Source organism: Vicia villosa, unplaced genomic scaffold, assembly GCF_029867415.1.
Source record: "Vicia villosa cultivar HV-30 ecotype Madison, WI unplaced genomic scaffold, Vvil1.0 ctg.000004F_1_1_1, whole genome shotgun sequence".
In the NCBI taxonomy this organism is placed as follows: domain Eukaryota; kingdom Viridiplantae; phylum Streptophyta; class Magnoliopsida; order Fabales; family Fabaceae; genus Vicia; species Vicia villosa.
This window is the reverse complement of record NW_026704934.1, coordinates 1553595-1625683: the sequence shown is the minus strand read 5'-3', so window position 1 is coordinate 1625683 and position 72089 is coordinate 1553595. Positions and strand designations below refer to the sequence as shown.

At 35.5% G+C, this 72089-nt stretch overlaps 4 protein-coding genes across 9 annotated transcripts; 1 reads left to right on the top strand and 3 right to left on the bottom strand.

Moving 5' to 3' along the window:
* Positions 1 to 15322: 15322 nt before the first annotated feature.
* On the bottom strand, positions 15323 to 15895 carry LOC131621387 (uncharacterized). Its single transcript, XM_058892426.1, has one exon. The coding sequence runs from the start codon at positions 15893 to 15895 to the stop codon at positions 15323 to 15325; it is 573 nt and encodes a 190-aa protein (XP_058748409.1).
* A 7118-nt stretch (positions 15896 to 23013) lies between these two features.
* Positions 23014 to 31002, bottom strand: LOC131621444 (enoyl-[acyl-carrier-protein] reductase, mitochondrial-like). Its single transcript, XM_058892497.1, has 8 exons — positions 30317 to 31002; positions 28680 to 28823; positions 28485 to 28587; positions 28199 to 28298; positions 27976 to 28052; positions 27797 to 27875; positions 23615 to 23733; positions 23014 to 23514 (listed from the first exon to the last, which is right to left on the bottom strand). The coding sequence occupies exons 1-8, from the start codon at positions 30708 to 30710 to the stop codon at positions 23421 to 23423; spliced, it is 1110 nt and encodes a 369-aa protein (XP_058748480.1). The 5' UTR covers positions 30711 to 31002; the 3' UTR covers positions 23014 to 23420.
* Positions 31003 to 40751: 9749 nt separating this feature from the next.
* On the bottom strand, positions 40752 to 49421 carry LOC131621443 (enoyl-[acyl-carrier-protein] reductase, mitochondrial-like). Of its 6 annotated transcripts, none has more exons than XR_009289592.1 (9): positions 48830 to 49414; positions 48460 to 48603; positions 48261 to 48363; positions 47974 to 48073; positions 47747 to 47823; positions 47559 to 47637; positions 45724 to 46693; positions 44917 to 45558; positions 41817 to 41936 (listed from the first exon to the last, which is right to left on the bottom strand). XR_009289592.1 is itself a non-coding variant. In XM_058892493.1 (8 exons), the coding sequence occupies exons 1-8, from the start codon at positions 49227 to 49229 to the stop codon at positions 41626 to 41628; spliced, it is 1116 nt and encodes a 371-aa protein (XP_058748476.1). In that variant the 5' UTR covers positions 49230 to 49403; the 3' UTR covers positions 40946 to 41625. The 6 variants fall into 6 exon arrangements, 4 of the variants coding, with proteins under 4 accessions (XP_058748479.1, XP_058748478.1, XP_058748476.1 ...); XR_009289591.1 differs by lacking the exon at positions 44917 to 45558 and adding an exon at positions 46971 to 47054 and having other exon boundaries at positions 41818 to 41936; positions 48830 to 49419; XM_058892493.1 differs by lacking the exons at positions 44917 to 45558; positions 45724 to 46693 and adding an exon at positions 40946 to 41719 and having other exon boundaries at positions 41818 to 41936; positions 48830 to 49403.
* A 10389-nt stretch (positions 49422 to 59810) lies between these two features.
* On the top strand, positions 59811 to 60407 carry LOC131621386 (uncharacterized). The gene has a single exon (XM_058892425.1). It carries the CDS (start codon positions 59811 to 59813, stop codon positions 60405 to 60407), a length of 597 nt encoding a protein of 198 aa, XP_058748408.1.
* Positions 60408 to 72089: the final 11682 nt, after the last annotated feature.

The following is a 72089-nucleotide window of genomic DNA, read 5'->3' as shown; positions in this document are numbered from 1 at the left end:
ATCATATCCTTCCATTGCTTTCATCCTTTCTTCCAGCGCCTTGATTTGTTCACTCTCCTTGGAATTCTCCCCGGAATCAGCAGAGGTCAGCTTTGGTTGAGGGACTTGATCTGTGTCATTAGTGTCCCCATACTGTAGATCCAAGTAGTCCTCATCCCTAAGCGGATTGTTGATTGGAATGCGAACTGTGCGAGACGTCCCTTCTTTCTGAGTAGTAGGGATAAATCCTTCTTGAGAGTCCTCTCCCTCTTCATGGGTCGTAGTAACCCTTTTTGAGGAGTGAGCTTTTGCCTTGTGAGGGTCATGACCCTTAACATATCCTAACAATGGGTTGCCATCTTTAGGTATCTCTTCATACTGATCATGAACTTCCTTAGCTTTGTCCTGCTTATCTTTGAGGTCTTTCATGAAGCTCAACACTTGGGCCATTCCTCCCTGGAGGTCTTCAACAGTACCTTTCAGCTGGGTCATTTCCTCACGAAGGGCGGCTTGATTCTGCTCTAGCTGTTCCATTGCTTTCTTCTTCTGAGCTCTGGTCTTGATTTGTGGTTGAGTTGCAATGGTGTGACTGGAGATGAAGATAGTTTTTTTTTTTGTTTTAATGTTTTGAAAAATAAATATGATATGCATGCTATGAATGATATGGTTATGCAATGCTTATGTCTTATCCACACTATTATAATACACATGTATATTTATATATTATTTTTATTCTTTTTCTTTTTTTTTATATATATACATGTACATCTTTCCTTTTTTTTTTTGCACATATGTATTATGTATATATATATTTTTTTTTTTTACATATGTATTTATTGTTTTTTTTTTATATATATATTTTTTGTACATGTATATACATATATGTGTTTTTTTTTAGAGAGGTAAACAAGGTTGGTAAATATTTATAGAAACGATGAGTAACGAAAAAGAAACACACTTTATTGAAAAGAAAATACTAATCCATTGTTGGTTCACAAAGAGGAAGGGAAACTGAAATTAAAAATACTCAAAATAAATTGAATTAAAAGTACTTGAAATAAAAGCAACAAGGAAACAACATAAAGCTAAGAACGCCTTTGGATGTCTTCTTTGAACTTGTCCACCATGCTCCTACAAAGCTCCATAAACTCTTTGACGACTTTAGGAAGGATAATGGGAGAGGATTCTGCTCTTTCCAAACTTTTTGGAATATCCAGGATTAGATCATTACACAAGAAGACTAGCTTATCATAATCATCGCGACATTTCTCATAGTCTTCAAGCATCTTAGGAACCATGCTCACATGCTCGTAAGCTGTAGAAACGATTGTGTATTGTCTTTTCCAATAGTCTCTTTCGTTCAAGGCTGCCTCGTGTATCTCTTTTTCTCTCATGAACACTTCCCGAAGTGATACCATAGCTTGAAATGCTCTTTCGTACTCACCAGTACGCTGTAAGAGTTCTTCTTCCGTGGTTAATCTTCTTGCGTGCTCTTGTTGTCCAGCATTGAGGGCTTCTTGAAGATCATATTTGAGATTCCTTATTTCATCCTCTTGATCTTTAGTCCTATCAGTTAATTCAAAGATTACAGCTTCCAGATTTTTCTCAGATTCTGCTTTGTCATGGGAAGCCTTCTCATAACGCCTTCTCCACCTTGCAATTTCCGTATTAGCTTGCTCCAACCTCTCATCATGAGCCTCTAAATTAAAGTTAGCACTTAAATACCCTTCAGTTGCACGCTTTCTTTTACTTCTTTGCCTATCATTTTCTTCTTTCATCGCTTGGAGTTCTTGATTTTTCTCTTTAAGGTCAAAGCGTAGTTGGCTTCTTTCATTAGTAAGTTGATGCAAATCAAGTTCTAATTTCTCTTTCTCCTTTCGGGACGCCTCTAGGGCAGCCCTGATTCCTTCTATCTCTTCGATGGATAAAGGAATAGGATCAGGAGAATCAGGCTTGTAGGCGGGATCCACAACAAAAGGAAGCAACACTTTCTTAACTCTTTCTTGAACCCATGTGGTGTAAGGTTCCTTTGCAATTGCATTCTTTGGCCCAAAATCTCTTCTATGAACACTACTCCAAGCTTGAATTACCTTCTTCCATGTCCTTGGCTCACCTTTCCCATTATCATGCAAAATCAATTCTTTTGTACGTTGCTCGGAAGGTTCTTTATCCATGGAATGACCCAATTGACGCAGTGCTAAATTAGGATTATAATTAATACAACCAAGAGTTCCTATCAATGGCACATTGTTGAATTCTCCGCATTTGTAAATGATCTTATCTGAATTTAATTTTCTTGCATACCATAGAATAGAATCTGCTTTAAGAGCCCTTAATTTTTGAGACCAATCATTCCTAGTTAATTCTTTGATGAAGCAACTAGCTTTGTAGAGATGGGAAGTCAACCAAGAATAGAGCAAATGAACACAACACACTAGCACTCCTCTCTTTCTTTCATACCTCATATGAATAGCATAGTAAATGTTAGCGAGGATAGTCGGAGTTGGATCTTTGTCAAAAAGCCTAAAAGAAGTGAAAGCATGGATAGCGGTAGGATCAACATAATCAATATTCTTTGGCAATAAAACAACACCAAAAACCAAAAGAGCTAATACATGTCCACAAATGTCCCATTGTTTCCTTTGAGCAAACATTAATGCTTGATTTTCCAAATAAGATCTTTTGAACCCATGCACTTCTCCCTCAGTTTTATAATGTACTTTCAATTCTGCAGCGGACATTCCTAAAGCCTTTTCTAGATCTGAAAAGTCAACTTCCTTACCCACACCAGTATAGAATTCCTTTTTTATCCTCGAAAAACCCAACATAGCATCCATTTCTTCTATGGTAGGTGCTAACTGAAAATCCTGGAAAGTAAAACATCTCAAAGGCGGATCATAGAATTGTACCAAGGCGGTGATAGCTTCTTCTTGCACTTTTACCCTTAGCAAATCCAAGATATTACCATAGCGAATCTCAAACCTATCCAAAGCACCTGATGGCAATTTTTCTTTGATGATCTTCAATTTCTTAATGTCTGGAGTAGAAACAGTAAAGTGCACGATTGTCTTCTTCGTACTCATCCTTCCTACACATTCACCAACAAAATACATTTTACCAAATATATATACATATATGTGTATTATTATTTTTATTTGTGGATAAGACATGATGAAAAATGCAAATGATTAGATGATGCATGCAAACACACAAAAAAAAAAATAATACAAACATAAAAAATAATTAAGCAAAAAAAACATGATATTTCAAAGAACCCAGGTTCATAGGTTCGACGTAGGGGGCTCTTGGGAGCCAACCTTTATATGGGGGTTCTAAAAGGTCTCATGGGGTCGTTCGTAGCCTCCGAGACTTTTTCGTCTCTTCGGATTTTGGAACAACTCATTTTATCCATGAGGTTCGAATTTTTGGGTAGGTTCTCGGAGAGATCAGCTAAGTATCCAGTCCACCCCTCCACAAAGTCAAGCTTCGTTTCGGACCTTTCCAAATACCTAACCCACTCCGAGTGGAGTTATCAGTGAGATTCGTAAGGCGATTCATGTCCCCTTTTGGTCTCAAAGTTAACTCCCACATTTAAGGTTTAACCGACATAAAAATAGAGCAAATATATAAAAAAAATAAAAGCAGATATTTTCAGGCAGATAAAAAACATAAAACAAATAAACAAATAATACATTTATTAAAAGATGAACCTTCCCCAAACCCTAATTGTGGCAAATTGCCAACCCTACAGTGCGCCACAAACCAAATCACAAACCTAACCCTAAACCCTCTCAAGCCTTAAGGAGCATAATAATTCACTAAAAGTGTTTTCCCCAGCAGAGTCGCCAGCTGTAGCAACCTGCCTAAAAATTCATAACTTTCGAGTCGCCACCTATTCTGAAGGGCGAATAGGAAACCCTTACGCAGTTAAGAGATTTAAGGTAAGCTATTATAATCAGGCTGAGGGAAGGTGTTAGGCACCCTCAGCCCTTTCCTAAAGGCTAATGTTCAAAGATTAGGGTTGCATGGCAGGATTTGTAAAGAAATGTGGCAAACAAAATTATAAGGACATGATTGAGATTTTGAAGAGGGGAACTCGCCTTGTTGCCAAGTGCCTACGTACCTCCTTAGGGAGGATCAGAGTCTACGTAGTTCGGGAAGGGTTGTACGCCATTTAGAGTTTGAATTTGATTTGATATGGTTTTTTAGAGGCTTTTTAGTTAGCCTATCGCAGTTTGTTTTGTCTTGTAATTTGAATGGATTTTAGAATTATTAGGGTTTGGGCGTACAACCCTGATTTGGCACCATTAACCGCAATGATCAATAGGTTTGATCACCATAGTTAAAAGATTAAGGGTTTGCATTGTTACCAATTCAAATCGATTAATTCGATTATCACTAATAACAACTTATTGTATTTTATTATTTATTAATTGGCGTTTTATATTGTTACCTCTCATAATCGATTAGCACGACTACAAATAATAACAAGTTAAATTAAACAATGAGGCAAGATTAATCACCACAACCAATAAGATAGTTGCAGCCACTTAATCGAATTTAATTGGATTTTTATTTTAATTCAACAGTATTTTAATTAAAATTATTGTTAACCATAGCGATCAATTTATTTAATCGGCACGAATAACAAATTAAAAATATTTAATATAAATATCACGTATTTATTTTATTGAAGAAAAAAAAAAAATAATAATTATCATACAATTAATATATACTAAATATAAGTATTTTAATTAAAATAAACAAAATAATTAAAGTTTTATTTGATTTATTAAGGTTTTGGATTCAGTAAGGTTGTTTATTAGGGTCCATATTATAGGGACCAAATTCTGGGCGCATGATCTAAGGCTAGTGGGGATCCATGGATCAGATCTGAGGGACCATGGCATTCCTTCCAGACGCGCGTGCACTGGAACACAGACATGCTTCTCATAAAAAAAATATAAGGTCGGAGGGAGGGCTCGAACCTGTGACCCTCCACTCCCATACGCGTCTCTTTAACCAACCCAACCAACTTCTTCATTTGTTTATTATACGCGTTTATCAGAATATAGCAAAAGTGTGGACGAATGATGGGGAACGCGCGCGCAATTCAAAAACAACCAACCGGGCCAAGACACGTTATCATCTTCCCCAACGAACCTGTTTATTTTCTGGGGATTTTTGCTACGAAATAGCTACAAATTTGTTCGTAGCAAACAAATCTACAAAAATAGCGAATAACACCCTAGCCCAAATAAATATGGCGCAACCCTCTCTTTCTTCTCGTCCTCACTGTGCGAATCTAACCATGTAAATATCTTAGCCTAATTTCACCTCTACAAGAAACCCCTAATTTAAACCCTAAAACCTTAAATCGGTCAACAATGGCAAAATACGATTGGGGTACACAAACATTATGCAAACAATCCAGAATCAATCACCACACTTAGGAAAACCCAAATACACAATCAAAACAACAAAAACATGCTCACATGATGCTAATCGAATCAAGTTTTGAAACGACTTACTTTGGCAAAATTGAGGTAATTCTGGGGGTGTTGTAGTAGTGTACCGATCCAGACACGTTCCAAATCCTTCAGTGAAGCTTTTGCAACCGTTAATTCTTGTTGAAAGCCTTTTAATCTCCAAAACCGAATTCACTTTTTTGAAGCTTTTTCTTGTTCTTGCTCGTGCCTCTTTTCTCCAGAAATCCGTCCCCTAGTCTGGTGCTTTATGTTCTCTACTTATAGGGAATAGAATTAGGTTAAAATCTTGTCCAAAACCTCACTTGAATCAAATCTTACTACTTTGAGAATTTGGATTTTATTTCTTGAATTCTAAGCTACCATATTTGGCCCAATTTGTATTAATTTCCTTCTCCAATCCCTATGCACGAAATTACATTATATTTGATCATTAATTCTGATTGGAAATCAAACAAAATATAATTTTAACAAAATATTTGATTTTTAGTCTTTATTAAATCATAAAAATGAAATAAAAAATACATTAATTCAAATATAATGTTAATTTTCGTGGCAAGTGGTTTTTGGGCATGCTAATAGCTTATGGACCAAGTTTGTATGAAAATACTATGGGCCCTTTTGCAAAGTTTCTCCATTTGAACCCTCTTTTTTCACATTTGGTCCCTAAAAGTCTCCTAACTTTGATCAAGCATATTTCCCTCAATATTTGAGCTATGGAGGCGTTCTAATACTTTTTGGAAACCTCAAGAGGTCCTCTACAAGCCACTTTGGAATATATTTTTCATTTGAAGCTTTTATCTTGATCATATTCTCTTTGGGAAAAAACTGTTTCTGAAGGATGCCTGAAAATGACCTGTAATCTTTTGCCTTGTATCTCTTAAATGAAGCATTTTTGGCCTTGGCTTGTGAGACACAAAATTGTAGAGAATCCAATTTCCTTCAAAATAGGCTTTGAGTGGAGAATTTCTGATGTTCCATGTGAAAGTTATGCCCAGTCAAAGTTGGGTTGACTTTCTCCTAAGAAACCCTAATTTGAACCTTTTTTATATTTGTTCATCTCTGAGTTTCTATTAATGGAATCATGATCAATTCTTGATCAAATGATGGTTATGCACCCCATACTTGATGTTTGCCCGATGATTATGGTTTGAATCATGCTTTGATTGTGATCTACCTTTCAATTTGAATCAGTTGACTGTGAATTATCTGGATTATTTGAATGAGCCATGTCTTGAGATTTGAACCTTGCTTTTGTTATGAAAAAGTATGGGAGGTAAATTTTGGGGTATGACAGAGGGGCGCTTAAAATGTAATGTTGATGCGGGCTTTAACACTAATAGAGGTACTACGAATAGGGGTTGGTGCATAAGAGACCATATGGGGAATTTCGTGTGCGGAGGAGCAGCTTGGGATTTTGGGTCCTTCTCAATTATTGAAGCGGAAGCTTTGGCAATCAAAGAGGCTATCCTTAGTGCTATTGAATCCAACATGGAGAATGTTTCCTTCGAAAGTGATTCTCAAAGAATTGTCCAAGCGATTCTTTCCCCTCAACCCGGTTTGTCGGAATTTAGTTTTATTATTTCATCTATCCGTACTTTGTTGAATAATTTTCCAAACTTTAAGGTTAAGTTTATCAAACGCCAAGCGAATTCGGTTGCTCATTCTATAGCAAAAGCGGCCGATTCTTGGTCTAGGCGTAGTTGGTTTAATATGATCCCTCCTTGTATTACTACTTTATTGATTAATGATATGAGTTGATTTTCTTTCGGTCAAAAAAAAAAAATTCTCTAAATGCATCTTTAGATATTAGTCTTTTGAGTTGAAAATGACTGCAATGAGAGAGTTTTAACACTAGTGTATTTCTAAATAGATGTTAGAATAGGTCAGAACTATTTAACTCTAACTTATTTAATAAAACTAGATATATGGCCCGTGCGTTGCACGGGTTTAGCTAAAATATATTTTTAAAATATTTTATAAAATTTAAAATATCAACTTAAATAATATAAATATATATAAATAATTTTTTAAATGCGAAATTGTGTTTATATTAAGTATCAATTTATTAAAGAAAATAAATTTTTTATATCATTTATAAATATAAAATTTATATAAAATTTATAAATATAGGGGTTTATTGATAAACGTTAAATATTATAATGTTTAATATACTGAGTTAAATTTTATTTTCAATCAGTAAAAGAGAAATTTTTTTAATTTTTTAAAATAAATAAAAAAAAATAGAAGATAGTTTTTATATTATTCAATAAAATTTAAATATTATATTTTATTTTAATAGTACTATTAGAATGTATTTTATTCATATATGATTGGATATTTTTATATTATTTATATTTATCTTTTGTTATAGACGCTTTGTAAATAACAACTCATTTATAGTATAATAAATATTTATTACTCACTCATCCCATAATACATAATTTGTTAAGTTTAAAAATATACTCATTCGATTATATTTTCAGTAATAAGATAATTTTTTAAGTTTTTTAATAAGATAAATATTTTATTTAAGTTTATTTTATTTACTATGATTTGATTTATTCTCAATTAAAAAAAAAAACTATCCAACTTTTTGTATTTGTTAATAGATAATATTATTTAGTGATATTGAAATATTATTACTTTTATTTTTAACTATAAGCAATTAATTTGTATTTAATAGAACTTTTATGCGCATAGTTAGAAATTTCAAGCAATAATTTAAATGTCAAATCAAATGAGGGTAACAAATAAATTTTATATTATACGAAATTGAAATAAGAAAATTATTAATTTATTAAAATTAAAAAATAAATAAATTTATAATGATGTAACTGTAAGTAATTGTATAAGATTATGGATTGTAATTTATTATTTTATTAGGATAAACAAATCCAAATCACCATCTATATTCAATATTTAGTATATACACATAATTGAATGAATATTTTTTGAAAGAGACAATGTAGAGAATAAATCTAAAAAGAGAAATAGAAAAGAAAAAAAAGAGATTGAAGGCCATTTTTATAAGTGTATTTATAATGAATACATAGAATTCAATGAGAGGGTAAATGAAAAGTAAAAAAATTGTAACGTATCTTTTATGTATTCAATTAAAAAAATTTGGTTGCAATACCATTATCCAATGTTGGCGGGCAGCAGGTTTGTTATCTATCATTGAGCCTCGTCTTCATCATTTTAATGATGCTAAATCCCTTATTCTTGATGTTTGTAGTAAAGAAGATAGGAAGGAAGTGGGGCGGTTTGCTATGACGATAGAGGTGATTTGGAAAAACCGTAATAATATAGTGTGGAATAACGATCGAGAGGGATTCTCTAGAATAGGATTGCAAACCTTCTTTAATTGGCAAGAGTGGTTTACCGCCCAAGATAATCAGAATAGAAGTTCGAATGCTCATACTTCTGTAAACTGGTCCCCTCCTAGAGAAGGGTGGGTTAAATGTAATGTTGATGCTGGTTTCAATAAAACTTACAGGTCCACAAATAGAGGGTGGTGTTTTCGTGATGCCATGGGTAGATTCATTATGGCCGACATTGCTTGGGATATCGGTAATTTATCGCCTTTAGAGGCGGAGGCTTTAGCCTTGAAAGAAGCGGTTCAACATGCTGTCACTTTGAACATGAACTGTGTGATCTTTGAAAGCGACTCTCAGTTGGTTAGTAAAGGTATTTACTCGTCAGTCACGGGTTCATCAGAGTTTAATTGTATTCTTCTTTCTATTAAACAATTGTTAGTTTCTATTCCAAACTTTGAGGTAAAGTTTATTAAACGCCAAGCGAATATGGTTGCCGACTCTTTAGTTAAGGCGGCCAATTCATGGTCTAGGCGTAGTATCTTTAATGTAATTCCTCCTTGTATTGAAGTTCATTTGATTAATGATATGAGTTAAGTTTGATTTTGTCAACAAAAAAAAAATTAAAAAAGTTAATAAATTTAATTTTGGAATAAATTAAAATGGGGAAGATGGAAAGTTTTTATTCTTACAGTTGAAATCTTCCATTAATTCTTATTGAACATAATAGCATTAAAAAAGTCAATAAAAAAACATTTAACTGTTACATTTAAATTCATTCTTATTAAAAAAAATTTGTAGAATTTATTTTTATTAAAATTCTATGTGACCGTTAAATGCTACTGTATATATTTTAACGGTTAAATGTTAACTTCATTCTTAAAAAATTCATGTAACACTTAAATGGCAATAAGAGTTACCAACATAAAATTTATTGGTGTTTTAGTGTAACGTTATTAACGTTACGACTTCTCATTTTCTATAAAAAAATATGATAAAATAATTTAACTATTTATTCCAAAATATTATAATACAAATAGTTAATTAATATTAGAAATTTTAAAAGATTGACACCTTAGCATTAGTGTTATATTAGAATGACACATCATTTTTAGATCTAGGGTTGTTGTAAAAGTTGTCATCATCACAACCTTGCATTTAGATTAAGTAGATAAAAAGTTGTTCATTTCACATTTAATACTACTCTCAGCCTTATGAAAATTTTACTTATTTAATAAAATAAAAAGTTGTTCTTATGAAAATTTTACTTATTTAATAAAATAAAAAGTTCTTATGAAAATTTTACTTATTGATCGTACCTGATCAGAAGAATCGTCAAGGCAGCAGAATCTGGTTTGGGGAGCAAGATGGGGGGGCGTACCTGCAAGGTTCTCCGATGCTTAAGTTAGTAGCTATCAGAGAATGAGGGTTGAGAGTGAAGAATAGAATACCTGACCCTCTAGTGAAAGAGGGTATTTATAGCCCCCAGCGCTGGGCCAAGGTTCCCTAATTGGGCCAGATCCAATTGGAGGCCCACGTGCTAGGGAACTGCCAGAGCGTCCCGTGCTAGGGCTGAGTCAGCAGGAGACTCACGTTCTGGATGCACATAGCGTAGGGTTCGGAGATGGTTGACCGAATCCTTCGCTGAGACGTGACGCGTGGTCTTCGTGCGTGGATAACTCTTGACGGTTGTCCAGTGAGTGGGCCCAAAGATTTGGGCCTGCTCGGCCAGAGTCTTCGCGAAGGGCAGCCCTTATCGGTTGCCCAGTAATTGGGCCCAAGGGAATTGGGCCTGCTCGGCTGGTAACAAGGGTTGGGCCTGCTCGGCCCAGTCCAGAACAGGAGCCCCCAAGTCATTAGCCTTATAAGGGTGGTGACTTTAACTAGGAGGTTTAGCCGAGCACGGGTAACGATTCCAAATCCTGGGCTATTCGAGGACTTGGTCGGACGTTGTCTTTGGTTTTTGACGTTTTGGTTGTCACTCGTCAGCATGATTGACAGGTGTCAGCTGTACAGGCTGTAATCATTACTGCGCCGTTTTTAGGGATGGAAGTAGGCAGCGTCTTTTGGAGTTCCCAAGACCTTTGGGACGCGTGGCAGCCTTTCGTGGAGGGAGTCGCCTTTGGGGTGTAGGGAATGATGGCGTCTCCTAGGCTGCCTAGGCCATCATGACACCCTTTGGCCTTCTTTCCCTATATAAGGAGTGAGGAGGTCACTCATTTGGCACTTAACATTTTCCAAGCCTTCAAGATTCGCTCACTGCTCTCCTCCTCGTCTCGTTCATATCTTCTTCGCTTTCTTCAAGTAAGTTCCTCGTCTCCTTCATATCTTTATTTAAGTTTTATGTATTAGTTTTGAGTGCGGAGGGCACGATTGATGAGTGTGTCGAGCAAGGTTTATGAATTAACCGAGGAAACCTAGAAGATAATCGTTTCTCCCATGCGTTTGCCGAGTGAGTTTTGAGTGAACAGAGCTAGAACGTTTGAATGAGACGTCCAGCTTTTAGGATTACTAGGGAGTAGTATGAAGGCCACGAGCAGTGGAGGTTGCATGTCTCGGTGAGGGCATGAGTTTGCCGACCTCCGCTGAGTGCGACGACTATGCTGGGCGCTTTAGCTCGTCGGCCATTTGACGATTGGGGGAATTTTCCTCGTCCCTTTTCCTCGCCCTTTCACTTGACTTGCGGTGGAAGGGTGGACTTGACCAGTCGAATTCACGGTTTCCTCTGCTTTTCAGGTAAATGGCCGATGAGAACAAGGATGATGTCGTCTTCGACGTTTCAGATGGGGACGAAGCTGTTGGCTCGCAAGAGGACATTCCCGTCGTCGAGACCTCCCCTAGGGCACTTGAAGAATGGGTGGCTGTTGCTCCGAGGATGATTGCATCGCGCTTCACGACGCGTCCTAGGGAAGCTTTTAACGTGATCGAGGATCTTGACCAGGACGAGGAGCCTTCTTGGGGCGCCTTTGTGCCTAAATCTCACCAGAGGATCTGCTCGAAATTTCCTGGTCCTCGTTTCGCAATGTACGAGTTCGTCTTTAAAGAGGCTGGTCTCCGCCTTCCCTTCACTCTTTTGCAACGGAGTGTCTTCAGTTGGCTGCGCTTGTGCCTGTCTCAGCTTCACCCCAACGCTTTAGCGTTCTTAAGAGTCTTCGAAATCGTATGTGGGTACTTGGAGGTCGAAGCGACTCTGCCTTTTTTCTTCAGAGTGTTTCACTTGCAGAGGCTGCGCGATCCGGACGGCAAGTGGAGTTGGGTGTCGTTTAAGCAGCCGAAGAAGCTGTTCGCCATTTACCAGGACTCTATCAAGCATTTCAAGAGTCGGTATTTTATAATTAAGCCGCTCACTCCTGATGCCGAGAATCATTTGTTCGAGGAGCGCGAGTATATTGAGGATGGGGTGAGGAGAGTGGGCCCGTCTGCTCGGTTTCCGTTGGAGTGGCAGCCTGACCACTTCGAGCGCGGGACCGACTATTTCATCTTCCGTGACGAGGACCTCAATGAGCGTGATACTGGGGCGTATCAACGGCTCGCCTCCTTCGTGGACGGGTTTAGACTGGAAATATGTACATATCCCAACGGGGATCCCCTATTCGAGGAAGATGGAGGCCCTATGCTGGAGCCTCGGCACATCAACACCAAAGCTGTCCTCGAGTGCGGAAGTTACGGGGACGCTATAATTTTGTTAGGTGAGATAGCTATTATTTGTTCAAACAATACCTTTTTGGTTCTAACTCTTTATTTTGTAGGAAAAATGGCCGACTTGCATGACAAAGTTACGAAGATGCGGGCCAAGAACAAGGGGGCCATCAAGGTGTCTGTGAAACGATCGCGGGTCGAGGAGGTCAAGGCGGCTGTCGCGGGTGTCCCTGACAGTGGTTCTCCTTCGTCAGTTGGGACGACCTCGCGTGGTTCTCCAGCCGGAAAGAAGCAAAAGAATGAAGGGACCACGGAGCTTCGTCCTCTTATCATTGACAACCCCTCCGAGGAAGACATAGTGTTGCCCTCTTGTACTCTGCACAGGGGAATCTTCTCAAAGAAAAATGTGCTCCTCGAGCGCGAGGAGGTGAGGCACATCGTCAGGCGTGACCGGGTGGCTCGAGACAAGGACCTGTCCGAGGACCTCGAAGGGATGATGAGGGTGGCCGCCTTGGCCTTGGCTCTCAATGCTCAAAATGTCTGTCCTCAGAAGGACTACGATGCTCTCCAGACTAAATATGATGAGCTAGAGCACGAGTTCGAACAGTACAAGAACAAGTATGAGGTCCAGAGCGGCATAGTGGAGGACCTCGTCAAAGAGCAGAATAAGGTCGCGGACTTGGAGGCCGAGGGAAAAAGGCTCCGCGAGCGAATTGCTGAGTTGGAGAGGGCTCATCTCCCTGCTGCCGAGGAGGATGAAGACGAGAAAGCCTTGGTGACGCGTTCTCAGCTTCTGGGCAAGGTGAGGGAGTTGGAGGTCGACTGTGTTGCTACCTTGGGGGTCGGTTTCAAAGCTGCAGTGGATCAGCTGAAAGTCCTCAATCCGCGCCTGGTGACGAAGGGCATTGGTCCCTATCATAAGGTCGTGGACGTGCGAATTGAAGTAAACCCGGAGTTCGAAGATTGGGAAGACGAGCAAGAGCCCCCGGGTGAGGACAAAGGTGCCGAGGATGAGGATGGTGATGTCTGATCTGTTTAACTTTGGTTGTGGCCTGTGTGCCAGTTTTGTGGCCTGCGTGCCAATGTTTTGTGGCCTGCGTGCCAATGTTTTTAATGGGGCAATGCCCGGATAATGTTTGTAATATTTGGATATCCCGGCCAGGTTGGTCGGATTTTAATACCATTCAGCATTTAAGCTTCAACATTTATTTGTGTTTATCTGATTTTATCGTTGGATGTTTGATGTTTATGCTCGAATAATGTTTGTGCTCGAATTATGTTTGTGCTCGAATTATGTTTGTGCTCGACCGAGGTTTATAGCCCGGGCGTGTATTGTACGGTCCGGGTGCGCAGAGCGGGTGTGCGCTGTAAACGAGCTCGAGGCCGCGGTTGGGGCCGCGTGCTCGCGGCGTGAACGATCCCATCGCGAGCTGGGGTTCTACCGTGCTGGTACTTCCGCGAAGGGTCTGTGTGATAGGCCCGTCGCATGGTCGGCGCTGCCTCTTGTTAGGGTTACCTGACCGATGCTGTCGTGGAACATGCGCGCTCGTACCAGGGCGCGAGTCCTTGCCCAGCCTTGTCTCGTGTCCGCTACGAGTGGCCGGGCGGTGTTAGGAAGTTTCTAACTGTAGAAGCGTCTGAGTTTTTCAGCATTCCAAGGTCGAGCTAGTTTTTCGCCGAGAAGGTTCTCGAGGTAATACGCACCGTTTTCGGTTTTATCGTATACTCGGTACGGACCTTCCCAGTTCGGAGCTAGTTTGCCTTCGCGCGAATCTTTCATGTTTCGGCAGAGGACCAAGTCTCCGATTTCGAATCCGCGTTTGATAACTTTAGTGCTATGGCGCAAGGCTATCTGTTGTTTCAGTTTTGCTTCACGGAGAGAGGATCCTGTTCGAATTTCCTCGACCATGTCGAGCTCTTCTCTCATAGCTTCGTCGTTTAGTTCTTCCTCGAGAGGTGACTCAGTCCGACGAGATGGTTCTCGGATCTCCACGGGGATCACGGCTTCGGTGCCATAGGTTAACCTGAACGGTGTTTCGCCCGTGGTCGAATGTGGGGTCGTCCTGTACGCCCAGAGGACGTTGTGTAGCTCTTCGACCCAAGCTTTTTTCGCCTCGCCCAGCCTTCTCTTCAACCCACGGAGAATGACCCGGTTGGCGGCTTCAGCCTGTCCGTTGGTTTGGGGGTGCTCGACCGAAGTGAAGTGCTGCTTCGTCCCGAGTTTGGCCACGAATTCCTGGAATTTTCTGTCCGTGAACTGGGTGCCGTTGTCGGTTATTATCGCCTGTGGGACTCCGAATCGAGCGAGTACGTTCCGCTTGTAAAATCGGAGTACGTTTTGGGATGTGATTTTAGCGAGCGCTTCAGCTTCTATCCATTTTGTGAAGTAATCCACAGCGACCACCAGGTATTTGTTTTGATAGGATCCGACCGGGAAAGGTCCGAGGAGGTCCATTCCCCACGTGGAGAAAGGCCAAGGTGAGGAGAGAGATTTGAGCTCGTTCGGCGGAGCCAGGTGCATGTCGGCGTGACGCTGGCATTTGTCGCATTTCTTGACGTATTCCTTGGCGTCCTGCTGCATGGTCGGCCAATAATAGCCGGCTCTGAGGGCTTTCCTAGCTAGTGACCGCCCGCCGAGGTGCTGGCCGTTGATTCCACCATGGAGCTCTTGGAGCACCTCCAGTGCTTGCGAGGCATCGATACATTTAAGGAGGGGGATGGAGAAACCTCGTCGGTACAGTTTGTTTTCGAGGATAGTGTATGAACATGCTCGTCTTTTAATTGCTGAAGCTTCTTTCGCGTCGGCGGGGAGCTCGTCTTTCGTGAGGAAGTTGTACACTGGGGTCATCCAGCATTGGTTGTCTCCGATGGCGAATATCTCTAGAGCTCGCGCGCTTTCGCCTATACTTGGCCTGGGCAGAATTTCTTGGATAACTGATTTGTTTCCCCCTTTCTTTCTCGTGCTCGCAAGTTTGGATAGTATGTCGCGCGCGAGTTGTGCTCTCGGGGAATATGCTCGACTTCTGCTTTGGCGAATTTTTTCATCTTGTCCTTGACGAGCGCGAGATATTCGGCGAGTATGTCGTTTTTGGCCTGGTAGTCGCCGCTGACGTGGGATGCGACGAGTTGGGAATCCGTATAGATCTTGATCTCTCGTGCGCCTACGTCCTCGGCGAGTCTCAGGCCTGCGAGGAGGGCTTCGTACTCGGCCTGGTTGTTCGATGTGTTGAAAGATAGGACTAAGGATATTTCTATGATAAGTCCCTCGTCGTTTTCCAAGATAATGCCTGCCCTGCTGCCCGAGCTGCTCGAGGCGCCATCTACGTAGATGGTCCATTTGTCCTTGGTCATGTCGGGCGAGTCGGCGATAGAGGTCATCTCGGCTACGAATTCCGCCAGTGCCTGTGCTTTTAGTGCCTTCCTGCTCTCATACTGTACGTCGAATTCCGAAAGCTCGAGGGACCATCTCAGCATTCTGCCGGCCATGTCTGGTCGGCTGAGGAGTTGCTTGATGGGTTGGTCCGTCCGAACAAAGATTGTGTGGGGGAGGAAGTAGTATCGTAGCCTCCTGGCCGCTATTACTAGGGCCATGGCGACTTTCTCGATCTGTTGGTATCGCACCTCGGGTCCCTGTAGGGCTTTGCTGGTGAAATATACGGGTTTTTGTCCGTCTACGGTTTCTCGGATCAGTGCCGCGCTGACTGCCTCGTTTGAAACGGCTAGGTAAAGGTACAGAGGCTCGTTGTCGTCTGGTCGAGAAAGGACGGGCGGTTCGGAAAGTACTTGCTTAAGGTGTGCAAGCGCTTGCTCGCATTCTTCGGACCATTCGAAGGCTGCTTCTTTGCGTAGCAGCTTAAAGAAAGGGAGGCGTGCTGGGCGGATTTCGCGACGAAGCGTGATAGTGCAGTGAGCATCCCGTTTAAGACTTGGATGGATTTTTTATTGTTAGGAGTAGGGAGTTCAGAGAATGCTCGGCATTTATCCGGGTTGGCTTCTATTCCCCGTTCAGTCAGATAGAAACCGGGGAATTTGCCTGCTCGGACGCCGAAGGTGCATTTCTCTGGGTTGAAGCGCATCTTGCAGGATCTGGCCTGCTCGAATACGCGCTCGAGATGGGATGTGTGGTCGGTATCTTCCCGAGATTTGACGATCATATCGTCCATGTATACCTCGAGGGTGTCCCCGATCTCCCTTCGGAACACTTTGTTCATCATCCGTTGATACGTGGATCCTGCGTTTTTGAGGCCGAAGGGCATTACGTTGTAGTAGTAGTTGCCCGACTCGGTCATAAACGCCGTGCACTGCTTATCGCTCCTCGCCATGGGGATCTGGTTGTAACCTGAATAAGCATCCATAAAAGACAATAGTTTATAGCCGGCCGAGTTGTCGACCAGTCTATCAATGTTTGGTAAAGGATAGGCGTCTTTTGGACATGCCCGGTTAACATCAGTATAATCAACACACATTCTCCATTTTCCATTAGATTTCTTAACAAGTACAACGTTTGAGAGCCAAGTTGAATACTTGGCCTCGGAAATAAAATTTTCCTCTAGGAGGTCTTTTACAACTTTCTCGGCAGCCTCCGCTTTCTCGGGAGACTGCCGACGCCTACGTTGAACAACGGCTTTTGCGGCTGGATCGATGGAGAGGTGGTGGCAGGCGACCTCAGGGTCAAGTCCGGGCATTTCCGCGGCGCTCCAGGCGAACAGATCAGCATTGGCTCGAAGGCAGGCTATGAGCTGCTTCCTCGGAAGGTCTGGGATGCCCTTACCGATTTTTACTGCTTTGTCGGGGTTTTCGCCCAAGGGGACAAGCTCGAAATCTCCGTCTGGAACTGGTCGGAAGGGGTGAGGTGACTTCGACCGCGTCTCTTCCCCAGTTTTTGGTTCTTCCTCTGCAAACCGGGCATCCAGGTCGACTGAGCTGACGTTGGTTGTCTGATGCTGGTCTTCTCGAGGATGCTTGTCTTCGGCCCTTGGCTTTTTGTTGGAGCTGGTCGGCGGAGCGATCAGTTCTAATCCTTTGACGGAGGCGTCGAAGATTCTTCTGGCTGCTTCAATATCGGCGTTGATGGTGGCCACTCGTCCTGTCCTCGTGTAGAACTTCATCTTCAGGTGGACAGTGGAGGGTACGGCGGTCAGTTCGGCCAGAGTGGGGCGTCCGATGATGCAGTTGTACAGGGTTTTGCAGTCGATCACCAAGAATCTGGTTTTGACTTGCCTAGAAGCCTCCCCTTCCCCGAAGGTGACAATCAGCTCGACGTAACCCCATGGTTTAGTGGTAGCTCCGTTGAAACCTTGAAGGTCTGAACCCACATAGGGAGTGAGATGTGAGTCGTCCAGCTGGAGTGTCTGGAAGAGGTGGGAGTACATGATGTCGACCGAGCTACCTTCGTCGACCAAGACCCGTCGGACGTCGAAGTTCGCCATTCTAGCTCGGACGAGCAGGGGGATTGTGGCGTTTGGAGCTCCGCCGGGCAGTTCCTCCAGGTAGAAAGTGATTGGTTCTGACTTTCCCCGGAACTTCCGCAGTGTGGGGCCGAGGTCCGCGTTGGCGCTGAGCAACTCATCGAACTATCTCTTGACTGAACTGATGGTGAGGGAGCCTGGATCCCCGCTGTTGGAGACGACCATGGTGAATGGGAAATTTTCCCATTTGCTAAGTGCGGTGAGGATCCCGGCTGATGGCACGAAATCCTCTGGGCGAGTGACGGACAGTGCTACTTGTAGGGGCCTGTTGTCCGGTGAATTCCCTTCGTCAAAGTTTCTGTGGTCGTCCCTTCGGGAAGGTTCCCCTTTCTGTGTGTATTTTGAAAGGCGGCCCTCCTTGATCAGTGTTTCAATTGCATCTTTGAGGTGGATGCATTCTTCGGTCAGATGGCCGTGACTTCTATGGTATTTGCAATACTTTGATTTGTCGGTTCCCGGCCTTGCGGGGTTCGACTTTGGGGGCCTGATGTTTGATTTCTTGAAGTCGGTGTTCTGACATTCGGCCAGGATCCTCTCCCGCGAGGTGTTCAGAGGGGTGTAGTCATTGAAGCGACCAGATGGTCCTCGGCGCTCTTTGATGTCGAGTGATCTGTCGTCTTTCCTTTTTTCATGCCCTCTCTTCGAACCTGGGTGCTCGTAGTTTGAACTGCGAGCGGCGTCACTGCCTCGCGAGGCTTTGATGGCAGCAGCCTCTCCTTCCTCGAACGCGATGAACGCTTGAGCTTTACGAAGGAGGGCGTTCATGGAGTGGACCTTTTAAATCTTAATGGCCTTCTTAAAGTCACTGCCGGGGAGAAGTCCCCGTTCTAAGAGGTATCTCTTCATGTAGTCTTCTGTTTGTACTTGGACGGCCTCCTTGTTGAACCTGTCGAGGTAATCCCGAAGAGGTTCGTTGGGCCCTTGTATCACGGCCTCGAGATTGGCCTCTGATTTTGGTTGTCGTCGGGAGGCTGTGAAATGGCTCAGGAAGAGTTCCTTGAGGTCGGTCCAGGAATGGATGGAGTTGGGGCGGAGGTTTCTGTACCAAGTCATTGCTCCCTTCCTGAGGGTGGTCAGGAAGATGTGGCACTTGATAGAGCCCTTGATGACGTGGTAGTCCATGACCGCTTCGATGCTCCGAATATGGTCGTCAGGGTCAGTGGTTCCATCATACTGGTCCAACGCCGGGGGTTTTTCCATCCCTCGAGGAAGGCGGGCTCTTCGGATGTCCTCGGACAGAGGGATGCGGAAGTCCTCTTCGTCACTTGGTCTTGGTGAAGTTGAATGTCTGCCTCGCCGGGGTCTCTCCTGGTCATTGTTGGGACCGGCGCGATTATCCCGAGGAGAGGGACGCTCGCGGGGTTTCAGCACAGCCTTGGAGGGGCCCTGATGACCCTGCTCGGGGGAGAGACTTCTTGCTTCAGTGGCCTCTGGTCTCTGGTTCTTCCTGCTCTTTCTCGGTGGAGAGCGGGAATATGACCTCCGACGGCGGTGTCTTCTAGGTGGCGAGCGTGAAGAAGATGGGGAGCGCCGGCGGTGCCTCCTCGGAGGTGAGCGCGAGGAGGAATAGGAGCGCGACCGGTAATGTCTCCGCGGAGGGGAGCGGTACCGTCGTTTCCTTTCCAGCTCGTGGATACGGTCGTCCTGAAGTCGGAGGAGGCTGTTCGTCTTTTGCAGTTCTTTGAGCAGGAGGACAGTGACGGGGTCAGCATCCTCGGGGATGTTGAGCAGTTCCTCCTCTTCTACATGACGGGTCCTCTGCCTGTCGGAGGTGTGGGTGAATGAGGAAGCAGCGTGCCCATCTCTGGCGTCGGTCTCATTCTCATTCTGGGGGCGCTCAGGCCCATTGTGGGTTCGGGCCTGCTGGTCTTCCCCGTTCTGAACGTGTCCCTCGGGAGGGTTTTGTTCGACATTCTGAACCTGTTGGAGGCCCTGCAGCTGCTGGACGTTCTGGACCCGCTGCCTCCTAGGTTGCGAAGTCTCATGTCTCGACCTTCCCTGTCCGGCAAGGGCATGTTGAGGTTCTTCTTGCCGGCGGCGATTCGTCACCTCGCGGGTGGAATCTTCGATCAGATGTTCCAGGAGGAAGGGGTCGGAGCTTGGGATGTTGTTGTTAGCCATGACGATCGTGAAAGGTTATGCTTTGATCTTTGTTAAAGAAGGGGGAGCAAGGTTCCCACAGACGGCGCCATTGATCGTACCTGATCAGAAGAATCGTCAAGGCAGCAGAATCTGGTTTGGGGAGCAAGATGGGGGGGGTACCTGCAAGGTTCTCCGATGCTTAAGTTAGTAGCTATCAGAGAATGAGGGTTGAGAGTGAAGAATAGAATACCTGACCCTCTAGTGAAAGAGGGTATTTATAGCCCCCAGCGCTGGGCCAAGGTTCCCTAATTGGGCCAGATCCAATTGGAGGCCCACGTGCTAGGGAACTGCCAGAGCGTCCCGTGCTAGGGCTGAGTCAGCAGGAGACTCACGTTCTGGATGCACATAGCGTAGGGTTCGGAGATGGTTGACCGAATCCTTCGCTGAGACGTGACGCGTGGTCTTCGTGCGTGGATAACTCTTGACGGTTGTCCAGTGAGTGGGCCCAAAGATTTGGGCCTGCTCGGCCAGAGTCTTCGCGAAGGGCAGCCCTTATCGGTTGCCCAGTAATTGGGCCCAAGGGAATTGGGCCTGCTCGGCTGGTAACAAGGGTTGGACCTGCTCGGCCCAGTCCAGAACACTTATTAAAATAAAAAGTTGTTCATTGCACATTTAATACTACTCTCAACTTTATGAAAATTTTGAAAATGGACTTGATACTGAAATTCGAACATATTGCATATAAGGTTCAAATTTACTCAAAATGCATCAAATACATTATATATGGCTCAGAATTTTGAAATCTGGATATTTATAGGATTTTTTTTTCCCCATTTAGGAGTTTTTTATTCTCCTAATAATATTGTAATTGCAGAGGTTGAAAGTCTCCTTTACATGTCTCAATTTTATTTTATTTAATATCTCATTAATTGTTTAAAATTTTTATTTTGTATTTGACTTTGTAATAGACTAATCTAAAAAAATCAATCTTATCGTCTACTAATTTGTTTGTAAAAATGATAAAATCTTTAAATATATTTAAAGACATAGTATTTGATATCAAGATATTTTTTTATAGACGGAGTTGTAATAGTTACTAAAATCTAACACACAATCTTGAGATCGAGAGATTCAATTCAACATAACATTATCACTTTTAATTTGAACTTGAATTTGCAAACAATTTCAATATTTTTAAATAAAAATCATATTTATATTTAAATATATTATAAAACTAATATAATCATGTGGTTATGCTCTATTTTAATACTTAGCCTATATAATTCAACAAAAAATTTAATGTAAATATAATAAAAACAGCTTAGCCTTCTCTACTAAAAACAATCCGTCTAAAAAATAGTGATGTAAAAAAAAAATCTTAAAATAGTAGCATCAGATATATTTTATTAAGTTTATAATTTAATAAAAGAATCAAACATAATTATATTAATGCACAAGTCATCTTAGAATATATCCTTATATGGTTTAAATATAGTTATTAATAAAAAAAATTCAATAAATCCTCTTGATTATTTAATTAGTGAAAATAATATAATATAAGAATATAAAGTATGTTCAATTGATTATCAAATTTTCAAGTATAATCTGTTTAATATATTTTATATTTGAATGATCTTATTTACATTCAATTAACATATATATAACTAAATCTTCTCATTTACTTAGCAAAAATATTTCGCTTCTCGTATCATTACTGTTTTTTTTAATTAAAAATATTGATGTATAAAATTGAATTTCTCTTCTATCAAGAATCAAATTCTATATATAAAATTTTTTCTCTTTCTTTCGTTCTTCCAAAATACTCTTCTATATTTTTATTATCTTTTTTAATTAAAACACAAAATCATATCTATGCTTTTATTTTATTGGAAACGTAAGTTTGAATCAACTTCAATGTACTTCTCATGACACCGTGATAAGATAAATTGATGATCTATTTAAAAGATTGTCAATATAATTTTATATATTGTCATAACTTTCCTTAAATTTTATATCATCGTCATAATTATCCTTAAATTCAAGATACTTATTTATTTTGTAGATCCTATATTTCTCCACCCTTCATACTCATCACTTCTCCTATAAATATAACTTAGGGGTGAGGACTAGTGTTGATTCAAACCAAGACATCAACAAAAATTTGTGAAGAAGTAATTGGTTACTATGGTCGAAGAAAGAGTTGAGTTTACTCTTAACGTTTCTAAAGGTCAATTAAGAAGGCGACGAATCTCAAAGCCCACATATTCATTAGATATATTTAAGTTAGATGTTTCCGCTATACTTCGAAATCATTCAAATTCTCTAAATCAGAGTATGAATATATCAACCATGTTTGAAAGATCAATATTCATAAATTGCGAACATTTTTTCGCAAGTAACCAACATTTGTTACCTTTTTATTTAGATAGAATCACCTCGTCATTCCCTTATTTCACTTTTGAAAACCTTAATCAGATAACAAGAAATTTAATACCTCAAGTCAAAGAGTTATTCGACATCACTGGTGATTTTGTTGGACTTGAAGAACCAATGAATAATGAATATCGAGAGAGAGTTATTCCCATGAAACTAAATATTTTTGTGGACGTGTACCCATGTGAAGAAAGAAGAAATCAAGAAATGATAGAAGAGTCTTTGCAATTTGTCAAAATGATTCCCGCATCCAATGAAGCTATCTCATCTTTGAAGGCCTACTCACTTCCTCGTAATTGTTCCATATGTTTGGAGAAATTTCACGATGATTTAGAAGAAGATGGTGATAGTGATGACGTGAAAGTTTCAACAATGACTTGTGGTCATGTATTTCACTATAATTGTATTGTGCAATGGCTACAAACAAGTCATGTATGCCCTTTATGTCGTTATGCTATGCCAACTTGAACAGAGGATTTGATTACTCTTGGTTGATATATTTTCATGTAATTTTCTTCTTTTCTTTTATCACTTGAATGTGTGTTTACATTAAACTTAGTTGAGATCAATTGTTATATCTTGTGTTAAAGTATTTACCACTCATCATTATTAAAAGATATTAACCTATATATAGTGTAAATTTGTGGAACACCACAACAATGACGAGTTCTCTATTCTCACCCTATTAGCAAAACAAGTGTACAATAGCTTCTTTTTTTTGTTGAAACAAGTGAACAATTGCTTTTATAACATTAAAGCTTTTTGTAGTCTTGAGATGTTGGCTAGATATATGAAAACTTAAAAAACAACTCATGAAACTCTATGAAGCTTAAAGTAATTATCCTATCATAAGTATTTTTCGGAAGTAACCATCAAGTATGAATTCAATTGTTATTCCTAACTGTACGCTCGAGATTCCTACAAGTGTGTACTTAATAGCGAGATAGAATGCAGAACTCCTTCCTCGCAAAAATTAATATCAACCACACGCCTTAAATCCAATCCCACGTTTCGATTTAGAATTTGATAACTTGCTTGGGCTGGCTACCAAGTTTTCCTAGAGCTTTATCTAATGCTGTATTGAAATCGTTAAAGGGAGTCAATTCCATCCTGCACAAAAGGGTGACCGGTTAATGTGTCAACAGAATGAGAGCGAAACAGAAATAACGCCTTATCATATTTTTTATGATATGATAGGCATAAGACATACTTATATTTTAACTTTCCATCTTGTACAAGACCCAAAAGCCTGTCTATCATTCTTCTGCTCTCTTCAGCTTTATCTGTGCTTATCCAATTTTGCAACCAGAAACCTCTCAAGGAAAGGTCCTGAAAATATGTGATTTCAAACTAAGGTTACATATAAACCAGAGCAATGCTATATTTCTAATTAAAATATAACCACGAGTTATTGAAAGGTTATGCCATAAGTAAGTCATGATTTTTTTTTGGACGTCCAAAAGAGCCCTTCTTCGGCCAACAGGGTATGGCCAGAGTAGCTAGTAGTTTCGACTCTTAACTTGATCCATTTGTTAACAATAGTGAACACATAGAAACATAGAGAAGGAAAAAGGACCTTTTGGCTTAGGGTTTCAATCGAATAAGTAAAAACTAGAAAATAAGGATTACATCAGATTATAAATATTAACTACTAGAAAATACTAAATTAACCTTATACAATATAATATTAATAATAATACTAATAATATCTAACATCTCCCATCAAACTCAAGATGCATTAGTAGGAAGCATCGAGAGTTTGCCAATCAAAAAACTAAAACATTTAATGAATGCGTGAGAGTGATATTAGAGCTCTCAAACAGAATAATATGACCATTCAGGAATTCTATTCAGCGATGACTAATTTATGGGATCAATTGTCTCTTATGGAACCGACTGAATTGAAAGTTGTCAGCATACACCGATCAAAGAGAAGAGCAGCGGTTGGTTCAATTTCTGATGGCACTTAGGGATGACTTTGAGGGCCTTCGTGGGGGTATTCTGCACCGTAATCCTCTTCCCAGTGTTGATTCAGTTTTCAATGAATTGTTGGCAGAAGAAATCAGACTCAAGTCTCACTCTAATTTGATTTCAGATAAAGGAGTTCTCTCCACTCCTCAATCTGTTTTTGCTGCTCCATTTTACAAAGGAAAATCTCAAGATAGGGTTGGGCTTGGTATTGATGAATGTGCTTTTTGTAAGGAGAAAGGTCATTGGAAAGCACAATGTCCCAAGTTGAAAGTAGGTTAGAAAAAATTGAGTATTCCATCATCCAATGTTGCTGCTGCTGCTCCTGCTACCGTTGACTCTAGTTCTGATCATGCATATCCAGTGTTGTTAAATATCGGTTATATCGCCGATATGCCGATTTTTCATATCGGAATTTGCCTATCCTATACGATATCCGATATTCCGTTTCAATTTCGCGACGCTCCGCATTTCGGCCGTTTTCTAGTATACCGGTATACCGGTTTTGAAGTTCATATCAGAATTTACATTTTTCTGATCATTTTTTTAATAAGTTATATTAAAAAATAATTGAAATATTGAATGTGAAGAGGTGGAAGGAAAAAGTAGGCTACGAAGAGGTGGAGAGGTGGCCGGCCAGTAATAATAAGTAAGTAGGCTGTGAAGTGTGAAGAGGTAAAGTAATACTCCCTCCGTCTCAAAATTGCAAAGAGGACACCTATTGTGAGACGGAGGGAGTAATAAAGTGGAGAGCTGTATGGATATTAACTTAATCTTGGTAGTCTCGAAAATAGAAGTGAATGTGAAGAGGTATATTAATTGGTGTGATTATATATAGGACTAATAGGAGTCATAGTCCATCACCGTAAATTTCTCTTCACTATTTTCTTTCTTCACATTCATTCTTCCTGGTCATTCATCTTGTCCAGGTAATTCCTATTTCTTTTTTGTTTTCTTCACATTCATTCTTTCTGGTCATTCATCTCGTCCACGTAATTCTTATTTCTTTTCTGTTTTCCTCTCAATTTTTTTTTTTGGTTTCATTTCTTCTAGTTTTCTCAAACTAGTTTCTTTTCATTCCATTCCATTGGGTTCTCTGTTTTCAAGTCCTTAAACCCTCTGTTTTTATACATTTGTTATAGTATGGAAAGTGGCGGAGCATCAAAACTTTTTTAATAATTATTTATGTTAGTAGCTTTTATAGGTGTTTCATGTTTTATTTTATATATAAATATTTATTTTAACCGCCTTTATAGTTTCCGCTATTTGCCCGTTACGATATCCGATATTTCTCATATCGGGTTTTTGGTAATCCAATATTTTCCGCGATCCGATATTAACAACACTGTGCATATCCAACTGGGACCATTTCTCAAATATCTGATATTGCAGAGCAGCTCCAAAAACTTCTTGCCACTCAGCCACATGCCATGTCTGCCTCCTCTATTAAAGGTTTGAATTCTTCTTGTTTGTCAGGTATATCTCCTTCCATGTGGATTCTAGACTCAGGAGCATCACACCATATGTCATATGATGCTAAATCATTTGTGTCCTTAAATACTGCATCATCTATGTCAGTTATGACTTCTGATGGCACTCATATGCCATTAGCAGACACTGGTTCTGTCTCTACACCAAATTTGTCATTTTCTGATGTTTATTATATTCCTAACCTCACTTTGAGTCTTGCTTCTGTTAGTCAATTATGTGATTCTGGTTACTCAGTTATGTTCTCTTACACTTCTTGTTGTGTGCAGGATCCTCATTCCGAGAGGCTGATTGGGACAAGCCGTAGACAAGGGGGACTTTATGTTTTGGATGAGTTGAGAGTTCCAGACACTGCAGCCTCAGCCTCTAGTTCCACAACTAATTTATTATCCTCTTTTCATTTGAATTCTTCGTCTTCTAGTTTTTATTTATGGCATTCCCGTCTTGGACATGTATCTGCTTCTAGATTAAAGTATTTGGCTTCTACTGGAGCTTTAGGAAAGTTACAAACCAGTGATATTTCAGATTGTTGTGGTTGTAAACTTGCTAAATTTTCAGCTTTACCATTTAATAAAAGTGTTTCCATTTCATATGCACCGTTTGATTTAGTTCACTCTGATGTATGGGGTCCATCACCGCTTCTTACTAAGGGTGGATCTAGATATTATGTTTTATTTATTGATGACTATACTCGTTATTGTTGGGTTTATCTTATGAAAAATCGCTCTGATACCATGTTAACAATAGTGAACACATAGAAACATAGAGAAGGAAAAAGGACCCTTTGACTTAGGGTTTCAATCGAATAAGTAAAAACTAGAAAATAAGGGTTACACCAAAGTATAAATATTAACTACTAGAAAATACTAAGTTAACCTTATACAATATAATATTAATAATAATACTAATAATATCTAACACCATTATTGGAGTGTCTTAGCAAATACTCATTTCTGCACCCCCAGCCTCCCAAAATAGTAACAGAACTGTTTGAGCATAGAGACCAACTCCAATCTCTGTGTAAAAGATATTAAGGGATCCCAAGGCTCGTGGACTAATATGACTATTTTCTATTGCCATTTTCCAACTCATTTTCTATTTTGATTGAGGGATCATCAATGTTAATTTTAAGTGATACCATTTCAAACCAAGATAAATAATCTGTATTCTTCATTTCAGCACTTCATTCTGATTCTTTATACAGAATATGCTACAGCCTCCGAGAAGGCAAGTGAAAGATTTGTTGGCTAAATATAAAACCCATTTTCACTTTTTCAACCAATCACTCAAATATGTAGGCATCTTGGTATCTAAGTATTTCATTAACCTTTTGATAAGCAACACAAAACCATTACAGAGTACAGATGGTGAGGTTAACATGCATTCACTAAGAAAATATCATATCACTATAGAATCCCAGTACTACGAAGGGACCAATAGGTGATCGAAGTATAGTTAACAAACACGACATATATGCCCTGCAAAAATTTAGGCCATACGCAGTATGGACCTACAAGAAGGCTCGTAAATACTTGTTGAGCTTAAGCTATCTCCCATATTAGCTAATCTTTCACCGAACTCAGGTTAAATGGAAAAGTATTAGTGTAATTTGTTTTATACCCAGCTTCAACACTCTCAGGTTAAATGGCGATTATCTTAACAACTTAATAACTCCTTCATCTCAATTACTTCCAAGATCCAACAATTGCTCTGTATTTTATATCACTTGAAGATACAAACCCCTCAGTCAGATAGTCACAAAACTTACTGGAAATCTATCTTAACTTTATTATACTTTATATACAAGTGAGTCGTGATTAGTTATCTTTATGCTTCATGTCAACCATAGTTAACCATGATAAATAAAGATATTAACTAAACAATGGTTTTGCGCAGTAGACTGAAGAAATCAATTTTGAGAGGGTTACAGCCTGACCTTAAATATGAAGGATGAAGTAGATACAGTGACAGGTTTTTTAGACATTCCACCATATGTCACCATAGTTCCTCTCTGTCTGCAATGCATAAACTTACTTAAAATCTTCATAATAGGATAGTTAATAACAGAAAAAACATTATTAAAGTCTTTACCGATTATCTCATGTCATATCATACCTTAAAAATTTGAGAACCATAGAAGCAGAATTGCCGCCAACGCAGTTAAATCCCAGTGCAGGTTCAGGTATACCACCCTACCATGTCAATTTGATGTCAAGTAATCACTCAATTCTATATTTTTAGTATAGAAGATAACCCTTAAAACAATTTTGTTTGTTTGTCAACTTCGATAGCATCTCAGAGCATAAGCCATAACAAGAACAGTAAATCCAAGGTATACCAGAAGACTCTTGACATTTTTCCCTTCCAATTCATTTTCAGTGAAAACTTCATCTGCGCCCAAATCTTTAAGTCTTTCTTTAACTTCATCAACCCCAGGACTACAGAAGCAAAAGGATTAGCAAAGCAAAATATAAGTTTCATGACAAACATCTTCTTTAAGCCCAATGAGATAGAAAATGGGAACAAGATAATGGTTTAAGAAACATTCAGAAGCAATCATGCTGGTTGCTCCCATTTTCCACAATAGTAACCGAAAAACATGCAAAGAACCTTTAAAACAGCACCTGTCCCGTATAATATTAATGCTGTGAATACCACGAGATTTTGCAAGCTGAATGACACACTGGCCAACCATGCTGGTTGCCCCATTTTGTACAATAGCATCTCCTGTTAAAAATATGCAATGCATAACATAAGCACAAACAATTCCACTCAAGAACCAACTAAAAAAACAAGTATTGCAGGTAAAGGGGAAGTGCCTGAGTTCAAAGTAATGCATTCTTCAAGCATGAGAAGAGCAGTGAGAGGATTAACAGTAATTGTAGCAGCATATTCCATAGGCACACCCTTGTTTACCTTGTGCCACACATTTTGATCCTTCACAATGTATGTCTGCCATGTCCCTGCAAATATAAACAATCAAATTTTCAAATATAATAGATAACAGATGAGTCACTAACTTGGTCTCTAAAACTATAAAGCAGAATAACAGCATCTAATTTCATTCTTAAAATTGGATGACCATATCAACTTAATCTCTCATACTATCAACATTCCAAAATAATACATGAAATTACAAAATATTAATCAGGTTCATCCCTCTGTTTATATTTGCAGGGACTATAATGATATTAAATTGAGAAAGTCGGAGATGTATTTGAAGCTAACTAAATAATGTCAAGGGTAAGTTTGATAACAGATCCAAAAGAGGGACGAACCTCATTAATATTTCACAATTCCAATGATTATTTTAGAAAACTAATAATGTGACGATTAGATTGATACGAGCATGAACACCTCTAGAATTACACGTATCGCGGTGTACGACACTTGTATGACACACACGCGATACATGTTGGAAAACCTACACAAGTGTCTCAAAAAATGTGTTTATTTGCTTCGACACTCTTTGAATTGGTGCTTGGCACCCGTACGACACTCATAAGACAATTCAGATAGTTCCAAAAATAAATTATTTTCTTCGACACACACCTTATACATTTCTTGAACAAATTTTAAACATGGGTTAAAGATGAGACGAACCAATATTGATCAATAAAGAATTAGTGACATTAAATTTGATTAGAACTTTTTAATTTTTTTTTAATATGGTTAAATGAAAGTTAAATTAGACGGTGTCAGTGTTCTATGTTTTTACATTAGCAGTGTCGACGTATTTGTATTGTGCCAAGGTGTGCAGGTTGGAGTTTGTGCTTCATAATACAATCCGGAAACCAAATTGAGTATTTACTCTTTACTCTTGTAAAGGTTGTCAATATGGCTTCCAAAGTTACCGATAGCGGCCCGGAGCTGTGACACTCTGCTAGTTGATGTTTAGTGGATAGCGGGGGCGGGGCGCTTCCCGACCCGAGTGGGTTTAAACTGTTTTGAAAGCGAAAACTCAGATTTACTTTAAAATAAATAAATCCGGTTTGATTTTACATCTGTTTTTCATTAACTTGTTTTTTTAAATACCAGTCATTTAATAACTCTATTCCTCTTTTACACGAGGAACCAATGACGATCATATATTTCGTCAATTTAGACTGGAATTTTTAAAAAAGTTATATGACATGATAGAATGGTATATTTTCATTGGATGACATTATAAAACTTTTTTACATTTTCAGCTAAAAATCCGCTATTCCACTATCCCATTTTGGAATCGGCTGCTCCACTCTATCTGAGATTGTTAACTCTGATGGCTTCAAGCTAATATAATTTTATCTTTACCAATATGGTTTCAATCACAAAGAAATTTTCATGCATTAAGTTGACTAATATTTTCATAAAAGTAAATTGATCAATAAACAGAACAGTGAATTTTATTTAAAATAATAATATTAAAAATAATCATATTAAATGAAAATGAGAAATTGAAGGAACGAGAAATCACCAAAAGAAGGTGGAGAGGGAATAGCCCAATCGCCTGGAGAGAAAGACGTTACGGCGGAGCCAACGGAGTAAACCTCTCCAACGCCTTCGTAACCACCAACAGCAGGTGGTTCTGGCCTCACGGGATATACACCTTGTATCCTATTAATGTCGGAAGGGTTAATCGGAGCAGCCAGCATCTTGACGCACACATCATTCTCTTTCAATTCCGCACCCGGAATGTTCACCAGTTTGGTGACCTCGTCAGGTTGGCCATGCGCCTCGTACACGATCGCCTTTGACGGCGGTGACGCGGCGGAGGAGAACGCCTGCGTGTTTACAAGAGTACTCATGTTGAAATTGAATTTGAAAAGTAAAGAAGATGGTTGAAGAGTGAGTAATCGCAACATTTTCATCGCTCTGTTTCGCTCTTTCTCCAAGTCCTACTCCGATGCTTGTGCTGCGCGCTCTTCAATTAGAGGACGTTGTTTTTTAATTGAAATAATCAATTAGACGCTCTAAATTTTTTTATTCATCTTTCTTTCCGCTTCCTTTCTTTAAGCAAAACATGTCACTAAAACTAAACTTCAAATATAGGAATTAGAAATCAGATATCACAAAAACAGTTTTTTCACTTAAGTATTGCTCTTGCTGTCCACCACTACCATTGTTCTCTTCATAGTCGATATGATATGGTCTCCTTCTTCATCTTCAATTTTTTTTATTAGTTTTTATATTGATGTGTATTTTGAGGTATTAGACATGTTAATTTATGTGTCTCAAAATTTTTGTTGTTATTATTGTGTTTTATTTGTTAAGCTTCAAATGTCTTTCTAATATTCTGATGCCAAGTATTAACTCTTATATTTGATAGTAAATTTATTTCATAATGGACTTATCGATTAAGAACAACATGTAAGTTTATTGAAAAAATAAATTATATAAAATATATTATTTAAAAAAATAGTTTAAAAATACAAAAAAAAAAAATACGATAATGGAGAATACAAATATGAATATAATATTTGTAATAAAATATTGTAAATTGATCAATCGAATCGAACTAAACTATTTAGTTTGATTTGGTTCCATTTTTGAAAAATACTAAAAATTGAATCGAACCAAACCAAACCAAACCGATTAGAAATATCATTGGTTAAGTAATTTTTTACCCAAAATTGGTCCAAACCGAATCAATTACACCCATTAATTTTTGTGTATCAATTGGTTTTTGTTGAGTATAATAGGGATCTGTTTCATAAAAATAGTGGTTGGCTGATAAGCTAGCTGATACCTTATAGTTTATGGTTGATGGATGATGATTGATAGCTTATAGCTGAAGGTTAAGACTGATAGATGGTAAGTTAATTGAAGTGTTTGATAAAATTAGGGGTTTAACTAACTTAATAATGTAAAATGACATAAAAGTTATTTAATACATAATTATTTTATTTTAAATTAAAATAAATTATAAAGGATAAAAATGGATTTTTGTTAAAATAATAAGAATAAAAAAGGGAGAAAAAAATGATAAGTTATAAGGTAAAACGCCATTTGAAATAGCGTCTCAAAAATAAGCTATATAAACTAGTAAAATAAACTATAAGTTCGTGATGACAAGACTGTTACCAAACGGGTCTAAATTGTCATTTGAGCTTATAAGCTATAAGCCATAAATTATAAGCTCAAAAATCTGTCTTACCAAACAGACTCTAGGTAAACAAATTTAAAATTGTAATTCATTTTAAAATAAAATAGAATAGGGCTTAATATGTTTGTGATCCTCCTAAATATCTTAAATTTCGTTTTTAATCTCTCAAAATATTTCTTTTAAAGAATGGTCCTCCTAAAAATTTGCATCCACATTTTTGATCCCTCATAGAATTTAGCAACAATTTTTACAAATTAACAACAGGATGGACAATTTTAACGATGATTTATTACTTAACGATTGAATTAGCGTCAATTATAGTGACGGTTTTAATATTATGGACTAAAAGTGTGGATGAAAAACTTTAGAAGGATAATTCTTTGAAGGGAATATTTAGAGGGATTAAAACAAAATTTGAAATATTTAAGAGGACCATAAATATATTAAATTTAATAAAATAAAAATGTGATCGATATTGAATAATATAATTTGATTGAATAATGAATGCTTATCTAATTAAATTCAAAGAATACTCAAAATATATCATTATATTATCTAAAAATATATCATTATTTATTTTTAATGCATAAAAATACACTATTAAATTCACTTTACACATATTTAGCGGTGATCCTGTATTACATTAGGAGTGTTCAAAATCAAATCGGCCAAATAAAAAATCGTAAAATCGAATCGAACCAAATTGAAATTGCAAAAAATCGCATTTGATTCTGATGTGTTTTGGTCATTTTCTATCAAAACCGTATGGTTTGGTTCAATTTGCTGTTTGTATTTTGCAAACCAAACTAAATTGCATTATGTTACAAAATCTTACTATCCAATTTTTTTTTTACTAGCATATATCAATATGGACTAAAATATAACTTTTATATTATCTAAAAATATATCATTATTTATTTTTAATGCATAAAAATACACTATTAAATTCACTTTACACATATTTAGCGGTGATCCTGTATTACATTAGGAGTGTTCAAAATCAAATCGGCCAAATAAAAAATCGTAAAATCGAATCGAACCAAATTGAAATTGCAAAAAATCGCATTTGATTCTGATGTGTTTTGGTCATTTTCTATCAAAACCGTATGGTTTGGTTCAATTTGCTGTTTGTATTTTGCAAACCAAACTAAATTGCATTATGTTACAAAATCTTACTATCCAATTTTTTTTTTTAATTCTTTAGAGAAATCAACAAGTATTGTGTGTATATTTTATCATATTTTTTATTTTTTATTGTTTGTTTATCACCACAGGTATAGTTCAGGAGTCAGTTCTGACATCAAGTGAGTTCAGTCTCCTCCCGATCGCAGTTGTGGAGATCAAACTGTAGTCCTCCCTACCAAGTCCAACGCCAACTACCACTGAATGAACTAACGATTGGTTATATTTTATCATATTATTTGTATGATATTTATTTTAATTTACATATAAAAAAAACAAAAACTATTCATTTATAAATACTATTTTGACAACATATATTTTGTCGTTTTCGTTGTATGATATTTATTTTAGAATGCAATTTTATGTATATAATTCTTAAGACTTAAGATTAGCTTGTAAGACACAATTTTATGTATCAAATTTTAAACTTATTTTCGATAATTATAATTTTTTTTATAGAAATGTATGAATGATAAAACACAATTATATTTTCTTGTATGACTCACTAATTTTTCTGTAAAAAATCAAATCAATCCAAACCGCATTAATTTGATTTGGTTCAATTTTATTTTTAAAAATCAATCGAACCAAATCCAACCGCATGTTTTTTTTCTAGATTACATCATACTAGTAACGAACTCGTGCATATGCACGGGTTCTGTTCGATTACGCAAATTTGGATACATCATATATTTCAAATAAAAATATTAAAAAAGAAAAAAAATAGATAAATAATTGATTATTTCATATATAAAAATATTTAGATCAATAATAGATTTTTTCCCATACACCATTTTTGGATTAAAAATATTTAATCATAAATACCATTTATCGTATATAAAAATATTTAGATGATTAATAGATTTTTTTCCGTATATAGACTTCAATTTTTTTAGCTATCAATTACAAAAATATTTAGATCAATAGTAAATTTCGTATATAAAAATATTTAGATCAATAATAGATTTTTTCTCGTATACCATTTTTGAATAAAAAATATTTGGGTCATAAATACCATTTTTCATAAATAATAGATTTTTTTCCATGTACAAATATTATTTTTGTTTATGTATCATTTACAAAAATATTTGAATCAATATTAAACTTCCGTATATTAAAATATTTAGATCAATAATATATTTTTTCCCGTATACCATTTTTGGATTAAAATTATTTGATCATAAATACCATTTCTCGCATATAAAAATATTTAGATCAATAATAGATTTTTTTTCTGGATACAGACTTCATTTTTGTTTAGGTATCATTTACAAAAATATTTGGATCAATAGTAAATTTTGTATATAAAAATATTTACATCAATAGTAGATTTTTCCCGTATACTATTTTTAAATTAAAAATTTTTGGATCATAAAAAACATTTTTCGTAAATAATAATGCAAATAGTATTTTTATTTAGGTATTATTTACAAAAATATTTGGATCAATATTAAATTTTCGTATAAAAATATTTAGATCAATAATAGACTTTTTTCCCTATACCATTTTTAGATAAAAAATATTTGATCATAGATACCATTTCTCGTATCTAAAAATATTTAGATCAATAATAGATTTTTTCCCGTATACAGACCTCATTTTTTTACATAAAATTTACAAAAATATTTGGATCAATAGAAAATTTCATATATAAAAATATTTAGATCAATAGTAGATTATTTTCCTGTATACCATTTTTGAATAAAAATAATTGGATCATAAATACCATTTTCGTAAATAATAGATTTTTTAGGTGTCATTTACAAAAATATTTGTATCAATATCAAATTTTTGTATATAAAAATATTTAGATCAATAATAAATTTTTTGGCCTATTCCATTTTTTATTAAAAACTATTTGAATCACAAATAACATTTTTCGTATATAAAAATATTTAGATCAATAATAGATTTTTTTTCCCGTATACAAACTTCATTTTTGTTTAGGTATCATTTACAAAAATATTTGGATCAATAGTAAATTTCGTATATAAAAACATTTAGATAAATAGTAAATTTTTTCCCGTACATCATTTTTGAATAAAAAATATTTTGATCATAAATATCATTTTTCATAAATAATAGATTTTTTTCGTATACAAATATTATTTTATTTTTTTGGAAGAATAAGAAATTATATATAATTCCAAAAATTTGGAAATTACAAAAGCGACCCATAGGGTCCAGCAACCGCCAACCTAAGCCTCAACTAGACCAACTACCTAGCAGGGAAAGGAAAAATGCTCCACCTCAAGGCACAGAGCAGTCCCTAACTCACTATAACCTTGGCAATACTATCTCTATACTTAGGTATCTTCCACACTCTATTTACAATCTTTTCTATGATTTCACCCACTATATTCCTATCACTATAATCATTCTTGAAAATTCTATTGTTTCTATACAACCATATCGCGTATATAGTTTCCGCAGCAGCAATTTGAACAAACTGCCCGCGCCAATTCTTCCCTTTACAAACTCTCAGCAACCATTGCAGCTCTAGATTCCAGCCTTGCACATGATGTCTCATTTTCAGCCAGCTCAGAACTTCGCTCCACACATTCCTAATATAACTGCATTCAAAGAACAGATGATGACAGTTTTCAGCACAGTTACAAAAGGAACATTTCATGTCGGTGTTGACACCCCACTTGGCAAGACGATCCTTCGTGGCAAGCCTTTTCTGGCATGCCAACCATAGCGTAAAAACTGCACGGGGCCTAGCTTTGTTTTTGCAAATAAGGGCACTCCAATCAACCTTAGGACATTGCTGCAGCATATCAATATAAACCTGTCGCATTTGAAATTTCGCACCACCTTGGAGCTTCTCCCATTGTTGCAGATTGCGAGCATCATTCCTCACCTTGAAGATTCTTTTGAGAATCCAAGACCCACTTTCCTTAATATCTATGAGCATAACCTGAGCATTTTTCACATAGTACATGTGTACCCAGCGAATCCACAGAGTATCAATTTTGTTGTTAATATTCCACAATAAACGACACAAGCAAACCCTGTTCCACACATGGAGGTTAATGATCCCTAATCCACCAAATTTCTTGGGTGCACAAACCTTATCCCGTGCCACAGGTGCTTTACGCGTGATAATATTCGTCCCAGACTAAACATATGACCTACACATAGCTTCCAGCCTCCTGATAACACCCTTGGGCATAGGTAAACAACTCATCCAATAGTTTGCGCATCCAAACACCACACTATTAACCAATTGCACCCTGCCAGCATAACTCAGTAAATGAGAACTCCAATGATTCAATTTGTTTCCAATTTTTTCAGCAAGTGCCATGCATTGAAAATTTGTCAGTTTTTTGCTTGAGAGAGGGATGCCCAAATATTTGAAAGGTAAACGTCCCCTGCTGAAACCTGTGATCCCTTCAATCCTAGAAATATCCCTATCCTCCATACCACCACAATACAATTGGCATTTACTAGGATTCACCTGGAGACCTGTGGATAAAGAGAACTCCTTGAAGCAATCCATCATAGTCTGCACAGAGGTATCATCACCTCTGGAAAAGATCAAGAGATCATCAGCAAAACTAAGGTCAACAAGGTTTATCTTCTTACATTTGCTATGATACCTGAAACAAATATTATTTTTATTTAGGTATCATTTACAAAAATATTTGGATCAATATTAAATTTTCGTATATAAAAATATTTAGATCAATAATATATTTTTTGAATAAATTTTGTCCGTATACAATTTTTGAATAAAAAATATTTGGGTCATAAATACCATTTTTCGTATTAAAATATATATATATATATATATATATATATATATATATATATATATATATATATATATATATATATATATATATATATATATATATATATATATATATATATCAATAATAAATTTTTTTTGTGGAAGAAAGAAGTGAGAAAATGATGAAAGAGAAAAAATAGAGAATTGAGAAAAATTTGATAAGTTTGATAAAATATAAGAGTTGTATTATTTTAATAATAAAATTAAAAACTTTATTGTGTAAAGACCAAAAAACCACAATTTTAATGTAGTGGCAAAAAATTAAATAAAAGTATTTTTGACTTTTCCACAATCATTAATTTTCTTATATTATAGATTATTCTGTGTAAAGTCTAAAAATAACATAGTCAAAATATTTTGAACTTAAGTACTTAACCTGTTACCCTATTTCCTATATATAATAATTTTTAGGATTTGAGTTCGACAATTTTAAAGTTTAATATGATTTGTAAATTCCTTTTAAAAAGTTAAAAGACTAATTTTTAGATCAGAGTTGAATTTGTTTTTAAATATGATATTATCTTTAAATATATTTAATGACATACCTGACACCAATGTATTTTGTTTTTATACATTCACGAAATAGTAATAATTACTAAAATCTAGAGGGTTTAAAATATGATGAAAAAATTCAATCCAACAATACTGATTTTTGTCATTTAAGCTAGATTTTGCAACAAAAAAAATATTTTTAAAAAAATTATTTATGTTATAAAACTAATATAATAACGAGGTTATGCTCTCTTTTAATAATTAAATAATATTTTATAAAATTTGATTACGTATCATATTTAATTTTTTTATAATAATAATACGTTAATGGAGAAAATTTAGATAGCATTCCTTTGGTGTGATTTATATTTGTTTTCAATAAAAACATGATAAAATATATAATTTTTTCTCGTATGTAATTTTTTACTATTTTCACTCATAATTTTCTGCTTGTGATATATTCATTGAAAAATAGTATAAAATATAGTTAAGTTTTCTCCTATATTAAGATCTAAAAATAGTAGTATCTAATATATTTTATTAGGTTAAGAATTTAATTTAAAAAAATAAAACGTGATTATATTAATGCATAATTCATCTTAGAAAATATATTTATTCATATTTATTAATAAATTTTTTCAATAAATTTTCTTGATTATTTAATTAGTGAAGAATAATAGATAAAGTATGTTAAATTGATCATCAAAATTATAAAGTATAATCTGTTTAATAGATTTTATAATTTTTTGTTTATAAATTGAATGATCTTATTAACATTCAATTATGATATATACACTAAATCTTTTCATATATTTAGCAAATATTTTTCTTCTCATAACTTTACTAATTTTTTATTTTTATTTTTAATTTAAAAATTGATGTATAAAATTGAATTTCTCTTCTATCAATAATTAAAGATTTTTTCTTTACCCACCTTCCTATGGGGGTCACCCCAGCGAAAACCCCATTTTACCCTGCTTCGGAAATGCATTTCCGTAATATTTTTTTTTAAAAATTTTTCCAGACTTCGGAAGTGCATTTCCGAAAAAATTACAAAAATTGGGATTTTGGCTAATTCGGAGATGCATCTCCGAAACAACAAAAAAAAATCTAAAAAAATCCCAAAAATTAATTTTTGGATATTAATTAATTCAATTATCATAAATTTGATATAATTTATGAGTAATGAATAATAATAATTATATATTTTGATATAATTTATGAGTTATGAATAATAATTATTATATATTTTGATTCATATTTTAAATTTTAAAATAATTTTAATTAAAATAATTAAAATAATTTCACTTATAAAATGAGTTATAATTTTTAATTTATATATTTATATATTTACAAAAATAATTAAAAAAATGAGTGTTTTAATTTATATATTTATATATTTATATAATAATTATAATAATTATTATATATTTATAAAAATTATTATATATTTATATAATAATTATTATATATTAATTATAAATATATTTATACATTTATATAATAATTATAAAAATTAAAACAATGAGTGTTTTAATTTATAATATATATATTATATTTATATTTATATATTATATTTAATTTTAAATAATTCAAAATTTACTTATGAAATTAAGATGTTTTTTATTTATATAAGTTAGTAAAATAATTTTTAACTTTAAAATTGTTTAGGAAATTTTATACCTATTAATTGTATTGATTCACCTTGATTTTATACCTATTAATTGTATTGATTCACCTTGATTTTAATTTTTTAATAATTATTGAATTCTTTCGGAAGTGTATATCCGAAACATGAATATTTCGAAAGTGTATATCCGAAGACACCCCCTCCCAAAAAAAATTCGGAAGTGTATATCCGAAGACACCCTCTCCCAAAAAAAAGGTGTTTTCGGAAATGCATTTCCGAAAACTCAAAAAAGGGGTGTTTTCGAAAATGCATCTCCGAAAACACCTTTTTTTCGTATTTTCGGAAGTGCATTTCCGAAATAAGACAAATTTTGAAAAAAAAATAAGCGTTTCGGAAATGCATTTCCGAAGTGAGGGTATTTTGTGTTTTTCACCAGAGGTGACCAAGAAAAGAGGGAGGTGGGTAAAGAAATTTCCTAATTAAATTCTATAAAATCTTTTTTCCCACTACATATCCCGTATTTTCTCTTTCTTTTCCTCCAATAATCCAGCCATTTGTTACTTTTACTTTCATACATGTATAATACTTTTCTATATTTTATTATCTTTTTTAATTAACACACAAAGATCATATCCATGTTCTAATTTTATTGCGACGTAAGTTTGAATCAATTTTAATTATTTTTGTTCAAAAAGAACTTTAAATTATTTTCATGTACTTCTAATCCAATTTGTTTAAATTCTTTCACCAAAGCATTAACCTTATCTCTAATTTGATGATCTGTTCGAAAGATTTGGTGAACATAATTTTATATATCATCATAATTATCACTTAAATTTTATATCATCCTAATAAATATCCTTAAATTCAAGATATTTATCTATTTTCGTAGATCTTATATTTTCTCCATATTTCTTCTTTCCTAATCACTTCTCCTATAAATATAACTTATAGATCACAACTACAAGTAAAAGTTTAAATCAATATATCAATAAAAATTGGTGAAGAAAAAGTTATTACTATGGTTGAAGAAAGAGTTGAATTCAGTCTTAATGTTTCTAAAGGTCAATCAAGAAACCGACAAATCTCAAAGCCCACATATTCATTAGATATATTTAAGTTAGAAGTTTCCGCTATACTTCGAAATCATTCAAATCCTTTAAATCGAATTATGAATGTATCAACCATGTTTGAAAAATCAATATTCATAAACTGCGAACATTTCTTTGCACGTAACTCATATGTATTATGGTTTTATTTACATAGAATCACCTCATCATTCCCTTATTTCACTTTTGAAAACCTTAACTGGATAACAAGAAATTTAATACCTCAAGTCAAAGAGTTATTCGACATCTCTGATGATTTTGTTGGACTTGAAGAACCAATGAATAATGAATATCGAGAGAAAGTTATTCCCGTGATTCTAAATATTTTTGTGGACGTGTATCCATGTGAAGAAAGAAGAAATCAAGAGATAATAGAAGAGTCTTTGCAATTTGTCAAAATGATTCCCGCATCCAACGAAACTATCTTGTCTTTGAAGGCCTGTTCACTTCCTCGTAATTGTTCCATATGCTTAGAGAAATTTCACGATGATTTAGAAAAAGATGGTGATAGTGATAACGTGAAAGTTTCAACAATGGCATGTGGTCATATATTTCACTATAATTGTATTGTGGAGTGGCTACAAACAAGTCATGTATGCCCTTTATGTCGTTATGCTATGCCTACTTGAAGAGTGTCTGATTACTCTTAGTTGATATATTTTCGTGTCATTTTCTTCTTTATTTTACCACTTGAAAGTTGATTGTGCATTACTCTTAGTTGATATATTCTCATGTCATTTTCTTCTTTTCTTTTACCACTTGAATGTGTATTTACATTAAATTTAATTAAGACCAATTGTTATTGTAGCATTATAGATTATAGATTTAATGCCTTCTTATTGCGTTTGTTTTAAAAGAACCCGCCCTTCCTTTTTATCCACCAATTGAAAAACAAAACTATCGAAACATTAAACTACCATTGCCTTGTCTTAAGTATCAGAAACATATACTGAGAAATATGAATTCTTTTATGTAGTCTTATGTATCAGAAACATATACTGAGAAATATGAATTCTTTTATGTAGTCTTGAGATGTTGGCTAGGTATATATGAAAACATAAAAAACAACTCATGAAACTCAATGAAGTAATAATTTTGGGGTAATAATTATCTGTGATTGTGCCCATATTTTGTAGTGTGAGTTTTAATCCTATCATAAGTATTTTCGGGAAGTAACCATTAAATATGAATTCAATTGTCATCCCTAACTACACGCACGAGATTCCTACAAGTGTGTACTTAAGAGCAAGATAGAAATGCCAGATAGAATGCAGAACTAAGTAATATCAACCACAAGCCTTAAATCCAATGCCGCGTTTCGATTTAGAATTTGATCACTTGCTTGGGCTGGCTCCCAAGTTTCCCTAGAGCTCCTACAAGTGTGTACTTAAGAGCAGGATAGAAATGCCAGATAGAATGCAGAATTAGGTAATATCAACCACAAGCCTTAAATCCAATGCCACGTTTCGATTTAGAATTTGATCACTTGCTTGGGCTGGCTCCCAAGTTTCCCTAGAGCTTTATCCAATGCTGTATTGAAATCGTTAAAGGGTGTTAATTCCATCCTGCACAAATGGGTGACCGTTAATATGTAAACTGAATGAGAGAAACAGAAAGGGTAATAAATTTTAAATTTTATGAGCAATTAAATTTTAATACATACTTGTATTTTAACTTTCCATCTTGTACAAGACCCAAAAGCCTGTCTATCATTCTTCTGCCCTCTTCAGCTTTATCTGTGCTCAACCAATTCTGCAACCAGAAACCCCTCAAGGAAAGTTCCTGCAAATATGTGATTTCAAACTAAGGTTATTTATAATAAACCAGAGCAATGTCATATTTCTAGTAAAAATATAATCCCGTGTTATTGAAAGGTTAGGCCATAATCGTGATACTTGTTTTGGACGTCCAAAAGAGCCCAGTTTCGGTAAACAGGGTATGGCCCGAGTAGCTAGTAATCAGTACTTCATTACGATTCTTTACACAGTATATGCTATGTAGCCTCCAAGTAGGCTATTGAAAGATTTTTTCACTAAATATAAAATTCATGTTCAGTTTTTCAACCAATCATTCAAATCTGTAGGCATCTTGGTATCTATATATTTCATTAACTCTTTAATAAGCAAGCAACACTATACCACTACAGAGTACAGATGGTAAGGTTAACATGCATTTACTAAGAAAATATCATATCACTATAGAATCCCAGCACTACACGGTCCAATAGGTGATAAAACTCATAGAAGTATTTTTAACAAACCCGACTTACATGCCCTGCAAAAAATTAGGTCACACGGAATATTGTCCAAGAAGAAGGTTTGTAAACTCGTAAATACTTGTTTGTTTGTTGGGCTTAAGCTACTTCCCTAGCCCAAAGTTAATATCCGCTAATCTTTCACCAAACTCAGGTTAGAAAATTTTACTTCCTACCCCTATAATTGCCCGTGTACCCCTACATTCAAAAAATTTGGACGGAATTACCCTCATATAAATAAGTAAATTTTTTCTCATTTTCAACTTTTTACTGGTTGTGAAGCAAAACATTCTGCATTCTCTACGAAACACAAACCGGAACGCTTCAGAAATCTCTTCCAGTTCACAAATCCACCAAACCGGAATACATTTGGTAAGTCGTCCGGTTTACACGCATTCGAAACCTGTTCCGAATCATTCGCTTTCACACCGGAACGCTTTCCAAAACTGTTCCGGTTCGTTGCCTTTCACACCGGAACACTTTCCAAAACTGTTCCGGTTTGTTGCCATTCACACCGGAACCCTTTTGAAAACTGTTCCGGTTTAGCTTGGATACACACCGGAACACTTTGTTGAACTGTTCCGGTTTTGATTTTTTCGTGATATTTTTTTAATTTTTTTTTATTTCAGCAACATGCGTACATTAGGACCAGACGGGAGGCCTACTAGCCGACGCCGCCGCGAAGAAGCTGGTCCTTCTAACCCACTACAAGAGCCACCACAGCCAGCTGGATATCCTCGAGGACCTTCAGATCTATCATTACTTGTTCGATACCAGGACCATGTTGCTCGCCGTTTATGGTACGGACAGGTAAGTAAAATTAATTTATTTATTTTAAAAATAATTCATTATTATATTTTTTAATGTGATTTTTTTATTTATTTTCAGGAAAGAGGTCCTAAAAAGGAGCTTAAAGTCGCAGGACATGGGACGAAGCTTCAAGAAAGAGTGCCTCAGATGCTCCCACCAGAGATGGAGGTTATCGTGAGTGGGTCAGGTATGTCTTCTCTTCAGAGAACTAGCCTGACCAAGATAGACGTTAACCTTGTCTCAGCATTTGTGGAGAGGTGGCATATTGAGACATCGTCATTTCACATGTCATTTGGTGAGATGACGATTACATTAAATGATGTTGCCAGTCTGTTGCATTTGCCTTTCAGGGGTATGTTCTGGTATCCTGAGGAGCATGTCACAGAGGAGATGGCTGTTGATCTTGGCAGCCAGTACTTAGGAGTGGATAGGGATGTCATGGCTCATCATGTGCGTTCATGCAGGGGAGCTTATTATTCACTCCAGTGGTTGTATGATAGATTCGTGGAGTATCGTGCTGCTGGTAGCTGGGCTTTTGCGACCAGGGCATATCTGATGATGTTGATAGGTTCTACTATTTTTGCGGACAAGACATTTACTCTGGTCGAGGCCCGGTATTTGCTACTGTTTAGAGACCCATGTGCGCTTAGTTCCTATAGTTGGGCATCTGCTGCACTGGTCACTCTTTATCGCCACCTTGGGGATGCATCTATGTTTAGTTGCAAGCAGCTCGGTGGATATCCTACTCTGCTACAGGTATTTATGTTATTTTTAATTAATTGTATGTTAATTCATATTCTTTAATATATATATATATATATATATGATATAATTTATTTGGTAACAGTGTTGGATACATGAGTACTTTCCTACACTGGGAAGGAAAAGGAGAAAACTGGCGCCCATCTGACAATCAAGGGCTTCCGCGGGCGATGAGATGGTCCTACAGGCAAGGAGCCATGAAGGTGGATGAGTTTAGACCGGTATTGGACCAGCTGACACCTACAGACGTCATATGGCGCCCATTCGAGGATCATAGACGTCATCGTGCTTTTAACGAGCTATCTCTGTACAGAGATTTTCTTGTTTGGGGTGACTTACATGTACCATACTTACCCGACAGGTGTCTTCGTCAGTTTGGTTATCGCCAGTATATTCCGCCTGCACCTCCTGCTGATACGCTCAGCAATGATGACATTGCTGTGGAGTGGATTGCCTATTACCAGAGCGTGGCAGATGTGGTTAGAGATATCGAGCCAGTCAGATACCCTCATGAGACGGTTGATGGATATTTACAGTGGTATTACCGCGTGTCGCATCCTCAGGTGGTGGCGCCCCACCTCGTGCGCGTAGAGAGATTACAGTTCCTGTCTTTGATGCAGGACCAGCTGATCCGGATTGGGCTCGTGCCTCCACATTGGTTCACCGTTATCTCAGGCAGGTAGAGGCAGAGGAGGAGGATGTAGCGTATGCTGATTTATTTGAGATGTTACGCATCGCTCATGAGCATTGACTATTGTATATTTTATGTTATATGTTATGGTATATTTTGGATTATGTTATGTGGTAGATTTTATTGTATATTTTATGGCATACCAAAGTATACAATAAAATCTACCACATAACATAATCCAAAATATAGCATAACATATAAAATAAAATATACAATAGTCAATGCTCATGAGCGATGCGTAACACCTCAAATAAATCAGCATACGCTACATCCTCCTCCTCCGCCTCTACCTGCCGGAGATAACGGTGAACCAATGTGGAGGCATGAGCCCAATGCGGATCAGATGGTCCTGCATCAAACACAGGAACTGTAACCTCTCTACGGGCACGAGGTGGGGGCGCCACCACCTGAGGATGCGACACGCGGTAATACCATTGTAAATATCCATCAACCGTCTCATGAGGGTATCTGACTGACTCGGTATCTCTAACCACATCTGGCACGCTCTGGTAATAGGCAATCCACTCCACAGCAATGTCATCATTGCTGAGCGTATCAGCAGGAGGTGCAGGCAGAATATACTGGTGATAACCAAACTGACGAAGACACCTGTCGGGTAAGTATGGCACATGTAAGTCACCCCAAACAAGAAAACCTCTGTACAGAGTTGATAACTCGTTAAAAGCACGATGATGTCTATGATCCTCGAATGGGCGCCATATGACGTCTGTAGGTGCCAGCTGGTCCAATACCGGTCTAAACTCATCCACCTTCATGGCTCCTTGCCTGTAGGACCATCTCATCGCCCGCGAAAGCCCTTGATTGTCAGATGGGCGCCAGTTTTCTCCTTTCCTTCCTAGTGTAGGAAAGTACTCATGTATCCAACACTGTTACCAAATAAATTATATCATATACATTAATATATATATATATATATATATATATATATATATATATATATATATATATATATATATATATATATATATATTAAAGAATATAAATAACAATATATGAATTAACATACAATTAATTAAAAATAACATAAATACCTGTAGCAGAGTAGGATATCCACCGAGCTGCTTGCAACTAAACATAGATGCATCCCCAAGGTGCCGATAAAGAGTGACCAGTGCAGCAGATGCCCAACTGTAGGAACTAAGCACACGTAGGTCTCTAAACAGTAGCAAATACCGGGCCTCGACCAGAGTAAATATTGCAAAAATAGTAGAACCTACCAACATCATCAAATATGCCCTGGTCGCAAAAGCCCAGCTACCAGCAGCACGGTACTCCACGAATCTATCATGCAACCACTGCAGTGAATAATAAGCTCACCTGCATGAACGCACATGATGAGCCATGACATCCCTATCCACTCCCAAGTACTGCCTGCCAAGATCAACAGTCATCTTCTCTGTGACATGCTCCTCAGGATACCAGAACATACCCCCGACAGGCAAATGCAGCAGACTGGCAACATCATCTAATGTAATCGTCATCTCACCAAATGGCATGTGAAATGACGATGTCTCAATATGCCACCTCTCCACAAATGCTGAGACAAGGTTAACGTCTATCTTGGTCAGGCTAGTTCTCTGAAGAGAAGACAGACCTGACCCACTCACGATAACCTCCATCTCTGGTGGGAGCATCTGAGGCACTCTTTCCTGAAGCTTCGTCCCATGTCCTGCAACTTAAAGCTCCTTTTTAGTACCTCTTTCCTGAAAATAAATAAAAAAATCACATTAGAAAATATAATAATCAATTATTTTTAAAATTAATTAATTAATTTTACTTACCTGTCCGTACCATAAACGGCGAGCAACATGGTCCTAGTATCGAAGAAGTAATGATAGATCTGAAGGTCCTCTAGGATATCCAGCTGGCTGTGGTGGCTCCTGGGGTGGCTCCAGTGGTGGCTCCGGTGGTGGCTCTTGTAGTGGGGTAGAGGGACCAGCTTCATCGCGGTGGCGGCGTCGGCTAGTAGGCCTCCCGTCTGGTCCTAATGTACGCATGTTGCTGAAATAAAAAAAATTAAAAAAATTAAAAAAATATCACGAAAAAATCAAAACCGGAACAATTCAACAAAGTGTTCCGGTGTGTATCAAAGCTAAACCGGAACAGTTTTCAAAAGGGTTCCGGTGTGAATGGCAACAAACCGAAACAGTTTTGGAAAGCGTTCCGGTGTGAAAGGCAACGAACCGGAACAGTTTTAAGCGTTCCGGTGTGAAAGCGAATGAACCGGAACAGATTTCGAATGCGTTCCGGTAAGAATTTTGTAAACCGGATGACTTACCAAATGTGTTCCGGTTTGGTGGATTTGTGAACCGGAAGAGATTTCTGAAGCGTTCCAGTTTGTGTTTGAATGCAGAATGTTTTGCTTCACAACCAGTAAAAAGTTGAAATTGAGAAAAAATTTACTTATTTATATGAGGGTAATTTCGTCCAAAAATTTTGAATGTAAGGGTACACGGACAATTGTAGGGGTAGGAAGTAAAATTTTCCAAAGTATTAGTATTCTATTTTATACCCAGCTTCAACATTTTCACTTTCATAGAATATAGTATATTAATTTTCAGAGTTGCAATTATCTTAACAACTTAGTAACTCCTTCATCTCAATTTCTTCCAAGTTCCAACTATTGCCCTGTAATTTATATCAGTTGAAGATGCAAACTCCTCAGTAAATAGTCACAAAACTTAGTGGCAATTTTAACCTGATTCTACTTCATATACAAGTGAGTCGTGATTGGTTATCTTTATGCTTCATGTCAACCATTGTTAACCATGATAAATAAACATATTAACTAAGCAATGGTTCTACACAGTAGACTGAAGAAATTAATTTTGAGAGGGAAGAAAATGAATACAAGTTATAGCCTGACCTTAAATATGAAGGATGAAGTTGATACAGTGACAGGTTTTTTAGACATTCCACCATATGTCACCATAGTTCCTCCCCGTCTGTAATTCATAAACTTACATGAAATCTTCATAATAATGATAGTTAATATCAGAAAAATAAAGTCTCCATTATTAAAGTCTTTACTGAATAGCTCATGTCATATCATACCTTAAAAATTTGAGAACCAGAGAAGCAGAATTGCCACCAACGCAGTTAAATCCCAGCGCAGGTTCAGGGATACCATCCTACCATGTCAATTTGATTCAAGTAAGCATTCAATTCTATATTTTTAGTATAGAAGACAATCCTTAAATTATTTTTGTTTATTTGTCAGCTTCGATAGCATCTCAGAGCAGAACATAAGTCATAACAGGAACAATAAATCCAAGGTATACCAGAAGACTCTTGACATTCTTCACTTCCAATTCATTCTCCGTGAAAACTTCATCAGCACCCAAATGCTTAAGTCTTTCTTTAACTTCATCAACCCCAGGCCTAGAGAAGCAAAAGGATTAGCAATGCAAAATATAAGTTTCATGACAAATATCTTCTTCAGCCCAATGGGATAGAAAATGGGAACAAGAACATGGTTTAAGAAACATTCAGAAGCAACCATGCTGGTTGCCCTCATTTTGCACAATAGCATGCAAAAAACATGCAAGAATTTAAAAAGAACAAGCACCTGTCCCGTATAATATTAATGCTGTGAATGCCACGAGATTTTGCCAGCTGAATGACACACTGGCCAACCATGCTGGTTGCCCCGTTTTGCACAATAGCATCCCCTGTTAAAAATATGCAACGCATACATAACATAATCGTAAACAAACTCAAGAACGAACTAAAAAAAACAAGTATTGCATCTACTAAAGGGGTAGTGCCTGAGTTCAAAGTAATGCAATCTTCAAGCATGAGAAGAGCAGTGAGAGGATTAACAGTAATAGTAGCAGCATATTCCATAGGCACACCCTTGTTAACCTTGTGCCACACATTCTGATCCTTCACAATATATGTCTGCCATGTCCCTGAAAATATAAATAATCAAATTTTCAAATATAGTAAATAACAAGTGAGTCACTAATTTGTCTCCTTAAGCCAGTTCAAATATAGTTGTTGCGCAGATTCAAATCCGCAACATCTTAATTATTCAATAATAATAATAATAATAATAATAATAATAATAATAATAATAATAATAATAATAATAATAATAATAAATAAAAATGAGAAATTGAAGGAAGGAGAAAGCACCGGAAGAAGGTGGAGAGGGAATAACCCAATCGCCGGGAGAGAAAGACGTTACGGCGGATCCAACGGAGTAAACCTCTCCGACGCCTTCATAGCCACCAATTGCAGGTGGTTCTGGCCGCACAGGATACACACCTTGTATCCTGTTGATATCGGAAGGGTTTATCGGAGCAGCCAGCATCTTGACGCACACATCGTTCTCTTTCAATTCCTTACCCGGAATGGTTACCAGTTTCGTCACCGCGTCTGGTTGGCCGTGCGCCTCGTATACGATCGCCTTCGATGGCGGTGACACGGCGGAGGAGAATGCTTGCGTGGTGACAACTCTACTCCGAAAAGGACTCGGGTTGAAATTGAATTTGGAAAGTAAGGAAGAGGGTTTAAGAGTCAGTGATCGCAACATTTTCGTTGTTCTGTTTCGATCTTTCTCAGAAGTTTATCGCTTATGACCCCTTTTCTTCATCGTGTGCTTGTGCTGCGCGCTCTTCGATGAAACGACGTCGTTTCAAAGGATTTTTTTAAAGAGAAGTGATTGAAATTTATTTATTTTTCTTGTTTTCACTTTTCTTACGAATAAATATTTTCTTCTTTTTTAATCATGTGTGAATTTGGTTGATATGTTAGATTCTATAAGAACTTAGTGAAGTGTATTTGTAAGAGTTTATGCTTCAATCAACTATATAGTAGTATATACTATAGTTAAAAAGCAAAGATAATATCACTAGCCATTAATTATCCTTGTGTTCTAAACATTTACATTCACTAAAATTAAAAGACACTTTTGTATTTGATAAATGTCCATTATATTTCATTCATTAGGCAATCCCGGGTGTGATACTTGAAATCCATCTCATATTCATTTTTTAAATGATTTTATGTTCTATTGAAATCATAAATTCTTTTATCTATATAATCGAGTAGTTTGATTTTGTTTGTGGAAGTAGAGGTGTACTGAAATATCTATCATTTTAACAACAATTTGTCACCTTTACTTCTTTGTATTCACTTAATTATTCTCAGTGATCGGCTCCACCTAAGAATCCTTATGAAAAAAGAACAAATATTCTACAAAGACAAAAAAAATAAAAATTCAAGGGTTCATATCCCTCATTCTGTGGAAGAACGCGATGAATGATAACCTAATATTTAGATGTAGAAGACTAATTGAAAGTAAAACTATTAAAAATGAATTAGATTATTTGTCTGAAGACGTGGTTTTTGATATAACATAATCATGTTATTTGTTTCATATAGATGAGTTGACTAGACTTGGTGCAGTTTTTTTTTTCTTGTATGGTTAATGTTTTAGTATTGGTCATGCCACTGAAAACTCTTATTATAACTATAATATATGGAATGCCAATATGTATATAATTGAAATTAGGGGTGGACATCGGTTCGGGCCGAATCGGGTTTGCATCCAAAACTTCAATCTAGCCTAACCCTCGGGTGATATATACAGGCCCAATTTCAACCAAATCAAACATTAGATTTTTCAAGTTTGGATAATAAAACCGATTTATTTCGGATTTCACTTTTTAATTGGGCCAATACAAAATTCAGCCTAAAAGGTAAATTCAATAAGTTTTTTTCACTTTTTAAATTTTTTATTATAAATCTAGTAATTGGACCACTCAAGTTTTATTTTAATTCAAAAAATAACAAAATTATCCAATTGTTTTTATAAAAAGCTATTGATTATTTTGATAAAGAATAATTATTATTTAGCCAATAATAGATGAATATTTTCACAGTAAACAATATTGAATTCCTAAAGAATTGGGTTAATTATGAACCACTTTATCACAGAAATTTCAAAACTATCATGTTTGGAAATTTCTTTATTCACCCCTACCTTCTTGGTCACCCGCAACGAATTTTCTAGAATGCCACTATATTTCGGTGATACATCTCCGAAATCATTTTTTTTTGAAAAAAAGTTGAGTTCGAAAGTGCACTTTCGAAAACACGAAAAAAAAAAGGTGTTATGTGAATTAATTAATATCCCAAAATATTTAATTTTTGGGATTTTTAAATTTTTTTGGTTTTTTTGGAGATGCATCTCCGAAATAATCAAAATCTCAATTTTTGGGATTTTTTCGAAGATACATCTCCGAAGTGTGGAAAAATCTAAAAAAAAAAAATACTTCGGAGATACATCTCCGAAGCAGGGGCATCTTGGGGTTTTCGCTAGGGTCACCCCATAGGGAGGTGGATAAAGAAATTTTCTCCTGTTTTAACATACAAGTTCCATTACACAGTCAACGCAATATTTTGGAGCATCCATATTTTGATACAACCATCCATATTTTGAAGCATAATAAAATGCAGTAACATTCACACAATAAAACATTCAACAAAAATGCATTACAAATCCATAAATGCACTTGTAAATAGCCAACAACAGATCCCTAAATGCATTACAAATTTTATTACACAATAAACAAAATATCTTACTTCCAGCCCATGAGATATAAACAGAATGTATGTTTATCAGTATAAACATAATCAGTATAAACATATGGATGAAAAGAAGATAAATATTCGCAAAACAAAATGAATGCACACCTTTCGCATATTTGATATACATTAAAATTCCTGTGTAATTTCTTCAGCAATATAGTTTGGTAAATTCCTGGTGCACAGACAGTAAAATAGAATTAAAACTGATAAGAATTCAAATTTGGTCTTGTTGAACAACTAGTCAGTAAGAATACACCTAAAATAACATTGATAAGAAAGAGCCTCATGTAGATATGTCAAGTTTTAAATTGATCATAATATTTTTCTCCCATAAGAAATTGATCATAATCTTTTTGTCCCATAAGAAATGGATCTTGTGTTGTAAAATATAACATCAAAAACATTAAGTGATTAGAACAACATTGTCGAAAAGATTTTAATTTTAGTAAACAACCTTTGTAATTACAGGGAACATTTATTTATCCTTGAATAGCATTGGAATTGTAGTATGAATATATGTTTCCATTGCATTATAACGTGCAAGGTAGCTAGCGGCTTTCCATCAATACTGATTATAGGCATGTAATGATTGCATTGAAGAATCATATTCAGCTGTGCATGACAAAAAAGTTACAATCATATTATCATAACAGTGAGAGTGCAGAAAATAGAATATTTCCTACAGCCTGTTGTTAGACCCAAAATTCAACATTCAATGGTTAGAAACAACAAAAGTATTGCAATAAAATTCATACTATTAGACCATGTATTACAAATGTATACACATACCTTGGCAGCTCCAGTGCTGCTGGGAATGATGTTGAATAACAACATTATAGATTTTCTTGGCACCACACTAATCACAACCATAAAACCAAACCACACATTGTCCAAATCATTAATCAATTAGATTCTAAATAAATAGTAGATTGAAAATTTCAGATCCACAATCAGAAATAGTAGATTTAACTTCTAAAATCAAATTAAAATTACATTAATTACCTAGTTCTGAAAACAGCAACTTCTTTCTCACTGACAATAAGACTTTTAGAGTCCTTAACCTTAAGTCCAAACTGCTTCCACTAGCCATGACCTGAGTCATACTTGAACATATATGTCGAACATATATGTCTGCAAAAAGAGAAACAAATCGCATTGTAAAACGCAAAAAGCAAAATCAAAACGAGTTAGTTCAATCGGTTGAAGTGAAAAAAGAATTTACCAGTGTAATCAATAGTGATGAAAGGAGTTGATGGTAACGAGTTCAACATCGTTTCTTTGAAGAAGAGCTTCACAACTTAACGACCGATTCTTTCGAACCCTTTTTGAAGAGACTGTGTGATGATAAGCCGTCTTTTGAAGTCGTCTTCATCTACAACAAGTAATATACAAAAAGATTTTCTTTAACAAGTTAACAGAGTCTTATTATTTTAAGAAGAAGAGGAAGAAAAAAAGAATATGGAACGAAAAGAAAGAGAAGAAGAAAAAAAGAAGAGATAACTTACGGTACCACAAAGAATATGGAACAATAAGAGACGGATGTTCATAGCACAACGGCGGCGGCGAAACCCTAACTCACAGCAAGGCGGAAGTGAAAGAATGTGAAACCCTAATTCTCTGAGACAATATTTGGATTTCATTTGGGCCAATTTTCTAAGAACCAGCATAAAAATAACATTAGTATATAATATATAATATATTCGGTTCGGATCGGATTCCGACGGGTCTAATTTTATCAACCGAGCCCGACCAATCTTAACCGTTAGTATCCAAACAGTTGGACCGAAATAACCTAAAAACCGAAGTAACCGGAACGGTCGGGTGGTACTATTTTGTCCACCCCTAATTGAAATATTGTTGCAGATGGATTATGTATGTTCACTAATTCAGGTGCTTACATACATGAAGAGGGCTTCTTAAATTTCTTCATTAAAAAACGTCTTTATGAGAATGACGTTTGCGCTTTTCCTCTCCTCCTTTTTAAAGAAGTTTGGCAAGACCAATAGTTCATCGTCCTTCAAAATCCATACTAGAGAACGTAAGTAATCAGTCTAATGTCGAATTAAAAAGACAAGGTTACTTTCTATTTTTGTGATAAGTGATGCTTATATTGCTTTTCACTTGTGTAGTTCCTTTTGGATTGACCCTTTTGATTGAGTGCATTTTACAAAACAACATGGAGAAGTGTTCAAAGTATTCAAGATAATCTAGCTTGCTTAAGCTGTATGGAGGTGCATAAGGGACACATGCTGGACACGATGTCCCAGCATGTTGGTATGTCATCTGGGCCTTGCACAACAGGTCAATGCTGCTACATTTTCGAAGGGTTTTTTTGTTGAAGATTCATTTTGATTTTATTGCTTTTGTTTAGCAATATGGTTATATGATTTGTTGCACAGCTGTGAAGATCAAATCATATTTGAATTTGAAACAAACCAAATCATATCTTTTTGTTAAGAGATTTATGGAACAAATCATATCCAACTGTTTGTGCAACTATTCTGGACGAAATCAAATCAAATATCCAAAGAGAAAATCCCATTATACTTTTGCTATATAAGGAGCTCAAAACCTACATTGGAGTAAAAGCATTCATGTTAAAAAAAATTGAGTGCTAGATTTACAAAAGTCCTTATTATTTTATGTACACCACACTATGTTTCAGTAACTTGACATAGCTTTAGGTTTGTCTAATTGAGTTGTAAATTCAACATCATTCATATTGTCTATTGAAGTTTATCACTAGGGTTTAGTGATTAAAACACTAAGGGGTTAGTGTTTGAGAGAAAAGAAAGTGAGGGGTGTCTCATATTTAAGGGGAGTCTTAAATAAAAAGTCATTGGTTAGTGATAAGAAGAGGCATTGAACAACGTATAGTTTATTGTTGCTTGTAAGACTAAATGTACTTAGCTACTAATAGTGAATTTCATTTCTTGGGTTGGAAGCCAACCCTTCATGCGTAGGTGTTATTTGCATCGAGATGAGTTACCAATTGGTTGTGTTAATTATTTCTTTTCTGCTTCATCATCTTATACAAGTTAGATTATGTTAATTGTGGTGATTGTGGTTTAATTTGTCGAACAAGTTATAAGGACATCGTGTTCGACATCTGTCCCCTGAGGAATAAAATTTCAATTGGTATCTGAGCATACACCCTAGCCTGTTGGGTGAGCTCCATGGAAGATAAGTTCTGCTCAAATTGACACAATGAAAGATGGGGGATCAGTCAACAAACCTCTTGTTTTGGATGGAAATAACTATGATTATTGGAATTCTATGATGATTGTCTTTCTCAAATTCATGGGCAACAAAGGGTGGAAACATCCAGTGGTTACTTCTGAAGATGGTACAACCAGTTTGAAACCAGAAGCTGATTGAACTGATGCTAAAGATGGTGAAACTCTTGGAAACTCCAAGGCTTTGGATGATATCTTCAATGGTGTGTAAAAGAACATATTCAAGTTGATCAACACATGTTCAGAGGCTAAAGAAACATGGGAGATTCTCAAAACTGCACATGGACTTTGAGATCTTGCTCTCTAGGATTCTTCCTAACAGCGGGTGCTTCGGCTTCACCTTTCTGGGTTGCCTATTTGCCTGAGCTAGGGAAGAAGCGTGACTTCCCCGGTCTTCTCTTCGGCTCTAAGGAGGAGTCTCATGTTTCCTGCTCTTGTGACAATCCCTCAAAGATATGGGCCTCGTTCTCTTTGTTTTGACTGGTTCCGGGACGGCAGTACGAGTCATCCTTGAAGTTGTAACACCCTTCTAAGATCTGGAATCTGAATTTTCACTTCTCTAAATTACTCACCTATGTTACCATTGTTAATGTTTGGCACTACTTCTAAATTAAATTCTATTTTAGTGGGAAATAAAAAATTTGCACTTTAAATTAATGTTACGTAATGACATTTATATAGAAAAGTTCTTGAGGGAAATAAAAATTTTGTAAACAATTTTACTGGGAAAATTTTCATGTGATCATATCAATTCAAAATTAAAAAAAAAAAAATAGTGGGAAAAATTCATATAGAAAAATTTTCAGTTCATTAGCGTAAAAGGTTTTGTGCAAAAAATTTTGAATTGATATTTACATATATTCTAGTTAATGGTTCTAGGAAAACAGTGATTAATAGAGGGTTCATGAATCAATTTATTATGGCACTACATTATTGGAATTATCGGAACAAATACAATGCATAAGACGCTGATTAATGGGAATCTCTTAAATCACATTGATTTAGAAAAGTCTTATATTTCTCATTTTATGTCAAAATAAATAAGGTTGCAAATATGACTTTCAGTTAAAATTAACAAATTAAAAAAAAATAATAATCAATTTAAAAATATAAATTGATTGTGAGGATATTTTTGTCTAAACATATTATTTTATCACTAAAATTAACACAATTAATCATTTTCTTAATAAAAAGTGTGTAAAATTCAAATAGGACACCTATTGTGAGACGGATGGAGTAATACATTTTATGACAAAGTTTTCACATCGGCCAACAACACAACCAAGGTGTAAATCATATGCGCGCCATATTTTAACTTTTTTTTAAAAAATATTACATATTCCCTCGACTTATCTGACAATCGAGGAGGAAAGTATTCAGGGAACACGTCTTTGAATCTTAACAATTGTATTTAAGCATCTTTTAATTTTCTATTATATTTTTGTTTATGACCTATTACCTCGATTGAGCTAACAGCCAAGAGAAAAAGTATTCAAGGGACACACATGAAATTCTAGAAACTGCATGTTAACACCTCTTATTTTATTTTTATTTTTGTTTATGACATTATTACCTCGGTTGAGCTGGCACCCAAAAGGAAAAGTATTGATCAATCCCCTTTTTCGAATTCTAACAACTGCATTTTAGCGTATGTTATTTATTTATGATTCATTACCTTGGTTGAGCTAACAACCGAGAGGAAAACTTTTGTCCAATTTGATAAAAAGAATAAGTAATGAATCTTTGTCGTTCATTTTTAAAGTAACGGTTAATACATTCTCAACTCATCAATACACATGAAACATCAGTGATTTGCATGAAACTCACACCAGCCAATCAGAACGTGAATGCCACAATGTTCCATCTTCGATGCAAAGGGCTGAAATGTAAACTTAACGCAATGAATTAAATCAATAACAGTCAATTAAATTTACATGCTCAACAAATATAACATATAATTTAGTGCGGAAGCCAGATAATCATACAAGCATGTATAAAATTAAAGGATATACAAATTGATTTTAGGAATATATGGATCCATTAAGAAAGTTCTTGTTGACGGTAATCCTATAGGTTAAGAGACGGACAAAGACTATTTGATGGCTTGTGTGGTTCTTCCTCAACCGATACTCCTAATATCTTGAATTCTCTTCAGATGGAGAGAAGAGGTAAATTGCTTGTGTATAGTATATTGGAGACTATTTTTAGAGTGATGGTCAATTAGGGTTTTCATTATTTCAAAATGGATGATCCTGACATCCATTTATATTTGAGCTCATATTCAATTAATTAATTCTTTTAACTTTATTTGGTCACTTAATTATTTAAGGCACTTAATTTGATAAAATATATAATATTATTAAAATATATATATGTCCACATAATAATTATTAGAATATTAAAATACTATATATAAAAATATTCCAACAAACCAGTGATAGAAAACAATTGCGTGAACTACAATACCATTCTCTGGAAAAGATTGCAAGAGCAAGGAAATGTTTCAAGGTTGGTTTATTTATGTAAGCTCTTCTCTTGTAATTGCTTGTTAAAAATGTTTAATGTTAGTTAGGAAAGCATGAATATAAATTAGCATTGTTGTTGTTATATCGAATAAAATATGGGTTAAGTATGTTTTTCGTTCCTATAAAATTACCAAATTTTGTTTATGGTCCTTATTAAAAAATAGCATGTTTTGGTCCTTGCAAAATTATTATGCACATAGTTTTAGTTTCTGCTGTTAAACTAATGTGTCTTTTTGAATGATTATTTTGTAGACATTGAGATTATTTTAAAAAGTTTCTTGGAAAAAAAGAAACTCAAAATTTGATTTATATGTTGAGATTTTCATTACTTTTATCATTATATTTTAAAATTTAAAAAATTCATATTTAAATCTTCTCATTTTAAAAAGTTCTAAAGTTTGGTAAATAAATATTTTATAGTATTCTATACATGTATGAAAAAAAAATCAAAAATTTAAAAATTAAAGGGTAATTAAACAATTTTCAAAATTTTAGAAAATGGAAAGGGCTAAAACTGCATACATAAAAATTTTGTAGGGACTAAAATATGTCATTTTTTTAATAGGGACTAAAAATAAAATTTGAAATATTTATAAGGACCAAAAACATATTTAACACATAAAATATTTAATTTTGTTGAGATTTGATATTTAACAGTTCTATTGATTTTGTTTATTTTTTTGTCGGTGTTGAAAATTAATGTTTAACGATTATATTGATTTTGTTGTTGTTGTTGTTGACATTTAATGTAACGATTCTATTAATTCTGTTTTTCTGTTGTTGTTATTGTTGATGATGACGAGGACAATTCAAAATTTGTCAACAAATTTAATATTTTGCAAATTGAAACGGAAAAAAAAGTTAAAACAAATATGATATTTCATCTCGAGTATAAATTCCAACAGAGAAGAAAAATAACGCGCTTTTTAGTTTTAAAAATCTAAAAAATGTTGCTGTTGGAGATCGAACTCATGATCAATTACACTTTTTTCCTCAACTGACAGTTCAATCGATGAGAAAAAAGACACATTTTCCTAACACCTTTATTACCTCGTCCACCAAACTAAAGCAAAACTCATTTTCCAACCGATGTAAAACATTTATTCGTAATAGTAGACCTTTAATGTTTTCTTGTCATTAGAAATATAGTGGGATCGACTCGACCCGCTCTGGTGTCATATTAGAATCATGTAATAAATTTTTGTATTTCGTTGAATTGTATTGGTGAAACAATTGCAGATACATTAATAATGACATGAACAATTAAATAGATCCAAAAGTAACGCTAAATTGATATGAACATATTATACATGATTATGCTATTAAGGCTCTGTTTAATAACATCAAAAAAAGAGCTTTTAGCTTTTAGTTTTTTTACTAGTTTTTTTTACTAGCTTTTAGTTTTTTTTCAAAAGTTATTTAAAGTAGCTTTTGAGCTTTTAGCTTTTAGCTTATGACTCTTTTAGCTATACATGAATTTTTCTCCCGAGAAAGGATGCATCCTGCCTTCAACTGTGCCCTGGTTACTCTCATTCCAAAAAAGAGTGATGCCAAGAGTATGAAGGATATGCGACCAATTGCTTGTTGTACGACTATATACAAGATAATTTCGAAAATACTAACAGCGAGGCTCAGCAAAGTGATCCATAGGGTTGTCCACTATAGACAGTCTGCTTTCATTCTTGGAAAAATTATACATGACAACATAATCATTGCACAGGAACTTCTGAGAGGTTACAACAAAAAATATATCTCGCCTAGATGTGCTATTCAAATGGACGTGCAAAAAGCATACGATACGGTGGAGTGGATAGCACTTGAAGGAATTCTAAGTGAGCTGAATTTCCCAAATCAGTTTATTCGTTGAATTATGCTATGTATCAAAACGGTTTCGTACAGATACATGATTAATGGCCAGCAAAGTAGAGTTCTCAAAGCTAGACGCGGATTACGACAGGGTGACCCTATCTCTCCCCTACTGTTCGTGCTAGTGATGGAATACCTTCACCGATGTTTGGCGAAGCTTCAGCACCAACCTGAATTCAAATACCATCCAAAGTGCAAAAAATTGAATATTACCAACATTTGTTTTGCAGACGATTTGATTCTGTTTGCTCGGGGGGATAAGATATCTATACAAAGCATGATGACAAAATTTCACAACTTTTCTGAAGCAACTGGGCTGAGAGCCAATCCCACCAAGTGCAAAGTATACTTTGGAGGAGTGCCTATTAATATCCAGCAGCAAATACTTGTGATCACGAAGTTTTCTGCAGGAAGCCTCCCTTTCAAGTATCTAGGGGTCCCGATGACTAGTCGTAAACTAGTTGCTTTCCAATATGAACCGCTCATAGAGAAAATTGTGGGGAGGATCCGTCATTGGACAGCGAGACTACTTAGCTACGCTGGAAGACTGCAGTTAATAAAGAGTGTTCTGTTTGCAATCACAGCGTATTGGATGCATGTTTTCCCGATCCCAAAGAAAGTCCTCCATAGAATTGAAGCTATATGCCGCACCTTCCTTTGGTCTGGAACTGACAATATCAACAGGAAATCACCTATTGCATGGGACACGATCTGTTACTCTAAAGCGGCAGGCGGAATGAACATCACATCCTTAGTGGAGTGGAATGTAGCAACGATTAGTAAACTGCTGTGGAACATTCAAGCAAAAGAGGATAAGATGTGGATTAAATGGATGAATGCATACTACATCAAGGGACACCCGATACATAACTGGCAGGTAAAACCTAGTTGTTCATGGATGCTCAAGAAGATTATGCAATGCCGGGAAAAAGTCTGTCATACGGATATTGGGCCACTGCAGTTCACGACCAGAAATACATTGCAGCCCGAATGTATCGTGAACTTCGTGGTATCCAAACTGATGTTAACTGGAAGAATGTTTTGTACCACAATGGAGCTAGACCCCGTGCACGGTTTATGTTATGGATGGCCCTCCATGGAAGAATTGCAACCAAGGATAGATTGATAAGGTTTGGTATTAATGTTGGTGATAACTGCTGTTGTTGGTGTAAGAAACATGAGACACTTGAACATTTATTTTTTGAATGTGACACCACCCTAAGAATATGGATGGATCTGCTAGCTTGGTTGGGGTTCTATAGACAACCAGCTGGATGGAGGAATGAAAAAGATTGGCTCATCAAAGAAACAAAAAAGAAAGGATGGAGAAATCAAATCCTAAAGATTCTAATAGCTGAAACGATATACGAGATATGGCGAAGGAGGAATGAAATTATTTTCTCCAATAGCTCCACTGATAATCTTGTGGAGAGGATCAAAACGAATACTGTGGTGCGTTGTACTATGCAACGGAAATTAGGGGGCATGTGAATGTCAATACTCTTAGCATAGTATAATCTGTTTGTTGATTTGTAGCCTGGATCGTTGAGATCGGCGTGTTTGTAACTGTTTTTTGGTAATAAAATATCCTTTCATTTCCAAAAAATAAAATAAAATATATATATATATATATATATATATATATATATATATGTTAAAATAATTTTTGCGTTATATAATTATATTCATTTCGATTAACAAAAAAATGTAATACTTAATATTTTTTAACGACATTAAAATCGCATACTTCGTAATGAATTTAGAGATAGTGTTGCTAATTTTTAAATTTGTGAAACATTAAGAGATTATTAAGACGAAAAAGATTCATAATAATATTGGAGTTTTACCGTAAAATAGACGATAAAATTATTTTTATTATTATTTTAGATTAATATAATTGAATTCGAAATCGTAATAATATTATTTTATATATTTTATTAAATTTATATATAAATGTTATTATATAAGTTCATTTAAAAATTTATATATAATTGTTCGATATATTTTGATTTATTTTTAACTTTAATATATATTAATTTTTTTCCATGTATTTGCTAATATTTTTATTTTTATTTTATAAAAATTAATTTAATTATATAATATTGAGACTATCAATTTCTTAATTAAAAATATCTTTTTATGTCATTTTGTATTTATCAGCTAGCTAGTATAACAGTTAATTTACCAAACATTCAAATTAATTTATCGGTATCAATTATCAGCTATCAAGTATCAGCTATCAACTATCAGCTAGTTTTACACCTAAATAAAATTAACCGAAAATAAATTATGAATTAGAATGAAGACTCAGTCAGTATTATAATTAACATCACTATGATAGTAGCTGTCTGATATTAGCATATCATATATTCCTTTATTATATTCCTCTATTTGTACTTGTTTAATTTATTTTTTGCTACCTAAAGTCAATCCTCCTAAAAAGGAGTAAGAGTGAAAAAATAGTTTATCAATTTTTATTTTTTTTGATTTGGCAAATGAAAATAATATTTGTTTTTTTCAATCATTTACCCTTTATTTATTCAATCTGATGGTGACCAATTTTTTAGTCATAGATTTAGAATTGTGATGTTCCATGCTTGTTGTTTAGCAAATAAATTATATATGAAATCAAACATGGCCCTACTTTAAATCAAACGTGGCTATAAACCCATTGGTTTCCCTAACCTTTAACTTTTAGATCCCACAAAGTGAGATTTAACCCATATACTCATCACAAATGGCATCATTAGTTTTCACTTATTTTATTTAAGGATATCCTCTTCCATATAAATCCAAACTTATGTCACTTGATACATGGATGTCTAAGTGTGGATCACATTATTTCAACAAAAAAAATTAAAAAAATCAACTACTGTCACCATCTTCTATTGTCTCATTCTCCCATTGCAAAATACTATACTCAATTTTATTGACTTTCAATTAAATAGTCATTTTATTCCAGGAGGACTGTTTTCTTTGAATATTTTGTGGTCCTAAACAAGCGTGCGTTGATTAATTTGTTCATTCTTGTCCTAACAAGTGTGCAAGTATATATAGTTATTAAATAATATTTTGGTGAAGCCAAGATGGATAATTTTTAAATAAATAATTTGTTATATGCAACACTTACTTACTACTATCTGAAATGGAAACACCATCGTAATTTTAGGTGGTCAAACATCAAATTAAGAAACAGTTCAAAATTAACAACCTTAAAATAAAAAATTATTAGAACAGTAATGCAAATATAGATTAAAATAAAAAGAAATACACAAAAGTTTTGTTTGCGTAGTTCAGTTAAATTGTCTACATTTTTTGCTACTAGATTGTCGACCCGTGCTCCGCACGGGGAACACGGATATATTAGAAACAAAATTATATTTTTTATAATTACATTTTTTATAATAATTGATATTTAACTTTTATTTATATATAAAATTGTCTTGTAGGATATTTAAAGTATTTTGCAATTATATTATTAAATTTTTAATGTGAAACAATAATACAAAAAGTATTTATAATATTATTTTTTAGGTTATTAGAAGATTTATTATGGTTTCATTTATATATTAAAATAAGTAAGTTATTTCTTACAAAATATGACTACTTGAACTATATTGAGTTTAACATTTAACTCATAATATAAATTAATTTTTTTTACTTATTATTTAAATTTAAATATGAAATATAGAAGAGAGAGATTCTTTAGCTTATATCTATAATATAAGAAAATAAATTGTTCTAGATTTCACCAAAATACCCTTTGATTAACTTTAGTCTAAAATAATAATTTTGGGGCAAAAATTGTCTTTTACAATCTTTTACAATCATATAATATTTTCAGTGGGCCAACAACAATTACTTTTGGAGAAAGCGTGCTCTTCTGCAGACCAACCAAACACGCCACCCTCCTTGTCATTTTCAATTTTCTACCCTTCCCACACAATCCTTCTCCTTCTCTCTTCCATCTTTTCCTCTTCTTCTTTTTTTTCATCTCTTCTGCTACCTTTGATTTCAAAACCCTATTTTTCTCTCTTCATTTCTTCCTTCTGTATTTCTTCTTCTCTAAAGAAATCAAAGAACGATAAACGGGGTACCAATCGGATAGGGGATACGGCAGCAGATCGGGCGTTTTCAGCGATTTTACGGCGGTGTCTGGTTTCGCGATGGTGGATCTGTCGTAAAGCTCCAAAAATTTTGCACATATTTTATGTATATATTAATTGGTATTTTATATGTGCAGATTTTATGGTTTCTTATCCGTTAGTAAATTTGCAGATTTTAGGTGTGAAATTTTGTCAATCGAAAACCGTTGAAAGTGGAAAATTAATGGAAGTTTCATCTTCTTCCCAACATATGAAGAAGAGTTGTAGAGGACCAAGGTAAGAAGTTCATAGAATAGAGGAGTTACATTTTACGGAAGAATAGGTCGATGGGAATCTCACATGTGATATTAATTGTTATTTCTGGTTTCATTTTCATAACTCCATAAAAGTGTAAACCTTCATAAAAAAAATTGATTTTTTTTGTCTTTCAATAATTGTAGGGATTGTGAAAAACAAGTGTATTTGGGTATGTGAAAACGTTAATTATTATTTGTTTTCGGTTTGGAACAATTTTTTGTTGTTGGATATGATATGATATGATTCAGGTAGTTCACAAACAGTCTATAAGTTTCAAAAGTAATGATATGAAAGAATATGGTATTAACTACGAAATGAATCCTTCTACTGTTACGAAATGAATCCTTCTACTGTTACGAAATGAATCCTTCATTAATATACCTGTCATCCTGTTCTCACTTTATTGGGTATGTATAATCTAAACCTCTTTATTAAAATAGGTTGTTGAAGTGCCTAATTGCAGCTGGGAAGATATCAGTGGTCTCGAAAATGTTAAGAAGGAACTCTAAGAGGTGAGTGAAGCTCTTACATAATGACATTGATATGTTTACTTTTATCTGCATCTGAACATTTTTGTTGTTCTTTTTTGCAGACTGTTCAGTATCCAGTGGAACACCCTGAAAAGTTTGAGAAATTTGGCATGTCGCCTTCAAAGGGAGTTCCTTTCTATGGTTCTCCTGGTTGTGGTAAAACACTTTTGGAAAAAGCTATTGCCAATGAATGCCAGGCAAACTTCATCAGTATCAAAGGTCCTGAGATGCTCACAATGTGGTTTGGAGAAAGTGAGGCAAACGTGAGGGAAATTTTTGATAAGGCTCGTGGTTCTGCTCCATGTGTCCTATTCTTTGACGAGCTTGACTTCATTGCAACTCAGGTTGGTACCAGTCCGGGTCACTAAGCTTTGATTTAGACTTCGGGCAAATTTATTGTCAAACTTTTAAACTCTTCATACATTTCAACTATTTCAAATAGAGAATATTAACCATGGTTACTTAACCTCTGCTTTTCTTTATCCTGCAGAGAGGTAGTAGTGTAGGAGATGTTGGATGTTGCCAGGGTGTTAATGGGGTTTGTTGTTGTAGTTTTTCAAGTCCTGCATAAAACAACAAGACTAAAGAGAGAAAAATCAGCTAGAATTAGCCCTACATTGAAGGAGAGTGATGTTCTCACAGCTGTTGGTGTGCTTGAAGATGTGGCGGCTGTTGTTGTGGCTTACAAACATTACAGAAGGTCAGGCTGAATTAAGCTCTAATAATGTCTTCTAGGTTGTTTGAGGACCCTATTTTTTGTTGTTGATTACCACTAAATAAGAAATAATTATACAAAGACTTAAGTAGACACCTTATTGGTGTATCAAAGAATAGTAAAAGTCTGGCAATAGATATAGTGATAAAAGCTTTATTGTTCTTTTTGAATTCAACACCATTATGATTGTATATGCTCATATGTGTTCGTACATTATGTTTGCATTACTGATCTTCTATTAATTGAAAGTTTGTTGTGATGAAAACTTAAGCGGGTTATTTCTATTATGATGCTAAGACGCTGCTAAAACTCGAAACACTGTTGATTGGATTTTTTAAAATAATTATAGTGCATTTTCGCCGTCGAATTTGTCTACTCATTATGCTCAGACGGCGCTCACACTCAATGCTTCTATTTGTTTACGTTGGACATGTGTTTTTAGTTTAAATTTTGGTCGCCATTATTAACATCACTCATGCTAATATTATGATTTGAGTATTGATGCACCTCAATTAACTTGATAAGTTAAATAAAATTGCTCTTGGTTGGAAATTGTTGAAGCTATATTTCTGTGGGGCTACGGTATCCCGGCTACCTATTCATTTTGTTTCTGTGGTTACGGAAAAATTTAGATTATTGAAGGTAAACTCATACGGAGTAAGAACGGGGTAAACTATCAGCTTAACTAGGATATATAATAACATTTTTACTTATCGTAATATTGATTTCTTTTCTCGAATATATATAAATCATTTTTTAGTTGCACTGGCTAAAACACAATGACAACTTCTGTGTTTCACGTTCTCTCAAAATTGTACATGGTGGTAGGTAGCCTAAGGTCATCTTTCCACTTAGACTTTTAAGGGAGATGGAAAGAATGAACGAATTAGAAAAATATTAATTACAATGGCCTTCAAAATTTTTGTTTTCATAATATATTTAATTATTATTGATATGTTTAATGAGTTATAATTATTTAATATAATTGAATTTATATGATTATTGTTCATTTTGTAATTAAGTAATTTATTTTAAATTTATATTTGTATTTAAATATATTTTATATTGTATTAAATAATTTTATCCGTGTTAGCGTACGGGTAACACACCAGTACCATACAAACGCACGCATAACATATCAGTACCCATGCAAAAGCACGGGTAATGCACCATTACCCGCGGGAACGCACGTGTAACCCACCATTCTCTTTTTGTACTTTTATGTATAATTATTTTCAACTGATTTTTAACTAATTTTATATTAAAAAAATATACATCTAATATTCAAAAAAAAAAATTTACATTTGAAACGGGACATGAAGTTATTGATCAAAATATTGATTATTAACGGGACATGAAATTACTGATCAAAATATTTTTTTAACGGGACACGAAGTTACTTAATGTTGATTATTGATTTCTCAAATAATTATTATTAATTTAAATTAAAAAAATTTATATTAAAAAAATGTACATCTAATATTAAAAAAAAAACATTTGAAACGGGACATAAAGTTATTGATCAAAATATTGATTATTAACAGAACATGAAGTTACTGATCAAAATAATATTTTATTAATTATACTTTTAATTATTATTTTTTCACGGGTAACCAAATATTATTTTTAATAAAAAATATATATCTGAAACAAATTCAGATTCCGTACTAGAACCCGTGCGAACGCACGGGTTTGTTACTAGTTTTAGAAATGATAAATACATATTAAAATTATATTTTTATTTTTATTTATCCTCTATTTTAAATTATTTATATAAAAGTTATTTTTTAATCATGGAAGTAATTTCAAAAGTCAAGTAATTGTAATAAAGTTTAGACAATAATTGGTAATAAATTGAAAGAAAGAAAAACTTTATAAGTGTTAAAGCCAAATATATTTAGTGAATATGATTTTCCTTTAATGAGTTGTTTTAAATATCAATACATAATTGCAAATAAATGGAAATGAAGGAAAATTTATTAGTGTATAATTGAAAATAAAGTAAAATTCATGCTAATATTTATTATTTATTAATAAAAAATCATGGCTAATATCTTTTATTTATTAATAAAATATTTGACTGTTATTACATAAATAAAAAAGCCGTAAAACAAATCAAATTGAAAAAGAGTATCAATCATCAAATCGAAAAGAGAGTGAATCATTCTGTTTCTTTTATTTTCAAACATAGCAATTTTGACTCTTTAGTGATGGATGCATTGTCACCTTCGAGATCAATTGTTTCTAAAGATTCCAAACTCATAGCTTTCGCTCTCCAAGTGAGTTGCTAGTTGGAGTCTGGCAAGTATTAGCAACAACCACTTCATCTTTGAAATTTCAATCACCACCTTCAATAACTTCCTAAATTACATTTTAAAAGGTAATTATTAGAGATAAACACTAATAAAAGTATTCATATATTTTTATTAATTTTAAATACATAATATAAAAGTAATAAACCAAAAAAAAAACATAATATAGATAAAAAGAATTACCTTTAATTAGGTATATTTAATTAGGTATATTTGAGATATGATGAAGAGGATTTGGAAGGTTAATATTTTGTATTGTTATCGGGAGGTAAATCGGTGTGCTAATATGTTAGCTCAGTCGAGACGTACTTTTAATGCTTCTTTAACAGTTTTTGAGAATTGTCTTCCGCACGTTAGAGAGTCGTGTGAGGTTGATCTTAGGGGACATGCTACCTGTTGAAAGAATATTGTGGTGTACTTTTCGTTATTATCGTATCCACAGGGATTATTGCGATATCACCGCCGTTCTATAGCCTATTTTGTCTTGAGTTAATGTTACTTTAGTTTTAGGTTTGCAAAAGATCATTCAATTCTTTTAGTAGCAAAGAGTAAATTAATGAAAGTTCTAAGTTAAAGAAAATGTATCAAGATTCGATTTCATCGACCTAAATTTGTATGTCTCCTTATAAATATACGTATATGAACATGGTAACGATCAACATAATTACGTATCGACGCCTATATCATCCGTGTCCGCAATGATATAGTTAGATTTACCGTATTGTTTAACCGACGATTTCTCCATCCTTTAAACAATACAAATAACGTTTTAAAACCGATACTAAGTAAACATCAAACGCTAAATCCATGTCTGCAATTTATAGTTTGATAGATGATAAAGTTAGATCTAGATACAAATATTGATGTCTCAAACACTTATACCAAAGAAAAAGCTTTAATAAACAAACTAAACCATCTATATTGATCATCACTTGTTCATACATGATATATTCACAAGAAAAACATACAAAAAGCTAGGAAGATTACATCTTATCTTAATACAAAAGAGATTTAGCTATCCATGAGAATGGTAGCTTGCTCAAGAAGTAAAGGATGAAGATCAACAAGCATCAAAGGCGATTAATCGACGATCAAAGCTTCCAATCTTCAATTCTTAGTTTGCTACAGTGATTAGGGTTTTTGAGCTCTTAAGAATGTAATGTCCACACTCCAAAAATCAGAGTTACTCTTTATATAGTAAAATCATTTTCTGTCCAGGGCGCGTCGCGCCCTCCAGCGCGCTTCGCGCCATTACACTAAAAAAATTTAAACCGCCCATGCGCGTGACGCGCGCAACTCTCTGCTTTGAAGCTCCAAAATATCTTGCCCACATCTCCGCGCGACGCGCGCTAACTTCTGCCAGGCACTCTCTTGCAAAGCTCAAAACAAGCTCCAAACTTCCCCAAAATTGGCTAAAACCTACAAAATCATAACTAAAACACATATTAACATAAAATGAAAGCTTAATATTATAAACTATAAATAATTATCTAAAACTTCAGGGAATTGTACGAATATCCGATAAAAACGGTCGAAAGGTGCCATTAATTAAACTAAATACAAACACAATTTGGCACCTAACAACTCTCCCCAACTTAAACTCTTGTTTGTCCTCAAACAAAACAATGATAAATTACCGGGAACACAAAAGATCACAAATGAAACAACAAGGTAGAAACAAGAACAATTGAATGGTTCAAATTCCAAAAGTACACAAAGATCAATCCTTACCAGTTTTCATCAAAGTACCATGATAACAATGCTAATCCTATATACAAATTCTATGTCAAAAATTCCACAAAGCAAAAGAAGTTCAAGAATGAATCACACCTACGTATTTCTCTACTGAGAGAACAAAAATGGAGGATCCTAACACTCACCAGACAATGACGCAAACATACCGAATTAATTATAAACTCATCTAAGCATAAGACATATAAAAAGTGTATAAGCATGAATCACTAAGGACTTTCGGGTTGTAGCTTGGCTTGGTTAACAAGGAAGTGTCTCATATCTCACGGACATTGAATCAAAAATGTCAAAACCTAAGAGAGCATTCAAATTCAATTATCACAACCTAAACAACCAAGTTTACCACATTATTCATTACTTGCTCAAGGGTCACAAATTTTTTTTTTTTTTCTTTCTTTTTCCTTATATATTTTTTTTTTCTACTCTTGGTCTTTTCTTTATTATAAACATAAATATATACCCCTTGAGCACTATCTTTTGATTTATCCTCACCAATGTACACCTTTATTTCATTCTCCCCAACTTGTATATTACCAAGACATCACTAAGAATGCTCCCTAATCTAAGGCAAAAAGGAATCAATCCTTACCATATCAAATGGCAACAGTTCAAGGTAGAAAGAAAAGAAAGTCATCAAGATTCTATCAAAAATCGGTATAGAGATCTATATACAACATAAGCTTAACCGATAAGAATCTTGGAAAACGGCTCAAAGTGGTTAGCAAATACTCACACACTCACCGGGTAGGTTACATTTGGATTGGAAGTTTTTCTCATAGTGCAGAACAAAACGCCTTGATCACTTTCATGCTTAACACAATTTAATAACAATGCAAGATTAATCATAATAAAAACGAGTTAAAACGCACATTGCTGGTATCCAGCACAATTTATATATATACATAGTGGAAAGTCTCCTCACAACTACAGCTAGGCTAAAGTGATTCACAATTGAACTAATTTTATCCACAGAAATTAATGACAACTAATTTGTACAATTAAAAGCATCAGAATCAAAGGTACTTGATAAATAAAACGATAAAGGATGTACCTTGCGCGTACAGTTTTCAACTTATGTCATCACCACTCAAATTGTGTTGCATCATCCAAATTCATCGTGCAACAAAAATTCGTGTTCCAGCTAATTAATCATCAGGACAACTTATCAAACCATTATTTCTAAAATATAAACACTACTAAAATAAACTACTTAAAAATAAATAAATGCAAAAATAAAATAAACTGAACTTATATAAAATAAAAACCACACCAAACAGGTGTTAACTATCCAAAGGCGTAAACTTAGCCTTTCAAAGTACCTCATCCAAAAGGATGGAACAAAACTATAAACATTAAAAACAAAGTAACTAAAAATTGTTCTAACATAAAACTAAAAACAATAAAAATAAAACAGTAAAACAAAACTACTCCTCATCAGAAGTATCCTCATCAGCATCAGCCATCCCCTCCTCAGGATCTGGCCTGCCCTCAGGCCATGAAGCATAAGCAGATAGATCATCCCGGGTACCAACAGGCTGCTGCAGAGAAAGCTGCCGGATAGAATCCTGCAAAAACATAAACGCTCTCTGATGCGCCAAATGCATCTGATAGTTCCAATCACTTGCATCCCCATACTATGGACCAGCAGGCGGTGCAGCAGCAACCGGAACAGCTTGAGAAGCATCGGGAAGGTCAGATGCACCAGCAGCAACACCAAAAGGACGACCTCCAGGCAAACAGTACCTGTTAGCAAAAATATCATCTATAACACCATCCATGGGAATCCTACCACCAGGTGGAAACCGGACATCAGCCTTCCTGCACAAACCCATTATTAAACCAGGAAAAATCAACCTACATTTCACCCCATCTCCATGAAGAGTCCCATTCAGGGCGACTCTTTTCAGCTCATTCGCCACAATCCTGGACACATCAATATTATCACCATTCAGAATACCCTGAACCAAACCTGCCGTATCAATGGTGAGGGAAGAAGTGTGACTCTGTGGCCTAATGTTGTAAAGGACCACCGAAGTCACCAACTGAGCCTCCTCCGTCAACTGACTACGAGTAAAAGTCTTCAGCAGCCCAGCTTTAGTCAGAGTATAGGTGAAACCAGTCCTGCAAATCCTCTCCCTAATACTCTCCACGTCCCAGTTTCCTCTGTTCAACCTGGGATGGTACTGGCATTCTTCTACCAAAGCAAGAGGGTTATCCAGAAAATCAAAAATAGCCTCTTTGCTGAAATCAATGGCCTTACCTCTCACCCATGTTTTAAACGGGTAAGCTTCAGTACCTGACCAACCGCTCGGAGGCAAGGCGTTTGCGTAGAATTCTCTGACAATTTCCACCTGATAGAATTTTGGTGGAGTGAACAACTTGTCCCAGCATGTTTCAGACAAGGCAGTCCACGCCCTTTGGAAAAGGCCGTGGTCAATAGGAACCACCGTGCGTTCACTCCACACAACGCGGCTTTCAAGCTCATGGTACCTCGCCTCTTGCTCCGGACCTAGAAACTTCGTCCGATCAAACCTGCCAGCTTGTGAGGAAGATCCCTCACCAGAACCAGTCTTCTTTCTCTTTAAAAAAGGTGTCATTCCTGCACAAATTTAAAATCAAACAAAACACACACAAATTGAAACAAAGTTAGCATAACCTCAATTTTAATAGCCTACATCAATCCACATTCATCATCAATCACAAAACAGACCCTATACAACTTCACAGAATGCATAAAAAAAATTCAAAGTTTAACCCAGGGCGCGACGCGCGCTGAACAGGGCGCGACGCGCGCTCTGCGAAACCCAGAAAATTTCTTCAGAAATCTGCAAAACAGAAAAGGAGAACAAGTTTCTCCTCCCTTCTAAAGGTTCCAGCACACAAAATATGCATCAATAACATGTTTTCTACCCTAGTTTTTCACAATTATTCAAAATATTCCTAAATCTAAAAACCTAACTTCTAAAACTATATTAATGGAAATAGAAGGGAATAAGAACAAACCTTTGATGATGATGACAATGGAGAGACGAAAATAGTGAGAGAATGCAAGAATTGAAATGAGCAAGTGTGTGTTGTGTTGTTCTATTCTTGGAACAAAGAGGAAGAAGGGTGGAATGGAGGCAAAGACCTCCAAAACCCTAACTAAACCTCTGCCAGCGAAACCGGGTCGGGCCCAGCATGGGTGGGCCCAAATAAAAATTATTTTTTTTTCAAAAATATGTACAGCGCGCGACGCGCGCAGACTCGGCGCGACGCGCCCTCATCTCTGCCTGGAAGGGGTCCTTGAGTTCACACATAGCGCGCGACGCGCGCATAAGGGTGCGACGCGCGCTACACCAGAAACAGCAGAAAAACTGCATTGTTTCAGCACGCCCAAAAATACCGGTAGATCGTTTCTGGCTCGACGACAACTCAAAAATCCCACCTGCAAAAAGAACACAAATACAAGTGAATATATA

Coding starts and splice junctions, on each gene's coding strand:
- LOC131621386 (XM_058892425.1), top strand. CDS start 59,811: ATGGATGCTCAAGAAGATTATGCAATGCCGGGAAAAAGTCTGTCATAC.
- LOC131621443 (XM_058892493.1), bottom strand. CDS start 49,229: ATGTTGCGATCACTGACTCTTAAACCCTCTTCCTTACTTTCCAAATTC. Junction 48,364..48,459: donor TTGCATTACTTTGAACTCAG/GCACTACCCCTT, acceptor TATTTTTAACAG/GGGATGCTATTGTGCAAAAC. Junction 41,720..41,817: donor GATGGAAAGTTAAAATACAA/GTATGTATTAAA, acceptor CCATTTGTGCAG/GATGGAATTAACACCCTTTA.
- LOC131621444 (XM_058892497.1), bottom strand. CDS start 30,710: ATGAAAATGTTGCGATTACTCACTCTTCAACCATCTTCTTTACTTTTC. Junction 28,824..30,316: donor TCCCTCTCCACCTTCTTTTG/GTGATTTCTCGT, acceptor TTATATTTGCAG/GGACATGGCAGACATACATT. Junction 27,876..27,975: donor ATGGTTCTCAAATTTTTAAG/GTATGATATGAC, acceptor TATGCATTGCAG/ACAGAGAGGAACTATGGTGA.
- LOC131621387 (XM_058892426.1), bottom strand. CDS start 15,895: ATGCTGAGATGGTCCCTCGAGCTTTCGGAATTCGACGTACAGTATGAG.